General features: G+C 47.5%; 1 protein-coding gene across 1 annotated transcript; it reads right to left on the reverse strand.

The window, feature by feature from the left end:
- Nucleotides 1–19,754: 19,754 nt before the first annotated feature.
- Lgi2 (leucine rich repeat LGI family member 2) lies at nucleotides 19,755–51,984 on the reverse strand. The gene is made up of 8 exons (XM_021163218.3): nucleotides 51,776–51,984; nucleotides 49,817–49,888; nucleotides 47,975–48,046; nucleotides 46,032–46,103; nucleotides 41,569–41,640; nucleotides 40,333–40,502; nucleotides 32,659–32,823; nucleotides 19,755–25,017 (listed from the first exon to the last, which is right to left on the reverse strand). Exons 1-8 carry the CDS (start codon nucleotides 51,961–51,963, stop codon nucleotides 24,200–24,202), a joined length of 1,629 nt encoding a protein of 542 aa, XP_021018877.1. The 5' UTR covers nucleotides 51,964–51,984; the 3' UTR covers nucleotides 19,755–24,199.
- Nucleotides 51,985–72,089: the final 20,105 nt, after the last annotated feature.

Genomic DNA, 72,089 nt, shown 5'->3' on the forward strand with positions numbered 1-72,089 from the left:
CTTATTGTAATGAATTTGTTCATGCATGCATGTGGGCGTGGTATTAGGACACAGCTGTATAGCTGACTGTAACAGTGACCACTGCCATCTTTAGGCTTTTCCTGTAAATCAGGCACCATTTTGAGCTCTTCTCCAGCACCAAAGCAAAGCTCCCAACAATAGCAGTAATAGTCCTGGAATGGGGCACTTCTTCATCTTCGGGGACCTTCCTCGTCCTGGGTGCTGTATGATTGCCGCCAGGGATCTGTCTGTACCTTCAGTATCTCTACTGCAGTCACATGACAGCCTCAACTCCCTCCCTTTCCCTGATGACAGGGCGGGTGGGAATGGTAAGAAGATGATAGCTGTCTGGGATGAAGGGTACATACTTCTGATCACCCTGCCAACTGAAATGTCACACTGTACCCTCATGAAAATATGCAATTAATATATCAGTAATATATATATATACATAGAAATGTACGTTCCCATGGAGGGAAAAAGGATTCAAATATCCAACTGAGAACAAGTTTCCCAAGTGTAGATGTAGTGCCTGGTGCAGTGTCTGGGGTCACAGGTGCCTAGGGTCACCATGTGTCTGAGTGTAGTAAAGGGGACCACTGATCCCACCAGGATGCATTGCAGTGTAAGTGGTGCTGCTGGGTATGGGCAGAGGTACTGTATTTGTTACGCTCCTTTTTCTTTCCTGAGTCTGGATCGCTGGTCAGGGCTAGCCTCAAACTTGCCATGTAGCTGAGGATGACCTTGAACCTCTACATCCAAGCCCAACCCCAACTGTGTTCCATTATAGAAGGAGGTCACCGCATTCAGTTTACACCTTGCTGGGCGTCCACCCAGGGCCTTGGGCTTGCTCTGTGAACATTCTATGGAGTGAGTTACATCCCCGCACAGATGTTATCAGCTGCCTTTCTTGTTGCTATGTGTAAATATAAGACCAGAAGGGAAGATTTGTTTGCCTCATATATTGAAGGCACAGTCCACCATGCTGTTGAAGGCATGGCTGCGGGGACAGTTTCCACCATGGCAGCAGAATCAGGAGGCTTCTTGGTAGCTAATGAGGCAGAGAGGGGACAAGAAACAGGGTGGTCTATAAGCCTCCACCCACCCAGTGGACACTCACTTCCTCTAGCTAGGCTCCACCTCCTAACTATCCTACAGCCCCATCCCCCACCCTTCACTCCCACCCCTCATTCCAGCCCTCTGCAAAACCCAAACAATCCAACACTACCAACTGACAATTAGTGTTTAAATGCATTAGCCTGGGATTGGGGGTGGGCATTGTCCATTCAAACCGGGACAGTGTCTCATTGCTACTTTGTATAAGATTATGAAAGATAAGACCTAAAGAAGAATTCAGATTCATTTTGCATTTTGTTTGTTTATTTGGTTATTCTGAGTTGGGTCTCACTATGTAGACAGAGCAAATCTTGAGTTACATACCCACTGCTTTGGCTCCCCAAGTGCTGGGCCAGACATACCTAGCTTCTTTGCTGTTTTTAATGTATTCAAGTTCACCCCAAATGTACTTTGGGGTTTGTACTCTATTTTATAGAACAGTGATGGTCTAGACAGTGGGGTGTGGTGAGGGGCTTTGAGCCAAAATAGCATCCAGCTGCTATGGTCTGCACAGTTTCGGTCTCACCAGTATCTGAGCTCTCTTCCATACCGACAGTCTTGGCTGGGACCCGATGGCTTGCGTTAAAAGAGCCTTATTCTTAGATTACTGTGTTATCTAATTTTTGTCAAAAAGAAAGAAAGAAAGGATACACAGAAATCAACTAGATAGGATCTGGGGGTGTTGTTGCAAGAGTAAGATAGTCATAGAGACACATGCCTGCAATCCCAGCACTCAGGATGCTAGAACAAAGGCTGGTGAGCCCCGGGCCAGCCTGGGCTATCTAGCAAGAAACTGTCTAAAAAAACAAACAAGGGCTGGGCATATGTTTCTGTGACAAAGTGTTTGTCTACACATGGAAGGATGCTATGTTTGAGTCCTGGCACTAAAAGATGGGGAGGGGACCCTTTATTCTCCCTCTCTTTTCCTGCTTGGAGTGCACAAAGGCTAGGGTGGTGCAGCCTCTTTGGAGCCATGAGGTTGACAGTCATAGGAATGGATAAAGGAGACTGAGTTTCTTGAGTAGCATCCTCAGGCCAACAGGGCCCATCCAGGGCTCCATATCATGTGAGCAGAGGGGTGGTGGGCATGTGGGTGTGGGTGGGGAATGTGTGTGTGCCTGCATGTATGTGTAACTGGTGGTCATTCAGCCTGTCAGCTCAGTACCTCCGTAGTCCCAACCTGGCAAAGGAAGCCCCAGGAGTTCCTGGAGAGCCACTGGTCCCTATTCCATCATGAAAACTTGGGGACACTGGTTCTGTTGTCAATGGAGGGCTTGGTAGCAGCTACAACTGGGCAAATGGAGCCAAAGGCAGGAGGACAAGCTTCCTTCTGAAATACCCATTTTGATCTGGGCTCCAACCCAAAGGTACCGCCCACAGTTGGGGTGGGTCTTCCCACATCAGTCGGGACAGTTCTTCAGGTGGGGGTCTCTACGCAGGTGATTCTAACATGTGGCAAGTTGACATTAAAACCAACCAGAATGCCCCTAGAGGTGATGCGTACCCAGCAGGGACTTGTGCAGGGTCTGACCCCTTGAGAGTCTTATTATAATCCAATTCCATATAGAAGGACCCAGAAGGCAGCAGCACCCCAGCAAAGAATGACCAGGTGAGGTCAGGTACCTCTTTGCAGTGGACCTCCGTGACTTGGGTACAATGCAAGGCATCTCAAATGATATCCACCTACCTGTCTGCAGAGGTACGCACACACACACCTGGTGGGCACACACAGGTTACTGATGGTCGATCAAGTTTTGAAGCTTAGAGAACATGACCAGTGAGGAACTCCTTGGCTCCTTCTTTCCAGCTCACCCTCTGCCTCTGAAAAACCCACACTGTGAGGACTCCTTCACGTTCTGACTCAGGAGAGGTCACACCCCAAATCACTCACGAGAAACAGTCTTAATGCAAATTGCAAGAGGACTTTTATTTCAAGAGCGTTCTCGGGCCCACGGTCATTCACCACGCAGAGGTAGAGGGCCGTGGCACTGAGTAGCTGGGAGAGTGGGGTATTTAAAGGAAAAAAACACAACTCAAGGGGGTGGGAAGGGCGTTCTTGGAAAATACCAAAAATACCAGTTAAGAGTCACGAAGAAGTGCAAAGTCACAAGAGTCACAAGGAATGCCTGGTAATTGTGCAGGTTTTTTCTCAAGACAGTTTCCATGAGCCTCTAACAATAGCACATTTGCATAGCGGGTTCCATGAATGGTCAGGGTGACCCTTTTTGAACAAACACTCCCAGAATCCCAGAACCCAGGAAGCAGATGGGTGGAGGATTGTCCCTGTTTTATATTAGCATGCCTTGGAGCATTGAGTCACAAAGGTCACATTCTCAAGCCTATTCTAAAGGCCTAGTTTTTATGGTTTTTTTTATGTTTCACTTTTTCACCTCCAGCCCAAGAACATTTATGGAGAGTTAATTACACACACACCGGATTCAAAACCTGGCAGCAACAGTCATGTGCCTTGTGATCTTAGGCAGCTTACCCTCTCCCTGCTTCTGTTTCCACCTCTCCCAGGCTGTGGACTGTGCACTGTGCCTTCAACCCCCTGCCCCCCCCCCCCCCCCCGTTCCCTCTACTTAGCTTCCTGTCTTAGAGATGCAATGGGGAGTGAGTGAGAGACTCCATTTCGAATGTGTTTAGCCAAGTCCTGACAGCCAGGTTAATTCTCTCACGGAGTCTTCCCAGCAGTCAACACCACCCTTCATTGACCTCACTACCCCTAAAAGCCAAATATACGCTACAGTGGGGAAGAATCGGAAGTCCATGCCCTGAGAACATGGGAGTCCGGAAGCAACCTTGAATTCCGTGTGTCAGGACTTCCCTCCTTAGCTCCCAAACACAGATCTGTGGAACTGCCAGTGTGACTTGACTCTGCTAAAGGCCTTTCCTAGAGAACTCGGAGCTAAGGAACTGGGCCGTGGCCATGGGACCAGCAGGACCGCCATAATATTGATCTGCTTCCCCTCTCGCGAGCTCGCTCTTGTCTGCACAGGAAGGCTTGGGGAACCGACAGACCTGTCCAAACTGCCCCTTAAGCCCCGCCCCCTTCCTCCAGCCATCCATTTCTGAAGTTGCCAGACCCCGTGAGCCTTTGGCCAACGTTGGGTCTGTGTGACCAGCCGCATTGCATTAACAGCTCACAGCCTTGTTCTCCCATACTGTGAGGATTTATATGTTGTGGTTACCTTGCAAGGCACCCTGGAAGTCTGCCCATTCCAGACCTGGGGTGGCTAAATACAGGGTATGGTTACCCCTGGACACTAAGGAACAAAAGTTGGTAGCAAATCACTTCTCTTTCCATCACCTTACTATGTAGCTTCGGGATCACCACACAGTCACTTGGGAGTCCTTCCCTCAGCACCTTCAAATCCAGTGGCTCAGTAGGACAATCCTGAAGGCCAGGCCTGTCCCCCCGGCCCTGCCTTCTTGGAACCGATGCTCAGATAGTCCTTCTGTGTCACCTGAAAGGAAATCTATCCGTTATATAAGCTACATCCACACATACTTTACTAAATGAATATTCTGTTAGGATCTGGGTATAAAGTAGTTCCCATAGGCTAGTGTTCTTGAACGTTTCAGTCCTCATCTGGTAGCGATGTTCTGGGAGGTTGTAGAATCTTTGGAAAGTGGGGTACAGCTGGAGGTAGTACATCCTTGGGATGGGCCATTTGAGGTTTGTAAACCCCATCTGCCTCCTGTTCTCACTCTGTTTCATTCAGATGTAAGGACATGAGGTCCCCCCCAACTCCCCCCCTACATTCCTCCGTGTACCATGTCATCCCCGCTGTGATGGCCTGTATCCTCGCACTGTGAGCCAATCCCCTGAGAAGGCCTGTATCCTCACACTGTGAGCCAATCCACTTCGAGGGCCTGTATCTTCACATTGTGAGCCAATCCCCTGAGAAGGCCTGTATCCTCACACTGTGAGCCAATCCCCTGAGAAGGCCTGTATCCTCACACTGTGAGCCAATCCCCTGAGAAGGCCTGTATCCTCACACTGTGAGCCAATCCCCTGAGAGGGCCTGTATCCTCACACTGTGAGCCAATCCGCTTCGAGGGCCTGTATCTTCACATTGTGAGCCAATCCCCTGAGAAGGCCTGTATCCTCACACTGTGAGACAATCCCCAAGAGGGCCTGTATCCTCACACTGTGAGCCAATCCGCTTCGAGGGCCTGTATCTTCACATTGTGAGCCAATCCCCTCAGAAGGCCTGTATCCTCACACTGTGAGCCAATCCCCTGAGAAGGCCTGTATCCTCACACTGTGAGCAATCCCCTGAGAAGGCCTGTATCCTCACACTGTGAGCCAATCCCCTGAGAGGGCCTGTATCCTCACACTGTGAGCCAATCCGCTTCGAGGGCCTGTATCTTCACATTGTGAGCCAATCCCCTGAGAAGGCCTGTATCCTCACACTGTGAGCCAATCCCCTGAGAAGGCCTGTATCCTCACACTGTGAGACAATCCCCTGAGAAGGCCTGTATCCTCACACTGTGAGTCAATCCCCTGAGAAGGACTGTATCCTCACACTGTGAGCCAATCCCCTGAGAAGGCCTGTATCCTCACACTGTGAGCCAATCCCCTGAGAAGGCCTGTATCCTCACACTGTGAGACAATCCCCTGAGAAGGCCTGTATCCTCACACTGTGAGACAATCCCCTGAGAAGGCCTGTATCCTCACACTGTGAGACAATCCCCTGAGAAGGCCTGTATCCTCACACTGTGAGACAATCCCCTGAGAAGGCCTGTATCCTCACACTGTGAGACAATCCCCTGAGAAGGCCTGTATCCTCACACTGTGAGCCAATCCCCTGAGAAGGCCTGTATCCTCACACTGTGAGCCAATCCCCTGAGAAGGCCTGTATCCTCACACTGTGAGCCAATCCCCTGAGAAGGCCTGTATCCTCACACTGTGAGCCAATCCCCTGAGAAGGCCTGTATCCTCACACTGTGAGCCAATCCCCTGAGAAGGCCTGTTTCCTCACACTGTGAGCCAATCCCCTGAGAAGGCCTGTATCCTCACACTGTGAGCCAATCCCCTGAAAAGGCCTGTATCCTCACACTGTGAGCCAATCCCCTGAGAAGGCCTGTATCCTCACACTGTGAGCCAATCCCCTGAGAAGGCCTGTATCCTCACACTGTGAGCCAATCCGCTTCGAGGGCCTGTATCTTCACATTGTGAGCCAATCCCCTGAGAAGGCCTGTATCCTCACACTGTGAGCCAATCCCCTGAAAAGGCCTGTATCCTCACATTGTGAGCCAATCCCCTGAGAAGGCCTGTATCCTCACACTGTGAGCCAATCCCCTGAGAAGGCCTGTATCCTCACACTGTGAGCCAATCCGCTTCGAGGGCCTGTATCTTCACATTGTGAGCCAATCCCCTGAGAAGGCCTGTATCCTCACACTGTGAGCCAATCCCCTGAAAAGGCCTGTATCCTCACATTGTGAGCCAATCCCCTGAGAAGGCCTGTATCCTCACACTGTGAGCCAATCCCCTGAGAAGGCCTGTATCCTCACACTGTGAGCCAATCCCCTGAGAGGGCCTGTATCCTCACACTGTGAGCCAATCCCCTGAGAGGGCCTGTATCTTCACACTGTGAGCCAATCCCCTGAGAAGGCCTGTATCCTCACACTGTGAGCCAATCCCCTGAGAAGGCCTGTATCCTCACACTGTGAGCCAATCCCCTGAGAAGGCCTGTATCCTCAAACTGTGAGCCAATCCCCTGAGAAGGCCTGTATCCTCACACTGTGAGCCAATCCCCTGAGAAGGCCTGTATCCTCACACTGTGAGCCAATCCCCTGAGAAGGCCTGTATCCTCACACTGTGAGCCAATCCCCTGAGAAGGCCTGTATCCTCACACTGTGAGCCAATCCCCTGAGAAGGCCTGTATCCTCACACTGTGAGCCAATCCCCTGAGAAGGCCTGTATCCTCACACTGTGAGCCAATCCGCTTCGAGGGCCTGTATCTTCACATTGTGAGCCAATCCCCTGAGAAGGCCTGTATCCTCACACTGTGAGCCAATCTGCTTCGAGGGCCTGTATCTTCACATTGTGAGCCAATCCCCTGAGAAGGCCTGTATCCTCACACTGTGAGCCAATCCCCTGAGAAGGCCTGTATCCTCACACTGTGAGCCAATCCCCTGAGAAGGCCTGTATCCTCACACTGTGAGCCAATCCCCTGAGAGGGCCTGTATCCTCACACTGTGAGCCAATCCCCTGAGAAGGCCTGTATCCTCACACTGTGAGACAATCCCCTGAGAAGGCCTGTATCCTCACACTGTGAGACAATCCCCTGAGAATGCCTGTATCCTCACACTGTGAGCCAATCCCCTGAGAGGGCCTGTATCCTCACACTGTGAGCCAATCCCCTGAGAGGGCCTGTATCCTCACACTGTGAGCCAATCCCCTGAGAAGGCCTGTATCCTCACACTGTGAGCCAATCCCCTGAGAAGGCCTGTATCCTCACACTGTGAGCCAATCCCCTGAGAGGGCCTGTATCCTCACACTGTGAGCCAATCCCCTGAGAAGGCCTGTATCCTCACACTGTGAGCCAATCCCCTGAGAGGGCCTGTATCTTCACATTGTGAGCCAATCCCCTGAGAAGGCCTGTATCCTCACACTGTGAGCCAATCCCCTGAAAACGCCTGTATCCTCACATTGTGAGCCAATCCCCTGAGAAGGCCTGTATCCTCACACTGTGAGCCAATCCCCTGAGAAGGCCTGTATCCTCACACTGTGAGCCAATCCCCTGAGAAGGCCTGTATCCTCAAACTGTGAGCCAATCCCCTGAGAAGGCCTGTATCCTCACACTGTGAGCCAATCTGCTTCGAGGGACTGTATCCTCACACTGTCCTTCATCCCTTAGATCACTTTTGTCAAATGTTCAGTCCTAGTGAAAGAGAAGTTACTAATATATATTCTGTGTTTTAATGGACAAAGGGAAATCCTCTAGTTCTAAAAGGAAGTATGTAGTTCTCAAAGAAAGTATCTTTCTATGTGTAGCCATCCCAGCCATGGTCTCCTAAGTAGCCAAGATGGCTACGAGGTTCTGGGCACCTTGGTGTGGACTTACCTTGAGGTAAGCTGACCCAGAGGAGGATCCGGGGCCAGCTCTGCCTTTTTAACCCCATAGATTATATGACTCCTTTGCTTTGATCATCCATCTCCTCTAGGTTGGTGTTTGGCCTTGTGCTTGTGCTGTCTAAGGAACCTTGCAGGTCGGTCTGAACAGTGTTCCAATCTTCCCACCTTTCCTGGATGCTCGCTTCCTTGTTCTGGCCTCTCTGCCACTGTTAGATCAGCCATCTAACAGTGGGGATATTATTATAATAGCTTTTGCATGCCTGTTGGGCACTCGAACTGGGGCACACCATGGTCCCAGAAGTAGACAGGTACCTGGAACAGCAGAAGGAGGTAAGGTGGGTGGGTTAGAGAATCGCTGAGGACAGGAGAGGCAGCTAAACAGATTCCCTACAGACCTCATCCCTAAGAAGGGACAGTCTGTGTTGCTGCTCTCTGACTGTCCCCCATTTGGAATGCCTGCTGCTTCTATTACCACAGATGTTCGAAGAATGATCCTAAAAGCTTGGAGCTTAAAATCAGAATTATCTGATTTTTTTTCCATGTTTCTGTTGGCCCAAAATTTCAGGAAGGTGCTCAGCTGGGTGACCAGGTGGAGGCTGGAGCTGTAAGAGGGGAAGACTGGAGTGGCCAGGCTGTGGCATCTCTTGTCTCATTGGAGGTACTGGGTTTCTCCAGAGATCTCCCTGCTTGGCCTGGCCTGGCCCTCCTCGAAGCACGAAGTTCTCAGGACTGTGGCACTCTCCGAATAGACACCAAGACTGCCAAGAGCACGTGGACATTCTTAGGGATACCGTAGGAGTCTTACCTTCCTAACTTCTGCAGTGTGTCTAACCCTTTAACGTCTGGGGTGCATCTAATCTTCTAAAGTCTACACTGAATACAACAAGGCTTACACTGTTCATGATCTCTACTGTCTACACTGTATGTAAGCCCTTAATGCCTACCCAGAAAGCATGAGGCAGTGTCATGCTTAGTTACAACATTGTGGCATTTGTCACACCACATCCTGACCCAGCACGGCTTTAGTGATGCAGCAACTTCAGATGTCACAGAACCACTTCTGTATCACTGTGTGGGTGACAAGTGAGCCATAGGCCCACCCATACTTGAATATTGGGAAGGAACGTATTGTCAGGATTGGACAGAAGCACCCAGCCTGCAACATTGGCAGAATTGAATTTTAATGTGTGAGGTCCATAATTAAAAGTGGAGCTGGCTCTCTTTATCCCCATCATCATAATTTGCACTTCAAGTCTCCTGTTCTTCATGGGGAAACCATGTGAGCTTTTCTCAAGGGTGTCTGCCCCCTTGGTAGAGTCTCTGTGATGATTTGTATATGCTTGGCCCAGGGAGTGGCACTATTTAGAGGTGTGGCCTTGTTGGAGTAGATGAGTACTGTGTACTGTGGGTGTGGACTTTAAGACCCTACTCCTAGCTGCCTGGAAGCCAGACATCCACTAACAGCCTTCAGATGAAGATGTAGGACTCTCAGCTCTGCCTGCACCATGCCTGCCTGGATGCTGCTATGCTCGTCTTGATGATAATGGACTGAACCTCTGAACATGTGAGTCATCCCTAGTTAAATGTTATCCTTTATAAGACTTGCCTTGGTCATAGTGTCTGTTCACAGCAGTAAAACTCTAACTAAGGCAGTCCCCAAGTCACACGGTGGCAGGACCTACTGTGAAGCAGGCTGTTTCAAACATGCCTCCCATGCCACACAATGTCTTCATTGGTAGGAATGTGATAGGCTCAGATCTGAGCCTGGAGGACACCCACTGAAGCCTCTAGATTCTTGTGTCCCAAGGACAATGAATTGTACCAAGGATCCATTCTGAGTGATGGAACTAGACTCCATTACTGAGACAGGACGTGCTCTGAGGATGGGAGAGGGCTCTGAGCTGGGACTGAGCATTGCCTCCAAAAGCACTGGGCCACCATATACCTTTATAGTCATTTACACAATACATCTCCCACATCTGTACCAGGGGCTTTTCTTACAGATGTATGTAGCCCAGATGGGGAAGGGTTTTCAGTCTTTTCTTGCCCACTAGCTTCTTTTAGGTTAATTTTGCTGTTTCTCTAGTCCTTACTCGTTTGCTGCAGAAACAGCTGTGTATACCTGTGAGTTTCCTTCCTACCTGGCCCTTCCCACTCTCACCTGCTTTCACTGGGCACCGGCGAGTGTTTCTCAGCCTCTTGTGAAGCGACCTCTGACACAGGTGTATCCAGCCATTTCTCAGGGCTACATCTCCCCTAAGAAGCCCTTCCCTGGTCCTGCACTGTTCCTGAGACCCAATAGAGCAGCCCACTAGCTATACCCCATCTGCTGCCCTCAGTGAGGAAGGACCTTGAGAACATTTAGGCTAAGCAGACTGAGATGGGGCTCGCTCAGTTGTCTTCTGCAATACCCCCACCTAGTGGATCTGCTGGAACGAGTCTCCAAAGGGGATAAGGATTCCCAGTTGCCCCAGGGAAGAGAAGGAAAGGTTTTAGCCAAAGAAGGAGGCCAGTGGGCAGCTGAAGTCTATGAGCAGCTTTCCCTAACCTCTTTAGCAAGAGACTTGACAGCAGTGCCCTGTCAATGAGACGCAGATTCTAGATCCCCTCGGTTGTAGTACCACACTGAAGCTTGGCTGTCTCTTTTACAAAGGCACAGGGCACTCATGGGATGGTGCAGAGAAAGTGGGACCACCACCCAGAAGATGGGGGTGAACGGGGAGAGGGGCAGGGAGAGCAGAGAGCACCTGGCTGAGGTTCTGGGTATTCGACATGTGCTTGGAGGTCAGGGTAGGACCAACAGGGATGCAGAGCCCCGGACACACCATCTCATGCATCCCAGGGGAAGTCTCCTCCGACAGTCCACCCCCTGCCCCCACCCCAACACACACACACACAGAGAGAGAGAGAGAGAGGGAGAGAGAGAGAGAGAGAATCCAGGGGGAAGTTCCAGTGAGCTCTTTCAACATGTCCTCAAGATAGGTGGCCCCAAATGTCAGATGCAGAAGGTCTGACTCCATGGAGCTCAGAATGTATATACCTGTCCTTGTTAGGTGAGGTGACCTGCAGGGACTGAGAGGACTAGGGGAGGGGCCTTCAGGGGCAACAGCTGCTACAGGAATGTCCTTGAAATGGAGGTAGTGGCTGCTATCCAGAGCATTGGATGCCACAGGACCCCTCCCTAGTATGCAGCACCACTGCGGGGCTGTCCATCCGTTATAGCAGGGAGATCTTTGAACTGGATGATTAGATTACGAAAAATGGCGATCTTCATGTTGTGCACAACGAAACCGAGGCACCTGCCTAAGATCACTCAGAGCTTAGACAGAGCCAACTTGACCCTAGTGGTCCTGAGTCAGAGGTTAAACCAAGACAGGGCAAAGGACAACCAGATCCAGAAAGTTCTACACATATATTTAATCCATTTTCTACTGCTCCAAGGACTCTGGAGAAGTCCTGGAAAAGCCGGAGAGGGAGGGAATCTGGAGGACAATGAGCTAGTGGGACTCATTAAAATAGCGGGTTAGTTTGGGGCTTGGGACTTACTCTCAGATTACTGGAGTGGAACTAGTATGGTTTACTGCTGCTTAGTGTTGTAGGCTACATAAAGGAACATTAGCACAGGCCTGACTTGGTATCCCAGTAGTTACAGAACACAAGAGACCGGGGCAGGAGAACTGAGAGAGCTTGGGAGCAGCCTGGGCTACCTAAGAAAACACTGTCTCAAATAAACAAGTAAGCAAGCAAGCATGCCAACCAGGGGAAATGAAGAAGCTGCGTTTCTGGCACACAGAGTTGGCTTATGTCCTCATTACTGCTTAGCCTAGTCTACCTGAGGCATGACTTGGTTTGAACTTGAGAGTCAGGCAGTTCCGGGTTGGAGTGCAGCTGAGCTGTTTGCTAAATGTTGGGGCTTCATTTTCTTCACATAAAAGTCTGTAGAAGGGCTGGAGAGATGGCTCAGCAGTTAAGAGCACTAACTGCTCTTCCAGAGACCCTGAGCTCCATTCCCAGCAACCACGTGGTAGCTCACAACCATCGGTAATGGGATCCGATGCCCTCTTCTGGCATGTGTCTGAAGATATAATATACTCATATAAATAAAAAATAAATTCTAAAAAAATAAAGTCAGTAGAAGAAGTGCATGTCACGAAGAGCAGAGACCAGCAAGCATCTTCCATAAGGGCCAGAGAGTGAATAGTGAAGGCTTAAAGTTCACAGAGCCTCCAATGCAGCCGTTCCACTGTGCTAACAGGACAGGAAATGGCAGCAGATGATACTGAGTATGCTTGATGTGCCAATAAAACTTTATTTGCAAAAGTGGGCAGACAGATTTGCCCCGCCCCACCCCTTGCTGGTTGTGTTACAGAGTTTCTTAAAAAAAAAAAAAAATCACCCCTCAGCTAAAGCAAAAATGTCTCTCTCTCCTCTTTGATGGTCTGGAGAAAACCAATGTTTTCTCCATCTTCTGTCCCTTAGGGACCAGGCTCGCTCCCACAGTCCCGAGGGATATCCCAACAGCCGCAAGGCTGAGGCTGGAGAGACCGTGGCTGAGCAAGCAGAAGCTGCAGTAGAAGACAAGATATGGAGGTTTTGCAGAAGTGGTGGCTCCCAAGTGAGACACACAGAAGAGGCATAGAGAGGGGTGAAGGCTTGAAGGCCATTGTGCGGGATCTCGCTTCTACTCTGTGACTGATGGAAAGTGGTACCTTTGGCCCTGACCCACCTGTGCTTCACTCTCCACAGGACCCCTCAGACCCTGGGTGGAGAACAGACTGCAGTGATGGAGCCAGGCAGGCATCTGGAACCCACAAGACAGCCGGGGCAGAGCCCCAAGATAGCCAGCAGTGACTTGGGAAGAAGCAGGCAGATTTTGGAGTGATTTTTAAATGCTTTTTTTTTTTCCCTGCTCAGAAGGTTCATGATTTTGCTCAGCTTATCAAAAACATTACAAAGCGCTTGCCAGTCACATTTAGGATATGACCCAAACCCTCTGGAAACACTTCATCTCTGAGTGCCATTGTACAAACAGCTGCACACGCGCGCGCGCACACACACACACACACACACACACACACACACACGAATTGTATGTCCTTCATTAGGCGCTGAAGGATGCTGCTTAGCATAGGTTATGACACATGGGGCAACAAAAGTTTGCAGAGAGAGCAAGAACAGGCAAAGCAGGAATTTCTCTCTATAACTACAAGAATGCATGGAAGTAGATTGTGTACCAATTCCCGGAGTCGGCTGTAAAGCAAATCTTGAGGTTGCTTTCTTTAGGATGGAGACTTTTCACTGGAGAGTCCCATCGGGTAAAGAAAGGATTGCCAAGGTGAGATGCGGGTGTGGCACAGGCTAGTCCACTCCAGCTTGAGCAGCTTCAGCCTCCTGGAACTCCTCAGGCCGTGGGCCTTCACGGCCCTGCTTCTTCATCAAGGAATGGGTGACGCTGCAGATAGATCCCCGTGGGTAACATGCACTTTCCCTTGCGTGGTAAGGACTAGGCACAAGCAGAAAGTGACCAGGTCAGACTTAAGGAAGGGTTCATAATCTCTACACTTCAGCTTCCTCCCCAGACTAGCCAAGGCTCAAACTCATGTGGCCCAGGCCTGGTCTCTCTCACGTGCTGGCACTAGAGGGAATGGCTGGCTAAAGGTAGCAAGACAGCAAATGTACTGGACACGAGAAACAGCCGGCTTCAGAAAGCATCGCTCGTGCCTATTACTAGGCCAGGGCTACATCAGGGTCACATACAGGTGTTCTGTATTATCCTGGGCAAATGTCATGAACAACCCAAGTCTCAGCTCCTCCAATCATATTTAAGTTGCCCGTGAAAAACTTCACAATAAAGTAAAAACTGTTTGCGAGTATACGCTAAACGGAGGCCAGCGTCGCTCTGCCAGGATGCCCTCATGGCTTGTTGACAGTGCCTGGCAAGGGTAAAAAGTAGGCTGCTGGGAAAAGTCATGAGATTTAGGGGAGTGAAGGAGAATAAAGATGGGGAGAACTAGTTTGTATTTCAGGGTGGTGGGAAGATGGCTCAGCTAATCCTCTACAAGCATACTTCTAACCTCCCCCGCAGCTTAAATTCCCAGCACCTAGGTGAGAAGTGGGTCGTGGCAATGCTGGAAGGTAGAGACAGTTGAGTCCCTGAGGCTTGCTGGCCAGCCAGTCCCGGCCTCACTAGTGAGCTCTGCATCAACGAGCCATTGCTTGTTTGGAATTCAAATTTTACTGAGCAATCCACACTGTATCTGGCAACTCTATTATGAGGGGAGAGATGGGGGGTAAATTGGTTATATTTGTGTTCTGGGTACAAAGCTGAATAAACTTTCTAACCATTCTATACCATATCGCCCTAGTTTTGCCACCCTTTCGCTGTGTGACCTTAGCGAAGCCCTCAACCTCTCTGTGCCTCTACTTCCCCATCTGTAAGATGGCCAGATGGAGAGCATCCACTTCCCAGAGGCCTCTCAAGAATGAATGAGAGAAAGAAGGAAGGTTTAGTCCCACTGCTCGGTGCCCAGTACTCAAAAAGGTTCCGCCCCTCTCTGCACTCCCTGGGTGGGGGTGAGGGGACACACTGGAGGAACAGTCAAAACCCACCAGGCCTGGATTCTGCAGTCAGCGCTTCCTCCTGCCCCAGCTTCCTCCCCACTACCACCCCTGCAACAGCTTTGCTAGAATTTGCTCTCACTTTCCCTTCCTCTGTGGTGTCATGACTGTAAATCATTGCCCGGGATTCCTGGGCTACACAGAGCCTGGGCTAGAACCTACACACTGGAGGTTTGCTCCAGTTATTTATAGTGTCAGAGGGTGCAAATGGCTGGCAGTCAGCAGAGGGAGGGAAAGCCACCTCAGCAGTCTGTGCCACTGCAAGTGCAGATGGCAGGCCGCGGGGAGCTGTGTTTTCAGTAAATAGAGCAGATACTCCACTTGGCTGGAACTACAAACCACCAGAAAACTTCTCACTTTCTATGTGCGAATTGACCGGCTTCTTTCAGGACCCCGTGACACTGTAGCTCCCTGTCATCAGGATACTGCAATATGAAAATCTGGTGAGCACAGACTGGTGAGAAGAGAGGTGAGGAGATTGTTGCCACCTTGGCCAGGTCCCCGTCACAGACCTCATCACCTGTACTGCAGACTCGTCCTGTCCCTCCTTACCAAACTCTCCTCCTTCCCTAACCTTCCTCAGAGAAGAAAGATCTTTTCCAATGGGGTAAAAATAGATTCCCTGGTCGCTGAGCAGAGTTTGCAAATGGAATCAGGGGACAAGGAGCCAAGCTCCCAAGGATACCAGGAATGTTGGCTTGTCCTCAGAAGGGGACAATTGACAACTGACCTTGATGGAAAAGGTTGGTTTTTTTTTTCCCCCCACTTCAGAGGATTCCTTCCCCCATATGGGAATCCTGCTGTGAGATTCCCAGCAGCCTCCTTGGGGCCTTGCTCTCTCTAGCTCCTACACAGTGAGTGAGCTGAGTCATTTAGAACCTGGAAAGTGGGCTCCTTGATCCCTACCTCAGTCTGGCCTCTCTGGTCCTCCTGCAGAGAGTAAGAATGCCCCACCCCCACCCCCACCCCTACCCCCCTACCCCCCCCCCCCCCCGCTCATTCCTGTCAGCAAGTCTGCACCTTGGTGAGCACTACAAGTCTCATGGTATGATCTTTATTACTAAACAGGTGCTGGGCGGACCTTGGCCCTGCTTCTCAAAGGATGTGGTACTCAGGTACTCAGATGGCTTGGGACAGGGTGATCTCAAACCCCAGGAGCTGCCCAGGACTTTATATTATAAGGCCTAGAATGCTGTATGGTAGCCGTAGTTTCGTTTCAAATGAGTGGGCTTAATCGTGCAGCTTAGCAGTAGCCAGAAGACGGACAAATGCCATCAAATCAGGTGCTTATGACATCCAGTAGAGATGAATAGATGTCGCATGGAGAGAAAGCTAACAGAGGTGTCATTTGCCAGTCTAAGCTTAGGTTATTTATATATGGAAAAACGCAGTGGGGCATGTGTTGTTTCCTAAACCTTCTCAGAGTAACAAATTCCATCTAACAGTGACTTTATCCGATGTGACAATAGAAAGGGAATATATTACCCTCTGGTTCACACTAAACTTCCCCCAAACTCGCCAGTTTTTAAAACAATAAACACTTAAATCTCACATTGTTTCCGTGAGCTAGTAATCATGCAGTGGATGCCAGGCACAGGGAGGTGACAGTCAAGATGACAGCCAGTTCTGGGTCATCCAAAGGCTCAGCAGAGGTTGCCACCCTTCATGGGAAGCCCATTTCTCTTTGGACTCCTCAGCACACTCCTGCAGTAGCACACAGCAGCAGGTCTTCTTCAGAGATTGTGATCAAGGAGATTTTTTTAAAAAGCACTCTGCATTTTAAAACCTGCTCTCTTGAGAGGCAAGGGCTGGCCAATCACTGTAAGTTCAAGTCCAGCCTGGTCTACATAGAAAGTGCCAGACCAGCCAGGGCTGCATCATGAGACTCTGTCTCAAAAACAAACAAACAAAAATATTCACCTATTCCTATAAATCTTTCATCATTGCGCTACATTTTTACCCTACAAGCAAGTCTCTAAACACAGCTCACACTCCAGGGTGAAAATCCAGGTCCCACCTCTTGATGGAGGGAGAATGGAGGAATCTGGGAAGACTTAAAAGTTCCCAGAAGTAGAGCAGCATAGAAGAGGGAAGCCAAGGCAGAAGGGTCTAACTGAGGAAGCAGGGATCAAATACATGACTGTTAGCTGCTGCCTGTGTCCCACTCCCTCTCTCTGCTGAGGGAGATGGGTGTGGGAAGGAGAAGGGGTCAGGTATGGACAGAGTGGAGAGCTTAAAGAGGACATTAGAGAGAGATACAGAAGTGGCCTGTGGAAGGTTGGACAAAGGCCTTCCTCTTCGGCTGTGGACACAAGGAGAAGACCTCAAAACAGCTGGTCCTGTCTGTGTGATGTGTGGGCTGTTTCATTAAGGGTTGTACCCACTCACTCATGTTCTCTCTCTCTCTCTCTCTCTGCCTGTCTGTCTGTCTGTCTCTGTCTCTGTCTCTGTCTTTCCTTATCCCTCGCCCCCTCTGCCCCCTCCTCCTCCTCCCCCTCTCTCTCCCCCCTCCCCCTTCCCCTCTTTCTCTCTTCCCCTCTCCCCCTCTCCCCCTTTCCCCATCTCCCCCTCTCCCTCATTGGCTGACTAGGGCTATGTGTAGACCAGGCTTCAAAACTCACAGAGCTCTGCCTGCCTGTATTAAGGACTTGTGAATTCTGAGCACACACAGCACGAGTCACATGGTGAGAAATCAGAATAAGCTAGAAAGAGTCGGATAGACAAGAGACTTGGGATTTTCATGGGATGTAAGATCCAAGGTGCTGTATGATATAAAGGGACTAGGAAAGGAGGTAAACATGAAATTCAGAAACAAACCTTATGGAACTCAGTGTGTCCACCATTCATGGAAGACTGAAGAACACGAACGTGGGAGTCTTGGGCGGGACAAGCATCCAGAGTGGCTCTTTACCTGAAGCCCCTCCCCTGGTTCATTGTTGCCTTTGACTATGATGCCCTCCGTGAGCAAACTGGGTTGTTTGCAGTGACTACCTCTCACCCAACCTGGAACTAAGACGGAGCTCTGAGCTCTGTGCCATCTTGAGGGGTGGGAGCAATGTCAGTCTTGATTCAGTGAGCTAAACTTTCTCCTCTTGCCCTGAGGGAAACCCAGCTGTCCTTCCCCTCCTGTCCATTGGAAGCCTCTTGGACCAGACACCCAGAGGTCTATATAGAAGGTTCTGGAGTGGTCAGAGATGGCTAAGTTACCGCCTGAGGAAACCTTATACCCTCCATAGCCTTCCTGCCTGGTTCGCTGCCTGACTCCAGACAAGACCAGAAGTTCACACTTAAGGAGAGGCTGCCTGGAGCGGAGGCCAGAAGGTTGGGTTTGTGGGATGCCTTCATCTTCACCTCTGCTACCAGAGGGGTTTTTGTTTGTTTTTTTAAAGTCATCTGTGCCAATTAGACCTGGTAGTAAAGGAGTGTGCAGTCTAGGAGGCAGGGACAAGTCAATTGTACAACCAGTTGATCAGTGACGGTGGCACATCACTTGGGGCTCCAATTCTTCCCAGACAGTTCAGCTTCAACTAGTGCTCTGATGAATGAAGAAGGAAAGTGTCTTTGCCTCTACTGGGGTTGCCAAGCCTCGAAGATATCCAAGACCAACCACACCAGGATGTCAAGACCAGCCTCTGCCTTAATGAGCTCCAGGCTTGCAGGCTTGGAGATTTTTACTTCTTTTCTGCACTTCACAAACATGAAACAACAGAATAAGAATCCGAAAGACTTTCTCTGGTATCTTTCTATCACTAAGGTATTTCCTGTGGCCCATGGTGACCTTGTCCCTAAGAATCAGCTCTATGTACAGCTCCTGTTGCCCTGGGTCTGAGAGAATGCCATTTGATGGTTGGGGCTTGTTCTGATGAGCTGAGCATCCAATCTTAAGAGGAGACACTTTAGGGTGACTTCTCAGTCCCCATAAACTGTGTCCTCATAGAGACCTTCAAGGGATGAGAGCAGAGTCTGTGACCTGCATCAAAGCAATAAAACCAGGCCAAAGTGTTGGGTTTTCTCTTCTGGGCTCCAGAGGACCTGGAGAAGCCCACATATATGGGGCTGAAGGAACGCTGGAGAAGGGCAGGGGCCTGGGGGTGGGCTCTCGGTGCTGAATGAGGCCCCCAACCGAAGGCCAGCAAGGAGATGGGGACTCCCACATTCCAATCATGAGAAAGTCAATTCTACGACGTGAACAAGCTGGTTCTCTGGGGGATTCCACACACAGTCCTAGGGGACCTTGAACAGAGGCACCAGCTATGCCCCCCTGGGAATGGGGTACAACTGTAGCCATAGAAAGCTGGTACTGTGTCAGGCCTGGGCAGTCATCTGTCTACTTATGACCCCTAGTGATTTGTTGTTGTCGCTCAACTAGCAACACAGCCGTCTATGAGCAAGTGAACTACACCTAAGTACTTTTTATGAAATTCACGGCACATCAGAGTGCTCCGCACACAGTAGGTATCGTCTCCCTTATGTAAATTAAGCTGATGACCCTTCCTTTGTCCAGCTACATCAACGGGTCTGAGGCTAAGGTACATGTGACAGCCATGTGTTATAGACCTCTATGCGCCACTTAGATCCTAGACACACAGAGGACTGAGGTCCCTCCCTCTAATTGTCCCAGGTAACCACAGCTCCTGAGAGATTCCTGAAACCCCCAGACCACCCAGCAGGCTTCAGAGACCACAGATCAGGTAGCAAGCCCTTCCGTGAATATTTAGTGGCTTTTAGACAAATTCTTAGTTTCCAAGTGAAAAACCAAACGGCCCCCATGGTGCCTATCTTCTGTTTAAACAGCAAAGCAGCCACATAGGCCTCTCCATCCTCCCAACCCCCCCTCCCCAACTGCTCTCTGTATCACCCTTCAGCTCTGCGATCCAGTGGGTGCATCCATTTTTTTAAAAACAGACCAGAGATCAAAGCGGTGTTAGGCATTTACTACTTTTTATTCACAGGATTACAGAATATATAGAATCAAGAGGCATATCATGTGTCCAATCTATTTTCCAAAAAGAGCTAAGTAGATACAGCTTTAAAACACATCCAGCATTGCCCGTCCACTGTAAAATCCACGTCCATACACGTATAAAGTATTATTTCACCTAAGTTGTGCATTTAAAAGACATAAAAACAGTACCAAATGGCATATTGGCCTATTTTATCACAGTTCTCATACATTCCTGATAGTCAGGGGGTTTGGATAGGGAATGCATAGTTTCCCGCTAGAAAGAGGTGGCTGCTGGCGCAAGCAATGAGACAGGGTAAAGAGCAGAATGCTCGGCTGAGAGCCCAGTGGCCCAGGGATGTCACTGTTGTCTGAATCAGCATTACAGTGGATGCTGTTCAGTGATTGGCATGCTGCATATGTGCCTGGTCATCCTACCCTCTGCTAAGGCAACAGAGATTATCATTACTCTTTCAAGCTCATTCCTCGTTCCCCCACAAAGCATCCCCTCCCAGACCATCTGCCCCGCACGTCTCCCCCACTTTTCCCATGGAGCCCCTGGGATCTAAACCACCCTGTTCTTTGTACCTGCTGCTACGTTGCTGACTCTGCTCTAGCATGCTGTCGAACACAACCCTTGGCCTTGCCTAAGGAAGCAAGGATTGAAGCCACACAAGGATAGTCTCCTGCAGAAGACTCAGGAAGCTGGCTGGAGGCTTCCTTTAGGGGGCATGCAAACCAGAGCCCCTCCTGCAGACCTTCCTCTGGTTTGCCTGGAGTCCCCTAAGCCAGAGAAATCCCCATCACAAGCACTCCCAGCAGCTCAGCTTGCAGCATCTCACATTGATTTTTTCCCCCCTAAAAACATGCAGCCTCATTCCACGAGAAGAATACAACACTGGCCCGGAGCAATTTACCATTGCTCCTGAGTTGGGGTTTTTAATTTCTCTCCCCTAGAACTCATCTTATCTGGTAGACACCATGACAAGAACCAGATGTGTCCAGCCTCAGTATTCCCTCCATGGCTATATGTGAGGAGACACAGTCATGCCGGCTAGAAATCTTCGCTAGACAACTGAAGCCATCCACCATTTCTGGAAGGCTTTCTCAAGCCTGGCTAGACATGCCCCACAGTTCTGAGGTGCTTGCTAATTGTTCGATGGCATTGACGATTGAACGGTGTGGGTCAGGCATGACTTTCACCCCTGGCTCTTCATTCTGCTTGCACTTTTACTTAATCTACAAGAACTGCTGCTGTCTTCACTGTCATGGTAACAGAGTCTGACTTTGGGTGGGCACAGCAGAGCATTAGAAAGAGAAAATGCAGCACCTGCTGTCCACGGGAAAGTTCTAGTATGCTGCTTAAAACCGGATAATCTCAGGCAGGCCATCTACTTCGGTTCTGTGTCTATTTCCTTCTCTCTGAAATTAGAATAACACCTGCCCTCTGTAAACCAAAGAGCTACATGTGACACATGAGCAGAACACAGATGCACAGGGGGAAATGGCAGGAAGCTTCCGGGATGCGAGCTGATCTTATCCACAGCCCAGGAACAAAGTGCTTGTCAGCCTTAAGGTTTATTTTTAGTCTTTATAGAAATCTACTACGGATCCTACAGAGTCTGAGGACTAACCCTTGCTTTAGGTTATGGCCTTAAAGCCGCAGGACTGATTGGAGGGATCATCTTAGAAAGCCAGCTGCAGAGCGGACAAAGGGCGGGCTGAGCAGACGTCAGTGGATGGGTGTTGGGAAGGAAAGAAAGAAGAAATGAGGAGGGAGGAAGAAAGAGAGGGAGAGGGGGGGGGAAGGAGGAAGGAAGGGAGAAAGCAGGAAGGAGGGGGAAGAAGAGACCAGTCTCCCTCAGCTGGACAGTCCTATGCATTTCTCTGCCTTGGGCTCTTGTTATAGCTGTGTGGGTGGGTTTTGTTATTTTACTGGAAGAAAGCATTTTGCAGAAACTGCTTAAAACTTCAGGGATTCTTGGGAGAGAGCAGTAAGATTAATGAAGCAGAGCTTCCCACCTTATGCCAAGAACATCTATGTTCCTTCGCTAAGTTGGCCAGAACAAATATCTCCTCCCATAGTGCAGGACTCAGAAGGCTGCAGACTCCAGTCTGGTATAAACTTGTCTTACAAAGAAAACTCGATTGCAGCAGAGCAGAATGCTGGTCCTCTCATACCCCTGCTGCACCACCCACCAGGGTCTTTTTCACTCCCCAAGTGCTTCATCCGGGTCTGACAGCCTGCTCCACCCCCAAGTCAAACCCCACATATCTTGGCTTTTTGGACTCTAAGCAATGGCCGTGGCTTTACCCTGTGAGGAAGCACAGAGAAGCTGGTGCCAAGCTCTGTAGAGGTGGCACTCTGAGAGATGCCTGCCCCTGTGGGTTCCTCTACAAGTGGTGGGAAGCAAAAGTGTTATCTCTGCCTGACATCAGTGCTACCTGCCTGTCTGCAGGACCCATGCATGGAGGAACATGGCTCCCCAGTTCTTCAGAGAAAGGAAAAGCAATGATCACACTTCCAGCCTCCAACAGGGAAAGCCGGGAACTCATGGGCAAGCCAATTGAACCAAGAAGACAGAAGGCAGCGAAGAACGTGTAATTTACGCTTAGAACATTAAAACAGACCGCTCTTTCTATTTGCTTGGCATTTAGCACCAGCAGTCTAAGCAACCACACTATAGAGCCAGAGTTCATTAAAGTCCTTGATTCCCCCTAGGCTGGAAGCATCAGCCAGGAGTGCTGATTACCATCAACGCATAGCTCTCCAGTATGGTGTACCAATCATCCCCTGCTGCTTACAGTCAGGAGACAGCAGACACATTCGCATTTGTGGAGTACCTAGCTACAGCGTGAGGATGACCGTTAAAACGACACCGTACTGCAGTGGGACTCTGCAAAACACTCCCCTAAAACAGCTGCTTAGACAGAATAGCCACTGTGCAACCATCTACACAACCAGACCCCCAGCGTTTCCCTGCCGTCCCCACAGGAGGCCTATTTTGAAATAAGCCACCTGGTCCCACACACAGACCTGGCCTATGAGATTAAGCTCATCTGGTTCCAGCTGGTCTCGCCTGAAGCTCTATCAGATACCCCACCACTAGCGCATGACCTGCTTCCTATTGCTAGCGTGCTGGATGAGGGAGGTGGGTTCCCGTGATTTTGACTTTTGTATGTTCAGAAACTTCTGCAGGGCCACACAAGCCAGCCACTGTGCACACCTACAACTTAACAAAGGACTGTTCCAGGCGGAAGGGAGGCAGGTGGGCAGGTAGGCAGGCTGCTATTGAATCAATTACTTGAAATATTAAGTTGTCCAGAGGGCAAAGACATGCAACAATCAAAGGACCCCCTCTGGGTCTCAAAGCACATGGAGATCTGAGTTAAGTGCCCTCTGACTCCATAAAATCTCACTTCAAAAACCCTACCCAATGCGCAGGAGATGGGAACACCTGTTCCATCCCTCTAAGGGACAGATGAAAAGCACCAGTCAGCCTTTGGCCTGCCTGCCAGTTACCCACAAACTAAAAGGATGGGCTCAGAGATTTGAGCGAGCAACGAGAACATCAAACACACATGATTGCTCCAGCCACCTCAAGGGTTACCTTTAAACCACACACACACACACACACACACACACACACACACACACAGGGAAATCCCTTCATCTTGGGCACATCCCAGGCTGGCTTAGACACGTGTCACCCGAATATTTTCTCTGTGGCAGAGGAAACGATGTTAAACATTAACCTATGTGCATACTCATGACAGAGATCGACCCTGATGAGGGCAGAGCCAAGGTTCTACTCCAAGGAAGATTCTGGAAGACTGGCCTGGCCATGACTTTCAGGAAACTAGCATGGCTCAAAATAGCACTGTGGAGTGTTCTAAGATTTTCAAACAAATGATCAGCAAATCTTTTCAGCTCACTTTGGCTTTACCAGTTCTTAATTGAAAGACTGCCTTAGCAGTCTTTCTTAATTTCTTAATTCCTATCTTAATAGGAATGGAAAGGTCAGTGGAGTTAGATGGGTGGGGGTCTCTTGTCTTAATTTCACTAGAAGGGCTGACCCATCTTGTCTATTTTATCCTTTTTTATTGAAATTAAAGTAGAAGCACACTGCCTTCTAGATGGTAAAGATGCTGCGCTCCTGTCTCAGATATTACAGGCTTTAAGATGTCGCTTGTAAACAGCAGCATAGGCCTGTCATGCAATCAGCCAAAAGAAAAATGCAATCCCTGGTTAAAATGTGAATCCTAAAAGTTTGAAAATGTCTAACTATTTCCCCCAGTGCATTATGAATTTTAATTTCAGAGCTCTGAGCCTGGCTTATTTTATGATTTTTTATTATTATTATTATTTCTTCTTGGTCCTGTCTCTCTTGTGAGAGCTAACACTACACATCTTTGAAATGCTTCCAGTCACACCTTCACAAACTTAAATCAACAATGATATGTTCAAAAATCTTTGTCTTCCCTTTGAAACTGGATGCAAAAAAGAAATCTCTCCTGTCGGTGGAGACGGCTGTGAAGGACCGAGGCGCCTGCACATAGATTTCTTTAAACTTTTTAAACTGCTGTTTCTCTTTATCCCACTGGTAGATCTGTGAGAACGTGTAGTCACTCCCCAGGGCCAGGTAGTGGTTATCTTTGAAGGAGAAGGGTTGCAAGGTCATAGCCCCCCGGGAAGGAAGAGCCTGGACCTCCACAAACTGCTTACTGTTCCAACGCATGACCCGCGAGTCCCCGATGAACCGGGTGAGGGAAAGGTAGAGGGTATTCTGCATCCGGAAGCTCTTCACAGCCAGCACATCCTCCATATTGGGGATGTCACCATGGGGGACAAACTTCTTGGAACTTTTATTCCACTGCAGGATGATGGGGACCTGGGAGCGGCTAGACAGGATGAGGTGAGACTTCCCGTCGATGTCAACAAACTCCGCATCTGTGTCCCTGAACCACTCATGTAGTGACTGGTAGGAGTAAAACCCTTTGCTGTTCCACTTGTAAACTGTGGACAGCCCCGCTTTGGAGCTGTCGGCGATGATGAAGAAGGTCTCGTCGTCGATCTCAAACAGCTCAATGTCGTTGGGCTTGGAAATCCGAGACACCTCTATATCTTGGAACTTGACAAACTTGGTCCAGCTCTCGTCGTATTTGTAAATGTGAGAGCCACCGAAGAGCTGGGCCACCACCACAAAGACCTGGTCGTCAATGAGGATGGCCTTGCAGCCCACGATGGACTGGCCTGTGGCCAAAAGAAAGAGAAGACATTAGTGTGACTGTAGTGAGTGGTAACTCTCCCTCCGGACTGTGGATCAGGTGCTGCTGGCCTAAAGGTACTGTGTACAAGACACCGTGTGCTTTCTTGTGAGCTTAAACCTAGGCTTGCCAAATGACAATTCTATTTCTTGATACAAACCCAAAAAAGCTTAAAGCAAGGCCTGGAAGAGATACCTGGATACTAATTTGAGAGACCAAATGTTCATGTTTAGTCACTTCCAAAGGGACCATTGGGAAAGATGAAGAAGGCGACTTGCAGTTGGGGTCTGAAACAGCCAAGCAGACCAAAGGAAAGCCAGGGCTCTAGAAACCTGACCTTGGTTGTGTTTAAGTCAAATGTTAGGGTTGAACAGTGAGGTTGGTGTCTTAGGTATGGTTTCTATTGCTGTGATAAAGACACCATGACCATGACCATGACCATGACCATGACCATGACCATGACCATGACCATGACCATGACCAAGAGCAACTTGGGGAGGAAAGGCTTTATTTGATCTTACAGGTCCACGTTACAGTCCATCACTGAAGGAAGGCAGGGCAGGAACCTGAAGATAGGAATTCGAGCAGAAACTATGGAGAAAGGCAGCTTACCACCTTGATCCTTGTGGGTTTGCTCGACCTGCTTTTTTTATACCATCCAGGACCACCTCCCCAGGAGTGGCACCACCCACAGCAAGTTAGACAACCTCCCCCAATATCAATCATCAATCAAGAAGATGCTGTACAGATGTACAGATACACATGCCTTCAGGACAGTCTTATGGATACAGTTTCCTCTTCCCAGATATGTTTAGATTTGTGTCAAGATGACAAAAGACAACCAGAGCAGTCCCTGGGAACATTGGGGAAAATACAGAAGAGAGCTTGCAGCTGGGGTCAAAGACAGCCAAACAAACCACATGAGAGGAGAGGCAGGGCTCTAGGAAAGCCAACCAAGCCAGTCTTGGCCAGAACCCACAATCCCACAGATTCCTCTTTGGGGAATGTACTGGCCGGTTTTATGTCAACTTGACACAAGCTAGAGCCACCAGAGAGGAGGGAGCCTCAGTTAAGAAAATGCCTCTGTAAGATAACGCTGTGAGCAAGACTGTAGGGTATTTTCTTAATTAATATTGGTGGGGGAGGGCCCAGCCCATTATGGGTGATGCTATCTCTGGACTGGTGGTCTTGGGTTCTATAAGAAAGCAGGCTGACAAACCCACAGGGAGCAGCACCCTCCATGGCCTTCTGCATCAGCTCCCGTCCCCAGGTTCCTGCCTGGCTTGAGTTACTCTCCTGACTCCCTTTGATGATAATCCGTGATGCTGAATAAACCCTCTCCTCTTCCCAGTCACTTTGATCATGGTGTTTCATCACAGCATCACTAGAAACCCAAGCTAAGACAGGGAGCATGAACCACTGCCCTTTCTCTGAGTAAACTTGTCAACTGCACTGATAGTTACACCTTTCTTGCATTTCGATGCATCAAAGACATTTAATGATAACAGACTGAATTGTGGATGAAAATGATTCAAAAAAATATTCCTCAAGCTACTTCAGAAAAGGGACCACCCTAAGTCACCCCAAGGGTGAATCGCTGGAGATTGGTTAAGTCAAGGATTAGAAGTCCAGATGTAGAGATGGCTTGCTGCCAGGCTGCTTGGCTGGGCCTGTCCTCCATTCTAGTGGGCATATTTACTTTCACTTACCCTCCTGTTAAAAATAAACAGAGTGCTTGTTCTAGCTGTGCCCCTCCATGAGCTTTTCTTCCTCAGGAGAGCAAAGATTTCTGCCATGGCTGGGGCTAGGGGGACTTCAGGAGTGGGGATTTCTCCATCTATAACAACTTTGAGGGAACTGTGCTAGGAAGTAGGGGTTTGGAGCAGTAACTAGGCCACTCATGATCAGAACTACCCCGACAAAAGAAACCCTAGGGACCCCCTTCTGCCCTTTCACCATGAAGAGATTTGGGCAGGACTGGAGTGGGGTGCAGTTGCACTGAGAGACTAGGGAAGTGGCTCTGGGCATAAACACAAGGATCTGAGGTCAAATCCCCAGGTCCTAGAGTCCCTGTGCTCCTATAGCAAGATGGGAGATGGAGACAGGGGAAACTGTCCAGCTAGCTAGCCTGGCGTAGACAAACAACAAAAGAGAAATCTGTCTTGAACAACACGACAGGCAAGGACGGACATCCAAAGTTTTCTTCTGCCTGTACTCACACATGGAAGCACTCATATACCACACACATATGCACAGCTATGATGGGTGATCTTGCACCAGACTTGAAATCTGCTGGTCTCTTGATCTTGGATGGCTCAGACTCCAGAACTTGAGAAAGAAATTTCTGTTGCTTATACGCCTCCCTGTAATAGCAGCACTAAATATACCAAGACAGTCTTACTGAAAGCATCATTACACACAGCAGCTGAAAGGTGGATGCTATATCCACGCTTCCACAGACAGATTAAGGGATAAACCAACTGTGGTCCATGGATACCAAGAATAGTACTCAGCCTCCAAAAGGAAGGAAAGCCCGATGCTTGGTACAACCTGGACTGGCCTCGAGGACATTCTGCTAAGTGCATAAAGCCAGCCATGAATGGACAAAGCCATCAGTCCTCCTGCAGGTAGAGTCACAGGCACAAAGACATAATGGGATAAGGAGAGGGAAAACTGAACGCCCACAACGCCAGTGTACCTAACACCACAGCACAGTACACAAGAAGTGATGGAAATGGTGTTTTGCACTGCATGTCTCCATGGTGGGGGGGGTCCTCAGGGCCTCTGAAGACATCAAAGGGTATGCAAGACCCTTAGTGCATGGTGCTGGCACACAGGAGTGGCTGGCATCACATGATAAGTGAAGTAACTGAACTGTCCTGACAATCTCAAGACATCCCTCACCTCTTAACGCTTTCCCACAGTTCAGAAATGCCTGTGGAGTTTACAGTGGGCTGAGACCCAGCTCAGTATCGCAAGGGACCCACTCCCACTCTGCTCTGGGTTGCCACGGGCATTCTCTCTACACTGGATTCCCATCCCCCACTGAAGGCCACCTACCAAAGATGACTGCCCCTCCTTTGAGATCATAATACCGTTTTGTCTTTTAATTTTCCTGGTAATTTGACCAAAGTGAATTTGGTCTGTAAATTACAAGGATAATGATCCAATTTCTGTCCTGAAGATTAGCTTTGGGGCTAATCAGTGGCTTTCAGAAAGGTATTTGTTTTCTCTCTTTTAGTGTTCTGAACTTCCTGCAACCCGATCTCTTGCCTTTGTTTAAAACAAACTCTTGAATTGTATTTTTCTGAGGGCAAAAGTGATGTCCACCAAAGCAAAAACTGAAATCACCACGGGGAAAACTTAAGAAGTGGGTCCTTGAAAGCACCTACCATCCTAAGCACCTTTTCCTGTCTACTTCCTCTTCCCAGTCACTGCTGGAGACACTACAAGTCTTACCAACACGTTCGTCTTGCCAACAAGACACAGATGAGTTAAGCATTTCCTAGAAAGTCACATAGCCAGTATGTGATTGCACCTGGGTTTTAAGTCTTGATCACCCATACTCCATCTCTAAAGTACCAAAAAGACACACCCAAAATTAAAACCTATGCTGAAACCAATATTAATGGGTAAATGTTAATATTTTGATATATTTCCTTAATCTTTAGTCTATTATCAATATCTATATATCACTATATCAAATATGCTTTTAAAAAAACATTGGGGCTTATACTATATACCTGCTTTAAAAAAAATCTGCTTTTATGTGTATGCGTATCTGGTTATCATGTATGTACATGTGTGCCTGGTTATCATTTCTCATTGCAAGCCCCAGGCATCCAGCTGTCTCTGCCTCCTCAGAGCTGACATTATAAGCACAAGGCACCACATCTGTCCTTTTTTTTTTTTTAATGTGTGTTCTGAGGATCAAACTCAGGTTCTCATCCTTGCCAGCAACGCTTTCCCAACTGAGCACTCTCCCATCCTTAGAACCTACTTTTTTCACTTAACCTGTATGCGGTTAGCTATCTTCTACAACTGGATTTTTTAAAAATTACTATGTGTTGGTGCTGGAGAGATGGCTTAGAGTTTAAGAGCATTTGATGGTTTTTGGTTTTGTTTTTGTTTTGTTTTGCTTTCCAGAGGACCCCAGGTTAGGTTCCAAGCACCCACAGTGCAGCCATCTGTAATTCCAGTTCCAGGGATCTTATGCCATCTTCTGGGCTCTGTGGTCACCGGGAATGCAAGTGGGGCACATACAAATAGGGAGGCAAAACACCCTTAAAAATAAAGTATAATAAAACTAAAAGAGAAAAAAACCCACAGCACTATGCAACATTATACTGCATGAATGCACCAAATTCTATTTAACTGATCCTATACTGCAGGACAAAGCAATTCATTCTAGGGTATCGTTATTGATAATTCCTTCCACATACCGTTAAATAAACATGCTTTTAAAACCTCTGACAGTATTCTCGCATGTAAAAATCTGCTAGCATAAATGTTGGGTGTCTTTTCTAAGTAAGGCTTTAGGGTTTGAACTACCAACAATGCCCTTCAAGAACTCCCACTCTATAAACAGCAATTTCTAAATCAAGCTTCACTTCTCCCTGGGGTGGAAAGGCTGGCTAAAGAGGTCCCTATCCCTAAGGGAGACCTTAGAAGTCTGATTTCAATCCCATGGCCCAGATGACCAACCTGTGAGTGTGTCAGCAGCAATAGAAATTGAGTGTGTGTGTGTGTGTGTGTGTGTGTGTATACACTCAATATACACTCATATGTCTCTCTGTCTGTCTGATTGCCTGACTGTCTGCCTGTTAGTATAGGAACAAAGATTACAAGTTTGAACACATAGAAGTCACAAAACAACAAAAATACAAAAAGAGCTAGAAAGGAGGAGAGGAAGCCATGGGCATTGATGTGAACACGAATTTTCTCACTGGAGACAAAGGAACACCTTACCAGGGCCCCAGAAGAGAAACCGGGTGCCTCTCTGATTCCTCCGACACTCCATCTAACAGGCACACACTGAGAACACACTGAGCAGCTTAGAGTCACCCATGACCAAGCAAGATGATGGAGGAGGAAGGTCCTTCCCAAGGAGGTGAGAGCCATCCACTCTCTCCCCCTTACTCTTGTTCATGGCCAGTGGCTCCACACATGGCTTTGCCTGACCACCCAAGCCAGAAGGACTCTTTCATACCAAGCTAAACTTCAGCTCCCAAGGACAGGCACATACTCTTCCCCTGCCTGAGCAATTCACTCGCAGGAGTCTCAGCCAGTTCTGGGGTTCTCTGTGCCTATAAAAGTCTCGGAAGTCTTAGCTGAAGTCAGAAAGGTGCGGTCTCTGATGGAGGAGAGCTGGTTCCATTTCCACCATAGTGGATAAGGCTACCATTGGCCTCAGGATCTGCCTACTACACAATACCTATTACATCATTTCCAGACCGCCAAGGCCCATACTACACTAATCCAATTTCATTGATGAAATAGAAGCCACAAAATTCCCACTGAGCAATGAAAGAAACCTATGAACATTAATGAACTTGCCCAAATGCTATGTCCCCACCCGCTAGAATGCAGCTAGTTCGGAGAAATGCCCAATAAATGAATGCATGAAGAAAGAGTGATTTACAGTTGCTACCAGTGCTAGAGTTTTAAAAATAAAATCTTAACCAAGAGACGTGAATCTCTGGGTGGGAGGGAAATCTACTTTAGCAGCTGGGTCAAACACCTTGGCTAAGGACCACCTCCAGCGAGGAAGGCTCACCTTAAGCCATGCTAATGAGTTAGGTGGACTAATTAGTCTTTTAATGAGATTTTCCCATCCCAGAATCCTCACTTCTGGTGCAGAAGCTCGCGGACCCAGAGCACAGCCGAGCAGGTTCATAAGTCTGATTTTCTGAATTGGTCAGATAAGGGTCTAGCTTTTCCTTTTCCTCTCTCTTTTCTGAGTCTGCTTTGCGCCTACTCTTCAGCCTTTGGCTTCTTCCTTACCCTTTAGAGAAAGCCTTCCTCCCCACCGCATGGCCTCTTGCTCACCTGTATCTCACTGTCCCAGCTTAAATGGCATGGCTTTTTCTTCTCCTTCGTTTACCCCTCCAGGCAGCTGCTGAGACTTAGAGCTGTGTGTCCTGTACTTCTCCTTCTAATACTGATAACGTTCTCCTTGTGCTTACATTTGAGCTCATTCTTAAAACCTTCTATGAATGAGACTAAAGGAGGACCCCAGTCTCCCCTGCATGGCCAGCTGCCGTGAGTGGCAAGGGCAGGTGAACAACAATGCTACTCCCTTCTGTCCTCTTCGGACCGGGACAGGGACACACATAGAGATAGGTTCTGCCCCTGAATGAATAGAGTAGGTCACTCATAAAGCTGTGCCAACTGCACTGTCACAGAGGCAGGAGCCAGCCCATGCAAATTCCACCAAGCGTTAAGCCCAAAACTACAAAGCAAACTCTACCAGGATATTAAGCTCTCCATGCGTCCTCTCTTTCCCTTGCCGTGGTCCAGGTTCAAGGTCCTTCATGCAGATCTGCACTGGGTCTGAGCTTCTAGACTCTACACCAAGGACAGTGTGCTCCACATCAGAAGGCCAGGTGTTTGTGGCAGCAGCAACTAGCTCATCGGAGATGGCATCTCCTGGGCATCGGGGCTCATGATTAGACTCATTAGTAGCCTGTTCCCCAGGGGTGAAACACCACTGTTTCTGCCTACCTATGCGCTTGCATTTGCTGTATAGCCGCTTGTGCCTGAGAAACTCCTATGATCTTCTCAACCCAGACTTTGTACCAGATCCACTCCAGAGAAACAGTTCAGTGCCTCCTGAGCCTCGGCAGGACAATGGTCAGACTTTCAGAGTGATGTTTCTAAACGCCAGGATCAGTTATGTGGACAAACTGAGAAGCCTGAAAGATTGTTTCTATCCCTGATTTTATCCTTTTACTTAAGGAGCAAACAGATAGCTTGTCTTTAGTATCACTAAAACCCTCAGAACTCATATCAGGATCGAAAGAAGCCAAAGGTTTGAACTTAGGACCAGTCCATTCTCATTGCTATGCTTTTAATGAGTGTGAGCAGTGATCATCATGACCCAGCAAAGGAGCATGGGAGTGAGCAATGGGAGGAGGAATGGTGTGTACATGTGTATATGTGTATATATATATATATATATATATATATATATATATATATGTGTGTGTGTGTGTGTGTGTGTGTATGTGTGTATGTGAGTATATGTATGTGTATGTATGTATATGCATGTGTGTGTATGTGTGTTCATTAGTTAATAATCAGCTTAACAAAAACAAAGCGGTGACTTAACTCTGGTATAGACAGGCCACCCTAACTATGCAAGACCATGGGATTCCCATGGGACTTCTTGCCATTGATGGAAGAAACTCTCACCGTTCTCATGGAGTCGCCACCCCCCCTTTCCCAAAGGGATCTCCACCAGTAAGAAATCACCACCTGAAATTCTACACTTATCATCTCTAACCATATGGAGAAAACTTTAGAGGGACCATTAGCGTGGACTGGAATGTAGTCCCTGCCTCCCCTCCAGCTAGGGCATCAAGCCTTCCCTTGACGGCGGCAAGGGATGCTTCTCCTCACAACACACCTGTGATATTGTCATAACTCCGGAAATTCATTTCTATGTGGTCCCACTCCAACACCATGCAGTTCTCCATGCTGGGCTGAGCGATGGCCACGTACACATCGTTCTTGGAGTTGAACGTGTCTACTGACACCGACTGGTACGGCAGAGTCTGATGAACGACAAAATCTGAGAGTGGGTGTTGAAAAACAAATATTAGTTCACAAAATCCTAGTGAGAGTCCCAACTGCCATCCTCTCTGCTTGGCATCATCAGTCTGGGGACCTGGGGAGGAACAGGCAACTCCACACTGCCCTGGGGAATGTTCTGCTCTGTAGACTCTGAAAGATGGGACTGTAAGGTCCATGCAGTTTGTGATACTGCTTCCTGGAGACACACCCCCAAGTTACCAACAAGGTCTCAATGGTCTAAGCAAATGTGGGAGACCTGGCTTTCAGAAAGCCAAGGCAGAAAGAAGGAGGCAGGATATACATGAAGCTGGCATGCAAAACAGGGGATGTTGTGTTCTAGTAAGTTCTGAGAATGCTAAGCCTCTAGCTCTCTCAGAGCAGCCCCTGCAGGAAAGAAGATGGCTGAATATGGCTTGATGATATTCTTCTCAAACTCACTCAACACAGGGAGGCCTGTGATTTAAACCCAGTTCCACAAACCCCCTACCGGGAAACAGCGCCCCTGCAGGCCACAGTGAGTACTACATTCCAAACAGGGCATGCATAAGTTTGGAAACAAATACCTTTTGCTGTGGTCTTAGAGGTTTATGAAGGGCCCCCTGGGGAAGTTGACAGGAACCTAAAAGAGCTTCCTGGACACCAGTCTTGATGTCCTGTGCCTATGATCTGGGCATCATGATATAGCAGCAAGCAGGCACAGAACTCTGCAGGAACATGTGGCATGGGGATTGAGTGTCCTCACCCACAGAGAGCCCTTAAGTGACAACTCTCTGTGAAAGTTTGGGTATGGCACAGAACTGCCAAGGGATGAGGAGCAAGGGGCATGCCCACAGTGCTAGCATCACCTGTATGTAGGGGAATTAGAAATCTAGAAAAGAAACATTTTTTTAAGACACACACACACACACACACACACACACACACACACAGAGCAAGATGTGTGGAGCATGCTTCTAATCCCAGTCCTCAGGAGGCAGGCACAGGCAGATAGGTGGATTTCTATGAGCCCAAGGCCAGCCTGGTCTATATATCAAGCTCCAAACCAGCTAGGGCTACACAGTGAGACCCAGACTCAAAAAACACAAACAAACTAACAAATAAAACCTCACAACAAATGGTATAAAACACAGACTAAGCAGTTCTTCTGGCCAGAAATGCTCCAACACATGCAGCCCCTCCAGGAGGGAGTTCACATCCAGGAGATCCAGCGCTTTCTCACCTAATCTTTAACCATCTTGGTTCATGTCACCTACAAGGCCATCTCTGACCAGCCCCCACAACACTAGCTGGGCTCATCTCTGGACACTGACATTTAAGTCGTAATCATACGACTCCAAACAATAGTGTCAAGAGTCCCACTTGGAGACACTGTCTGATCAAAGAAGTCACAGGGGCCATGCATGGAGGGAGCCTGTTCAATCACAGAGGCAGGAGAAGTGACAGCAGCTACGCAAGGGTTGGGGTGGCAAGAATGAACAGGGGTGAGAAGGGTTAGTAAAGGCGTGTGGTGAGAAAGTCAGGGCTCAGGAGATGAGGACTGTGTGAGGTACTAGGGCAAGCATTGTGCCTGGAGGCAAATGGCCTGAAGTGACTTCCTGCCCTTAAGACCCCCCGGCTGGTGACTTTCAGGTCTTAATTCATCTGTCATAAGATGAAGGAAGGAGCTTCCCCTCCCCCACTCCCCACCCCCCGCCCAAACTCCATGGTGAGGACAGATCAGATCTTGCTAGGTGAAAATGCTCACCTCAGGGCTGAACACACTCAATATAAACAAATGCAGACAGAGGCCGTCCCACCTGCGTCTGTATCCTGACCATCTTTGTGAGGTGGGAGGTGTCTATTTTAGTAACATTGTTGCTGAGTTGTTTCTTCATGTTCTGAGTAACCTTGGGAAAATGACATTCTCTCTATCTATCTCTCTCTCTCTCTCTCTCTCTCTGCCTTCCTATGTGTGGGGGAGGGGAATGCACACATCTGTAACACACTTGCATGCATAAGAGCACCACTTAGCCCAACACAAAAGGAAGTTCCATACACCTTTACTGTAAGAGGTGTTCTTCTTCATCTGGGGTACCCAGTAAGTGTTCACTATGCTATTTTACTTAATGAGTGGGCATAGCCTCAACCCAGGTCTGTCGTAGAGACTGGGGGGGGGGGGCAGCAGGCAGGTCCTGTGAGAGGGGGTAGACAGAAGAGGAGTTTGTCACTGGGCACTAAGAGGAGGATGTTTCTGTAGTCCAACAGGCAGAAGGTAATTGAGAGGTGGTGGAGGGATAGATGTGTCTAGAGAACAGGATGCCCCTCCCCATATTCCAGCAGAGAGCAGCCTCCAGGGGAGGCCAGCCTTGGTGGACAGGAAGGTCAAGCTTCCACGTGACCAAAGGTGATCAGAGGAGCCTACACTTCCAAAGGCGGTGGTGACAGGCATAGCACCTGGCCCATGTCAATGGAGGATTTACTTCTGCAAGATGACAGTAGCAAGCCAGCTGCTGAAGAGTTCGGGAAGATGCCCTATAGCTTCTAGGCTGCTCCTGACGTCCCCACCCCCACCAAGAAAAAACTGCCGCCCCGGTGCAGAAGGCAAGGGGCAAGTGCTCAGGCTGCTTCTGTTCAAGGCGGGCAAACAGGAAGAATGGTAGCTCCTGCAGGCTCCCTCTCTTGGCCTCTACAACATGGAAGGACGCAGCTCTTTCCACTTCAGCAGACACAGTGAGAAACTCTTTATTAAGCTGCTCTTCTTTCATCATGAAGGCCACAGGTTCTAAGCACTCCCTGACATCTACCTGCTGGCTCGTTTCTCTCCCAACTGTGTTTGTTCTCAAGGCCCAGAGATGTAAGCCTCTGCAGGAGAATGTGCGCACTTTAAGGCAAACAAAAGCTTTTCACCTTTCCTGAGGAATCCTGAAATACAAAGGATCCGCCAGAATAGGGGCTGCAGAGATGGCTCAGTGCTCAAGAGGGCTTGTTGCTCTTGCAGAGGACCCAAGTTCAATTCCCAGCACCCATGTCAGCTGCCTCACAACTGCCTGTAACTCCAGCTCCAAGGGATACCACACCCTCTTCTGGTTTCCACAGGCACAAATGTATGCACAAATCCATAGGTATATCTACACTTAAAAAGAATAATAAAAAAAGAATTTTTTTGTTAAAAAAAAGTTCTACCCCCCAAATTTATCCTGTTTACAAGAAATGCAGGGACAAGGATGGAGCAGAGACTGAGGGAATGACCAACCCAACTTGAGACCCAACCCATGGGCAAGCACCAATCTCTGATACTATTAATGATACTCTCTTATGCTTGCAGACAAGAGCATAGCATAACTGTCTCTGAAAGGTTCCACTCATCAGGTGACCAAAACAGATGCAGAGACCCACAGCCAAACATTGGGCAGAGGTCAGGGACTCTTATGGAAGAGTTGAGGGAAGGAGTGAGGGACCTAGAGGGGATAAGAACTCCATAGGAAGACCAGCAGAGTCAACTGCCCAGACCCTTCAGGCTCTCAGAGACTAAACTACCCACCAAAGAGCATACACGAGCTGCACCTAGTCTCCCAACATATATGTAGCAGATGTGCAGCTTGGTCTTCATGTGGGTCCACCAACAACTGGTGCCTGTCTGTGGACTACATTCCCCCTAACTGGGCTACCTTGCCAGGCCTCAGTGGGAGAGGATGCACCTAGCGCTGCAATGAATTGATGTACCAGGGTTGGGGGGATACACAGCAGGGCCTACACATTTTCAGAGGAGAAAGGGGTGGGGGGAGATGGGAGGAGGAACTGTGAGCAGAGGGACTGGGAGTGGCGGCAAAGGTCTGGACGTAAAGTAAATTTGAAAAAAAGTTCTACCAGAACACAGAACACATTATACAAACCAAGCTTCCCTGGCCCTGTTTTAATTTATTTCTCCAAATTGAATTCATTGTTTCATAATATTTCCTATACTCTGACTACCTAGCATGACACACACTGTTAATCACCGAAATGACTAATCCTACATAGAAGACCTAGGACCACACCGACCACCTAAGGAACAGTGACTGAGACACGGGCCTCCATCCATCCTAGAGAGAGGGAGGAGACAAATTTACATACCCTTTCCTACCCCGCATCTGGACTTGAACTTTTACCAAAAAAAAAAAAAAGCCAAAAGCACGGTCATTGTGGAGAGACCTCAGAGGACACGCATACCGAGGTGTCACCAATTTACTGGCGGTAAAATATTAACGGTATGTGCCTCCATGAAAGCCACCGCTTCCATTCACACCAGACCAAGTTCATGATGTCAGTGGGTCTCTTACAATTTCAGCCTTTCTCCCACTGGAATCCATGGATTTTTACATAGCTATTTATAGAACTTGTAGAAAATAAATTATACATGATGCTGAGCCTATGGGGAGAGAGAGTGCACATTAATGCATTATTTCTCTTTGCATTTTCATCAGCCCCGAAACAGGGACGGTAACAGGACAATTAGGATGCGCAACTCACTCCCTCTAAGGAATTTAGCGAATTATCCACCTAACATGGGATCATCGATGGGTAACAGGGAATCTCTGCCTGGTTAAAAATAGACTTGAAGGGGAGGGTGTAGAAGAATTGTGATTAATCTGAATTGCTGAGGCAGCGGGGTGATGGCTGCCTGCTCATTTCTCTCCTCTGCAGAGGAGCAGCATGGTAACAATGTCGCCATCATCTCTTGGGCCAAACAGCTCTGAGCTAAGAGAAAGACTCCACAGTAAGGAAGCCATAAGGTGACCCTACCTGCTTGGGTTCGTTCTCTCTCTCTCTCTCTCTCTCTCTTTCTCTCTCTCTTTTTCCAGGAGTCTCATCTCCACCCCTCCACACACACACACACACACCCTCATACCCACCCTCCAAAGTCTTTGGTAAAGCACCAGAGGCCAGGGCTTGATGTGAGCAGAAGACAAGAGAGTCAGACACCTCATAATTATAGAGGGTATATGGCAGGGACAGTATCTGGGGACAGGTCATCTTGTGTCATTTCACCCATGCACCCACCCCATAGAAAAACATTGGAGCGAGCAAGGGTGTCCAGGAGCTTTACGATAACAGAGACAGACAGTCAGTGATGTCTCATCACTTGAAAGCCTCATGTGGACTTTGCAAAGGAGTAGGAACCTCATTGGCAAAGACAAACCCAAGAGAGATGGCTCAAATGTGTTAAAAGACTCGCCACATTGCCCCCGGATTCTGAGACTCAGAACCTGGCCTTTCTAGTTCCAAACTGTCTCTTTGCCAAAGACAATTCTTAATCCCAGAATGCGATTTGAACCGTCCAGAAGGCCTTGAGGTCAGAAATCCTTTTTGTTGTTGTTGTTATAAATGATGCTCTGTTCTCAGACTGTTCACTTTCCATAAACCCATGTCATCTTTTCAGAGGCAGACACTGGACCAGGTCAAAGGGAGTGATGGGAGACGCCAACCTCACTGTGGAGTTTAGAGAACTCTCCAGAAAGGAATTGAAGGCAAGGCCCAGAGGAGCCTCAGATGCCTTCCTATGCACTTAATGTCAAATGGTCTTGAGTGACACCTTTCTGCACAAATGTCATTGACCGTGACCTCTGATTTATTGGCCTGATAGCATAGTAAATAACCCCTTAGTGGCCTGCCTGAGTAAGGGACACCTGCCAATTACACAGCTGAATAGCCCCAGCTCTGGGGTGAAAGACAAGGTTACTTCCTTCAATCTTCCAGTTTCCCATCAGAGAGCAGAACTTGTGAGCTTCTCCAGCTGTAAACACACCCGGGCACGGGCACACAAATTGAAACACCTGGAATTCATTCCCTACTTGGTAGCTTTCAGTTTATTTGTTTGGAAAGGCAGTAGTATATTTTGGCCTAAATACGATACTTTGTTTCTGGGAATCTTTATGAGTTTTGCGTTTCTTTAACTGTTTTTTCATTTTTTTCTGAGTTCTTTTGACATGCCTTCAGGCTTTGTAGATAGCAACTCCTAACCCCCCGCCGTTTATTTCCACAAACATCTAGAAAGCTGGCTGCACACTGTGGATTGATCCTCCCTCCTTGAAAATCTGCCTTCAGAAGCAGTGGAAACCTGCTTGAACCTTTCGAATGGAGGCACCCCTCCCTTCACCCTCTACCTGCAGGGACACGGAGGGAGTCGGCATTTTAAATTTTCTTCCATAACCTCAAAAATGTGGAAATGGAAACCCTGAGGTGGACTCTGAAAAAACAAAGCCAAGCCACCTTTACAGTTTCCCCCTCTATGTGACTGGTTTTTTCCAGCAAGCACTTGTCAAGGTATATATTCTGCTTTGCCACTGGCTATAATTTTCCTAGTTATCTCGTCCTACTTGAAATGGAAAATAATTTGTAGATATAAAAACACATATTAAACTTACTGTATCATCTTACTAGAAAAAAATAAAAAGCCTATGACAGTAAAGTTATCCAGATCCCTCTGCACTGGATTCCAAGGGAAAGGCAGGCCAGGCTTGTTCAAAGAGGGTCCTCATGCTAAGTTCTCAAGTCTGCATTTTAATCTTTAAAGAAAGGCAGACAGATAGACAGTCTGGGAGAGCTAGCTTAGCCAGAAAAGTATTTTCTGCAGGTGAAGACTTAAATTTTCTTCCCCAGAACACACATAAAATACCTGAATGTGGTAAAATTCACACAAAAGCTCAGTGCTGGAAAGACGGGAACAGGCAGAGCCCTGGGTCTCACTGGGTATCTAGTCCAGCTGAGTCGGCAGGTTCCAGACCAATGAGAGATGCTGTCTCAAACAGCAATCTCAGAGGAATGACCCCCAAGTTTGACCTCTGCCATCCACATACCCATGTGCACACACAAGAACACGTGTGTGCACTTGGACACACAAACATACAATTAAAGGGAAGAAACAACACTGGAGGATTTGAATTTTGCAAAGAATCAAAATTAAATCAGCCTTGGTGAAAGAACGCTTGCCATACCTCGCCCTTGGGAAGTGGAAACAGATTTGCCTCAACTTCAAGGCCAGCGTGCTCAGCATTCTATCTAGCCTAGCTAACCAGGCTAGCCTGAGCTACAGAGCAATACCCTGTCTCAAAAGGGGCAAAAAGATAAAGAAAAAAATTAAAATGAGAGCCAGTACAGCTAACAAAATCCTCCCCAACTGTTGAGATGTTCTCCGAACCCCATTGATTCTTGATCTTAAACATTTTACACGATTTCTTTTGTGTGTGCATCTGTGTGTGCACGACCATGCTCCTGTGTACCCCAGAAGACAACTGAGAGAGTCACTTCTCTCCTTCAACCACAAAGGTCTCAGGCATTGGACTTAGGTCACCAAACTTGGTAGTAACTTTACTCAATGAACCACCTTGTCAGCCCTGATTCATTTCTTCTAAAATCCTTACACTTTCTCTAAAGTGATTTTTATAGAAAAATATCTCCATTCGCTTTCCCTTGTCTGCAGCTGACAGTCTACAAGGAAAACAAAGGGTTGTTCTACATGCCCACCTCTGAGGGCAGAGGCTCTGCCTACCTGTGGTGGTACACTCATAGTCAAAGCTGGTCACATCATTGAGTTTCTTCTCCTGGTATTCTGGTGGACCGATACACAGCACGTCAGAGACGGTGGAATTTGTCATCTTCAGCCATAGATACAGCCACTTGGCTTTGCAGTCACATTCAAATTTATTACCCCTTAAGTCTCTGAAACACAAAACACACACATACATAGGGAAGCAGACATATCTGGTGTGTTTTGGAAGTTGTACTGCTGGTTTTGTGTGTCAACTTGACATAAGCTGGAGTTATCACAGAGAAAGGAGCCTCCCTTAAGGAAATGCCTCCATTTTCTCAATTAGTGATCAAGGGGGGAGGGCCTAGCCCACTGTGGGCTAGTAGTCCTGAGTTCTATAAGAAAGCAAACTGAGCAAACCAGGGGAAGGAAGCAAGCAAGCCAATAAGCAGCACTCCTCCATGGCTTCTGCATCCATTCCTGCCTCCAAGTTCCTATCTCTGGGAGTTCCTGTCCTGACTTCCTTTGGTGATGAACAGCAATATGGAAGTGTAAGCTGAATAAACCCTTTCCTCCCCAACTTGCTTCCTGGTCATGATGTTTTGTACAGGAATACAAACCCTGACTAAGACAGTAGTAATATGAAACATTGGAGTTATTTATTCATAGCCTGATAGATCTAAAACATTCCATATATGGAACTGTTTTTTAAAAAAATAGTTGAATTTCATGGATCTTATTTCTTGTACAGACTTTTCTCTTGGTTGAGTATTCCTTGATGTGGTGATTTTAGTTGAATGAGATACAGAAGGTTCTCAAAAATGAGACATCAGCCCTCTTAAAATTGTCTCAGCACAATGCTGGAAGTGGGAAGGGATGAAAGAAAAATATCCCAGTATTGCTTCTCATAAATGACAAAGGATGTGATAGGAAGGCAGTATTCACGAATACAACTGGAACATTTAAAGTCTTGTTAACCTGCATCCAGTAAGATGTGCTACAGTCACGATGCTTCCAGTGAAATTTAAGAAGGCAAAGCAGGTGGATAGACTACACAGGAGCCAGCCAGCCAGCATGCCTAATTTACTATTGGACGCAGGGTACAATATCTAATGGCTGAAATCAACACAAGACAACACACACGCTGTTTCTCAGTGTGGACTACTTTGTGGTCAACGGTTGAGAGCAAAGGGATTTGAAAGATGTTATTGACTAGGGCCTGTGGCAGTATACACAAATTTAAATTGCATTACTCACAGTTCAATGAGGGAATCCAGATCACTGAACACGTCCCTGGGAAGTGCTTTTATGTGGTTGTTGGCCAAGGAACTAGAAAACGAAAGTCACATTTTAATGTGGTTACTACCTTCCTGCCAATCATCCTGAAGTCCCTTAAAGTACATCTAATGATTCAAGGAGAGTTCTGAGCCTCCACATCAAAACATTGCTCAATCCATAGCTTGATCATCACTGAAAGACACAAATTCCATTACACAAAGACAACTGGATTCCAACGTAAGCTTTTTTGCTTTTAAAATGAGCACTTTATTAAGTAAGCTCTTTATGCACAGCTATTAAACTACAGTTGGCTTCTATAGTTGCTGGAATAAAAGCCAACGTCCTAGGCCAGGTTTAGTGGAGCAACACCCTTAATTCCAACCCTTGAGGGGCAGGAGGAGGTGGATCTCTGTGAGCTTAAGGCTAGCCTGGTGTACGTAGTGAGTTCCAGGCCAGCTCATCTTATCTTCAAAAACAGGAAGAATAAAAAAAATGCAAGGTTCTATTTCATGGCATGTAGGACTCTCCATAACCTAAGCACACCCCCATGAGGTGAGACTGCACTGCCCACTACTCTAACCCAGCCACACAGGACTCTCTGTCACAGCTCCCTGGTCTCGCTTGGGAGATGGTCATTTGCAAACTATGCTTTACTCGTTTGCTTCTTGACTGTGTAACTTCTTAACACAAAAGCAACACACAGACAGACACTGCTGTCCGTCCGTGGTTTCATCCCATCCCTAGAACAGGGCACACACATAGGAAGTTGTGAAACTTTTGCTCATAGAGAAGATGGATATGCTATTTTTAAAAAATGAATTAATGAGGCATCAATATAAGACAAACAGCAGAAGGTGCACAATCCTCTCCCAAGTAGTCCTCCTGTGGTCCAGCCAAGTGTATGCGATCATTTGTGCTTCTGAAGCGGACTCAGTGAACCCTCTTTTGCATGAAGACACTCGGCAATAACAATAAAACCTCACTAAGGTGGCATGCTTAGCGAAGAACTGACTGTGATCCATTTTATCTTCTCCTTAACCAAGGCTGATGAGAAACCATTTCTTTGTTTCTTCTGAGGGTTGCAGAGGTTTCTGAGACGCTAGCCCACACCCACCTCCAGCAAGAGTAGAGGTTGTAAAGAGCCTCAGCTCCCATCGATTCAGGATTCTGCACTGCCCTGATGCCAGCCCACTGAGGATGGATGGCTACAGCTCAGTGCTGCTGTGGGAAGATGCTGAGTGGAAATGCTGGGCACCAGATACTAAAGTAACGTGGTCAGGAAATGTATACCTTCCTCTTGAGATGTCTACTACACATGAGTACAAATGGCACCATGTATAACTGATAAACACGTAGGTGGTTTATAAAAATGTATGAAGTTAGTCATACCTAGTCATAGCATGGTCACGGCCCATCCCAGAACTACAGGTAAATGAACAAGCACTCCTGCTTACAGTCAGTTGGGTGTAGTAGAGAGCGTAAGCCCATTTTTACTGCAAACATTCTTTCTTCAAATACTGACTGAGACTGCGGAGAACGATAGTTTCTAATCAGTCCCCTTCCCACTCAGGCAACCATAAATGGATTAGGATACCATTCTATGGGCTATTTTACCTTGCTTTTCATAATGAGGTACTTACACATTTTTTGATGTGTTGGGAAATAAGCTGATTATATAATCACATTGAACATACGCTGGGGGTGACTTGTGGGGAAAGTTTAAAGGGGGTGTTTGTTTTGATATAGAAAACAAAGCACAAAAAGACTTTAGCTAAATATCAGTTCATTGTTTGGTTGGTCTTTTTTTTTTTTCTTAAATGTGGCTACCTGAAAGCTGTTGCATTGTAATGGTAATAATGTAACAATATATATAGAGACTGGTCAAAGAAAAAAAAATCAACCAACCAAACGAACAAATATATTTTGCAATTGTTTCAAGCTTATAATTTAGATTTCATAAGCCAGCCCTATTTCCATAAGCTCTCCACCCTATCCAGGCTAAGTGCTTAACATCTTCCTTTTAATTTTGTCTTCCTTTTTATTTTGTCTACAAACCCATAGCACTTACTTCATTTCTCAAACTATTTAATAGCTTCCTGTCCCCTGGGTTCTATAAGAGTGCTAGAACACAAACGTCCTAGATTTTAGTTACAGATTGGCACTGCTCCCTCTGCTTTGGAACCCAACCTGGATTTTAATATGAATGTGGGCATCTAAGTGTCAGGAAAGCTCACCGAAGGCCAACATCGAACATCTCATTTAAGTGACAAGAGTCTGGCTAGTGACTTCCCTAAGCGAGTGCTTTCTGGAGCCAAGACTTCCTCTGCATGAGATGTTTAAAGAGGAACAAGGGGACAGTCCCATCTATAAACAATGGGTTAAGTTCTGCCTGCAGCCTGTGATCAATAGCAGCGGCCCTCCTTCCTTCTCAAGTTTTGAGACCCACCCTTATCTGCCTCAGTTGCTCTTCTCCACACAACCACATCTGCCCTTCAGCACTCTCTATCTGGATATTCAAGTCACCAAGAAAATTTAGCAATCCAGGGAGAAAACCAAGACTTTTTAATGACTGGAAGGATGAAATGATACTGTCATTGAGGAGAGGAGGAGGAGGAAAAGGAAGAAGAGGAGGAGGAAGAGGAGGAGGAAAATGATGATGATGGTGGTGGTGGTGATGATGATGATGATACCTGCCAAACCCTGGGCATTGGCATTTACTATGGAGAATAGGGATGCAGTCTTTGGAGACTGCACGCATCATTAACCATTATGTACATCATACCATCCACAGTCAGTAAAACAATGCTTATCTCAAGAATGAGGAAGCTAAGTGTCAGAAAAGCTAAGTAATATCAATAAGTAATCACTGGGTTGTGAACCCAGACCTGAAGTCTTAGTCCACAGGAACTAAGGACTCCAGTAGACAGGTTGACTCTGTCCTTCCATAGCAAGTGAAGAAACCCGAGAACAATGTCAACGGATGCGTGTTCTCTGTGCAATGTGCTGACAGCTGTTTTGATCCCCCATGGTCATTCCCTACCGCCGTACTCTCCAGTCTCCAGCTCAGCCAGGGCTTCTGCTTGGTGGCCCAGATGCCAGGCTCACTGTGCCCACCAGCAGGTGTCTTCATCAGGATCATTACAGCCTAATAAGAAGAGGCTTTGGGGTTGGTTTTGTTTGTTTTTCAAGACAGGATTTCTCTGTGTGTCCCTGGCTATCCTGGAACTCACTCAGTAGACCAGAGTGACCTCAGAGATCCACCTACTTCCGCCTCTGAGTGCTGGGATTAAAGGTGTGCACCACCACCTGGCAAAAGAGTCTTTTTTTTTTTTAATGAATATGCCCCTACACTGTGGTCAGGGTTACACTCAAAGGTACCACCATCCTTGCCCTGCACCTAGACTCAGTGCTCTCAGTTTCCCTAACTCTCCTTCTTAATGTAGACAAGGTGACCATAGATATATAGAACCCATCATCTTGATTATGCAAATTAAGCCCACATCTTAGTGAACAAATGCCCTCTTCCACCATGACAGCGATTGGTTTGCATTTCTACAAACACAGCCATTATTTTTCCAGTCTTATTAACTTTTCTAAGTGTGTGTGCTTGCTTCATTCTGATATGCCAATCGATTCAGATCAATTCCTCTACCCCCCCCCCTTTGGTCTCTGGAACGCTCTTAAGGAATTGAAAAGCTTAGCTGAAATTCAACATAAAAGAAAAAACAACTTTCATCCTACAGGGAGGACATTCAAGGTCTCTATACCGCTTTATCCTCTAGGTGATGTCTTTTGCTGAGTCGCTTAAGTCAGAGTTCCCAATTCTGTAAAATGGGAACTCACAAATTATCATAAACCCTGGGAAGGCCTGTGGGTACCAGGTCTGGCAGCTGGCACCAACTGATATGAGAGCCATGCCTCTATCCCAATTCCTTCCTGAGCACACGGTCCACACAGCACTGACGGTTTCCCGCTTCCCATGGAGTCCTGTGTGGTCTCCATGGTGACATAGGATGATGGAGATCAATATGCAGATAATCACCCCAACAAGTGCTGTCTGACAGCAGAGGAACCTCTTAGGCAGTGTGAAAATGAGTCTCCTTTGAGAGATGTTGTGACTGTGGAAACATCACAGAAAACACCAAAGAAAAACAACTGTGCGTGTGTGCATGTATGTGTTCATGAACATGTGTGCACATGTGACCTCAGGAGCCATTCACTTCATTTTTTGAGACCAAGTTTCTCCCTGGGACCTAGGCATCATTGCTTAGGCAAGGCTGGCTGTCCAACATGCTGCAGAGATCCTTCTGTCTCTGCTTCCCCAGCACAGGGATTGCAAGCATGTACCATGATGCCTGTCTGCTTACGTGGGTTTTGGAAATCAAATCAAGAGGCCTCATGTTCTCGTGGCCAGCCCGTACAAGAGATTGCATAAGACTTACAGGTGAGTCAGGTCACGGAGGCCCCGAAAGGCATTTCTTGAAATGGTTTCTATTTTGTTCCCTTCAATGAACCTAAGGAGAGAAGCAATATAATATAACTGAATTCCCTCTCCTTAACATCTCTAACAGATGATGCAGTGTGCTTTGGCAATAAAATCAGAAAGCACTTATGAGGTACAGACACTCCAAAGTTAGCAGCATGCTATGCTAAACTCCGTGAGGGAGCCGGGCATGTGAGCAAGAACACGTGCTCTCTGCTCTAGCCAGCCCAGCCTGGGCGTCTCCAAACTCAGAGCTGGCAACGTGGCCAATCACATCTTGGGTTTGAGCAAGGGAGAAGAATGTACTGCACAGGGGCCAGAAATTCTCCCATCTCTGCAACACTGGAAAGCTTCCAGGCAGTCTCCCTGCTCTCTCTTACAGTGCCCTGTGCCTTGCTAGCCATACTAATACCATAGTCCCTAGAGGAAAGCCCATTGTTTTATATCTCTATGTTTTAGTTTTTGCTGAGGAAGGAAGAGTTCCATTAAGCACGGCTTCCAGAAACCTTGAGTTCATTTTGTCCTATACAGTCTCCTATCTGGGCAATTGATAACAAGGTAGAGGTGTTCTCAAGCTCGGGACAAGGCTGTATCCCAAGCAAGGCTGGCTTGCTCTGGGCTGAGATAGTACAGGGCTTACAGCAGACACCTTGTAGCAATGACATTGACTAAGCCATAAACTCTCAGGATATGACAGGGATACATTGTAACTGTTCTCCAGGGCCAAGGAGTTAAGTCAAATAAATGCTAGCGGGTCTTTGCTGAGATATTCTATGGGAAAGGCTTTGCTATGTCTGTGACACAACTGATGAGTTAGGTCTCACAGGGAGCAGTCTCTGATGCCTGTTTTTTAAAAACTCTGGTGTCTGTTTAGTACTAGACATTAGTGTACCCTGATAAGCTGCCTTTCTCCCTGACACCCTGGGCAGCATCTGAACTCCCCACCAGAGAAAATCTCAAGTACCCCACAGCTATTCGTGGGCTTTGGGGCAACCCTGGTGGCTTCAACCCTGCAGCTGTGACACTCTTTGCACATCAAATACATGTCAAAATACCGGATTATAAGAGGATTCTCCGGAGAAAAAGTTCCTAGGGAGACAGCGTTCCCTGAGAGTTCATATCAGCAGAGAGCTTTTTCTACCTGGGATGTGTCTAGAATTCCAACATCTACCTGTTCACCTCAGATAAGACAGCAGGAACAAGGCTTTGCAAATCCTCTGAATGCTAAGCAAGGAAATCCCAAACTGATAGCAGGATTAATGTTATTACTGACTTACCAAATACAAGGCTAGGACAACTTAAGGGGGAAGAGAAAGGTTTGAATGTGAGAAAGGCTGACATAAGAACCATAGCCAAGCTCATTGCTCAAGGGGAAAACGGTCCATCTGAAGAAGGGAAGAGAATTCCCTCTCCTGTTTTCTTGTTGTTATGGTTTGATTTGGGTTTTCATTTTTAGAAAAAGGAAAAATCTAATTAGACCTTCAACACGACTCCCAGAAGCCAGAGCCAATGGGATATGGGACAGCTGGATAAAAACCAGGCAGTTTACCCCCAAATAGGGAAACTTTGTTAGAAAAAAAAAGCCCCCAGAAGTGTCCAGCTCTATTTCTGGCCCATCAGCAAACCCATGCCTAGTTATGGAGGTAAAAATATCCAACGCGATTTCCAACTGTGCTTGCTACATGACAAATTAAAGGTCAGCAGAGAATGAATGAGTGAGTGTCTCCCTTCCTGGGCTTTGTCTCCAGCCTCTTCCTGCCCTAGCACACTGAGAAGTAAGTCAACTCACAGGTCAGTGCTGGCATGAGAATGGGGTTTGCTGCCCCCCTCTCCCACCACAGGACACAACTCAGAAATCTCCCAGAGGCAACAAACTTTCAGCAGACACCACACAACACTTACAGGTATTCAAGATGAAAAAGGCCAGCAAAGGCATCGTCCCGGATCACCGTGAATGAGTTAGAGTTCAGCAATCTGAAAACAAGGCAGGTTTTAACAGAGATGGGAACGTGATATCACCTGAGGAAGCCATTTCTTTTTCTTTTGCTACGTGATGGTCCCTATGCAAATGAGGGCTATTCTCAGCCTAAGGACAACCCCTTAGGTCCCTAATGTCCTCACCACTGTGATAGGGACAGCAAGAAAGGGAATTTCCCCCTTTGGCTGAATTTCCCCCACTGTCTCCAATACTACCTGTCTCACGCCTGGAGGAACTTAGGAACTGATGGCCATCATTCAAAAGCAGTTTTCTCCTAGGCACAACAAGGCAGCCAATAAATATTTCAGGATGTCCAAGAAACCATGGAATTTCAGACCTGCAAGGTCCATAACCCAACTGTATCCTAGAGATTTTAAGCCCCAAGAAGATAAGAGACTTGACTAAAGTCATACAGTGGGAACCTAAAAGCAAAACTCCTTTCTACCACACTATACCTTCTCATGAGAAATAATCATTTTTTAAAAGGTTAAGAAGTCTCTAAAAGACTATCTCTATGTAGTTTTCAATTTGCGTGGCTAGGTAAATCCATTTGATAAATATTTACAAAACCACCTATGTTTATTTGACTAAATAATATCTACGCTATATTTCTATTCTAAAAGAGTGGAGATTTAAGGGTATGTATGTATTGCAAAGTTGTATGTCCAAAAATGTATCTGTGAACACAAGTGTGCCATAACATATATGTGAGGTCAGAGGATAGTTTGCTGGAGTTAGTTCACTCCTTCCACCAGACAGGATCAAACTCAGGTCATTAGGCATGGCGGCAAGCACCTTTGCCTACTGAGTGTGTCCTGTTGCTGGCATACGAACTGAGATCTTAAGTGGTAAGTTTAATGTTATAGTAGATATACAACATATTAAAGGCAAAACTAACAATGGCACCTTATTGTGGCTAAGAAGTGATGAGTATCTCTGACCTTTTCTACAGTGCATTGCTTGCTTTAGGTATAGTCTCACTCCATCCAAGAAAGATGGCAAGTGTCAGTGCTATATACTCACGACTGCCTGCTGATCTTTGTGTTGTTTGTGTAGTGTTAAGGATGGACCCCAGCGCTGCATGGTAGGCAAGCGCTGTACCACTGAGCTACATACCCTCCACACACACATACAGGCCCCTGCCTAGTGCACTGCTTTCGAAAAGTGACTGTGGGACAATTATTTTCACTATCATACATCAACTGACTTGGGTTTCAGGACCTTAAACAGGCACTCACCATGACTCGGTAACTTGGATGTGATTCCCTAAGAGGAGCTGGGGCAAACATAGTTTGGGGCTTCCAGTTTGGATCCTGACTCTGTGACTCAAGGCAAGGCAGTTACCTTTCCTGAGCACCAGTTTCTTCATCTGTCAGATGGGAAAACGAAAGTACCTTTCCTGCAGAGACGCCATGCCCGTGAGATAAAAACGCACACACCTGTGCTGCTTGCTGCATGCATGTGAGACAGACTGGAAGCATTCCTATCGAAGAGCAATATCAGGATTTTTTTTTTTAAAGATAAGCTTCTTTTTGAGGTGAGATGTTGGAGGTGAAACTCTGGTTATGGTCGATGCAGCCACCTCCCAATTGCCTGATCTGTGACTGAGATCTACCACAAGTCCCAGGGGAGAGCTTGGCCTAAGTCAGGGAAGGCCCTGGAGCAGGAGAACAGTGGTTTAATGTGGACCAGCTAGGGTGACTCGGAGGGCTGTTGGTTGTAGGAAGACCCACAGGAACAAGGCAGGCACCACATCTCATACTCACAGCAGCTGCAGAGAGGGCAGGTGGGAAAACATTCGGTCCTTGATTTCCAGAAATGTTCCATTTACCAGGCTCCTACGGGCAAGAGAGGGACAGAGTGAGGCCCAGGGTCCTTTGAGGAAGTGCCGAGCCAAGTGGGCAGTGTGCAGTGGGCATTTCCTCCACCTGAACTTCACACTCCTCCTCTCTGGGTGAAGATTCCTGTGTTTGGCCATTGTCTTCCCGGGGAGCAAGATGAGAAAGAGGACAGTTGCTTCCCAGTATACTTGGTCAAGAGGAAAACTAGTCTGGCTAATAGAATCCAGTGCTACGTATGGGTCTGGCTCCTCTCACAGACATTAGCTCAGTCAGCTTAAATCAATTCCTGAGCTTCCCTCCCTTAACTCCAGGAGGCCTCCGCTGAAGGTGGATAATTACTTCACCCAGGATTCTGTTTGTGCAGACACAAAGTTAATGTTGGCCCACAAAACTCTGGGGTAGGATTAAGCATCCCCCCTTGGAAGCACAAGTCTCTGGAAGACACTCAGAGAACTTCTGACTAAATGCACTGTGAAAGCCTTGGGGGAAACTCACAGACACCTGAACTGGCCCAGGAAGCGAGAGGCAGGGCCATCTGCCAGACAAATGGTCGAGCTGGGAAAAGAAGCTTGGCTGCTTCTGCCTCAGGGTCTCCTGCCCTTTCTGGCCACAGCAGGATTTCCATACATGACTGGAGTTAACATGCAGAACACTTCAGCTTTGATCCCATCCAAAGGGTTTAACAAGAGAAATTCTAGAATCCTCCATGTGATCTAATTTAGCAAGAGTAAGAGGCAAACAGGCCTGCTGTGCCCACAGCCGAACTCTTCCAACTTTTTACAGATGTAAGCAGGATCTTGGACCCTCTCCCTCCCTGTACGCTGATGCTGTTTTTGCCCTGAAGAAGCACAGGACACGATGGAGAAGGCACAAGCAACGTGGTACCCAGAACTACCTTACCCTCAGGATCCCCTCCTCTACATCTGCAGGGTGTACCCCAGCACCTCAGCCTGGAATAAGGGGCTGTCCTAGCAAGAGATGCCCCAGCAATAAACAGACCACCCTCAGGTCCCTTCCTTAGCAACACTTCACCATTGCCACTGTGTGAGACCTAGTTGAAAGTGCTTAGCAAGCGAGTGGAGGAATCTCCCTGGTTAGTTCTGTCAGTGCTGGTAATACAACCCACCATGGAGAAAGATGGTAAAAAAGGGGGCCCTCTTGAACTCAAGGCAAGAAGTTGGAAGGTTTCCCTCACCAGGGGGCTCGGCTGGACACCATATACGGAAAAGCACTTAGAAGTCCTCTGGGTTTCCCCTATTTAAGCCACGTGGAGCAACCCCTCTACTTCCAGAAGCTGTGTGCCTTTGCACAGACTAGGCTTTTCCTAGCCTGCAGTGTGGAGAGGTCAGGAGGGGGCCAACCTCCCAGCAGAGCTGAGGCCCGCTGCGGTGAGGCCTCACCCATTCCTAATTAGCCGCTCAATCCGGGCGCGTACAGCTGCTCTCCAGTCACACACCCACCCACTCACCAACACAACAGAACCACTCAAAACTTTAAGGTACCCCAAGGATCACCCCGTGGCCCAAAATACAGGCTGTGGACTCTGATTCAGAGACCCTACCCCAAGGTGGGCCCTGGGTCTGCAGTAGCATCAGCTCCACCCCCCCCCCCCCAGGTAGGTCTGATGCAGGTGGCCTCGGGCCACAATGAGAAACTGTCACGCGGACCTGTCTGGATTCCCGTACTCTGGGGTTTGGAGTCCCCCTATCCTCCACTCCACACAGATTCCACCCACGTTCCATGCCCCTCAACCCAAAGGCAAAGAAAGGGACTAAGGAGCAGGGTCAGGTGGCGCTGCCCCAGCACCAGCCGCAACTCCCTGGCGGCGGCCGGCGCAGGGCAGGGCAGGGCAGGGCGGGGCGGAGATGGAGGGGTCCCACTCACAAGGAGCTGATGTCGCCAGGCACGATCCTAGGCACCCAAGAGGAGCCCACGCAGATGATGGACTCCTTGGTACAGCTGCAAGTGGCGGGGCAGCGCGCCAACCGCCTCACCTGCGCGCTCGGCGGGATGAGACACGCGGCGCTCAGCAGCAGCAACCCCAGAGCCCCGCCGCCTCTCCATAGCGCCATGCCGGGTCCCCCGGTCCCCGCCCGGGCTCGGACCCCCGCCGCCGCCGCCGCCCCGCGCCGCGCGCTCGGACCCAGCGCCGCAGCAGACGCGGGTGCCGCTTGCCGATCGGCCGCCAGCGCTGCTGGCGAGGACGCGGGCGCCGCGGGTGTGGGAGGCCGAGCCGCAGCCGAGCAGCATGCTGGCCGCCACCCCCACTCGGCGCCCCCCCACCCGCGCCCGGGCTGCTGGGCGGCCGCCGCACCCGCCTCACCCGCGCTGGCCTGACATCAGCACCCGCGCCCGCCGCGGGCCCGGACCAATGAATAATGCACGCGGGGGCCCGCCCCGCGGGGGAGGGGGGAGGGAAAAGTTGGATGACCTTGGGGGAGGGGCCGGCCGTGGCTCAGACCCCCTGGGGGCAGGGACCCTCAATCCTTCTGTGGGCTGCAAAGAATTTCACAGACAGTGGACTCCTTTCTACAGGGTCAAAGCCTGAGCTTCCTTCCCCGCAAAAAATAAATAAATAAATAAATAAATAAATAAATAAATTTTAGAAAGTAGAAACAGTAAGAACTGGAGCCTCTACACCCTCAGAAAAGTAGGAGTGGGGAGTACTGTCTTGATCTGGGAGAAAGGTCTCTATCCCCGAGTGCCCCGAAGAGGCCAGACCTTTGGCAGACTTCATTTATCTTACAGAGGACCTAATAAATGTGGCACAGGGGCCCGACTGGGCCACCTTGGCTGGCCCACCATGTTTCTGTGGGGTCTGAGTCTCCACTGCACCTCAGCTCACTGAAGACATCCCTTTTCAGTTGCCCAAGGAAACTAGAATCGCAAAACTGCTACAGCAGGGTATCCCCTGCCTGGCTGTTGGGCCTTGCAAAAACCTATCCTGCAAAGAAAAGTTTCCTGGCTCAACACGGTAGCTACGCCCCACCCCCACCCCCCTGATTAAATGATGGGGGACACAGATTGTTAGGGAGAGACAGAGTTTGTTGCTCTGAGCACTGGGCCTTTCATCTCCTAACCCTTAGCAGATGCTATCCATCTTCAAGAATTTAACTGATGAGAAAACTGAAGCCCAGGAGTCCTGGGTAGCTGTCAGAGTGTGCTGTTAACAGTCAACACCAAAGAGAAAGACTGGAGCCTGAGATGGGGATTTGTAACTGGCCCCAGGGAAACCCTTTTTACTTCTGGAATCTGTCTTAAGGAGCGTTAATGTTATCATAAGGTCGTGTGCTGCTGGGAGGCATGGAGGGAAATGCCAAAGCAGAACAAAGCATTATAGATCCCCTACCCCACCCCTGCAACTGCTCTGAGCTCAGGCCTGTCCATCAGGCTACCAACCTGGGCAAACCATTCTGATGTTAGCGTGTGCCTGAAACAAGTACAGCCAATGCAGAAGAGGAAATTCATCGGTGCTGCCTCTCATTCCCGAATCATTTTAGCACAATTCAATGGGGGAAATATCTGGCTGTCCACTATGGGAAAGGAGAAAAACTCTCCCTATGGGCAGGAAAGTTCAGTAGCTGGACAGATAGCCCAATAGAAGGACCTTCCCATAGGTACATGGATATAAGAGACTGGCCAAAGGGTGGAACGTGGGATGCTACTATGGCACTTCATGGAGAGAGTAAAACACGGTCTTAGTTACTTTTCCTGTTGCTATGATGAAATATCCTAACAGAAACATCACAAATAAGCAACAGTGGCACTATCTAGCAGAGATATCCAGGGCTCAGCCTCAGCACCAATCAGCAGGTGGGACCAGGAGGGACACCAAAAGAAGTTCCCAGTTGTGCCTCTCTCAGAGAAGCAAAGATCAGCAAAGACAGGAGACCAACAAGCATTGCTCAGCTAGCTCTGCTGGCAAGCCAGCTCAGCCTCCCTCACTGTCTGTTGAGTCCTATCTATAATCCCTCCACCCATCGCATGTCCCCCACAGGTCTTGCCTCAGCACATGAGTCTGTCTCAGCTGACATCACTCTGCCATCAGCCCGAGTCTACAGAAGTGGCAAGAAGCTGCAGCACACCACCAGAACTTTTTCAGTAACTTTCTCTCTATGGAGTCCTGACAAATGGAGCTCAACTATGCAATGTAAGGCGTGTGTGTCCTTTCACCGCTGTTTGCTTCGGTGAAATGTTCATTAACAGGTCGGCCTTAGCCTTTAACCTGTGTCCACTTCAGTGAAATGTTCCTTCATGTTCCACCCAGCAAAACACCATCCAACACAACTGACTTTCCAAAGAACACTAAAGTTTCCATCTCACTGAAAGTTCCTCAAAGATGTTCCTGAAGGTTTGTCTTCTAGGTGATTCCAGTTGGCACTCAACCATAACCATCACAGATATCACTGAAGGTCACCATGTATCCAACAGGTACATTGATGTGAACCACATATTATCATAGACTAGTCACACACACATACACAAACACACCCATACACACACATCCTGATATGCAAATAAGAGGCAGAGAGAGAAAGCTAACTGGGGAAATGGCATGGGCTCTGGAAATCTCAAAGTCCACCAAGCAGGGACACACCTCCTCAACATAGCCACACCTCCTATTCCTTCCCAAACAGTTCCACCAACTGGAGACCAAACATTCAAAGATATAAGCCTACGAGGGGCCATTCTCATTCAAATCGCCAGCATGCTAGAATCAGCTGCAGCCCATTCTGAGTACAGTGTAGAAAAAGACCAGAGGAGTAGGCCTGGCAGAGCTGTTATTTGTTTAGGCTCTGGTAGAGACACTAAGTGAGTGCTTGTAAATTATAAGGCACAGTTTATAAATTAAGAACATAAAAATGGAAATGCAGATTACTTTGGTTTAGTTCCAAGATCTTCAGCAGTTTGAGGGGAAGAAAAATGTAATAGACAATCAGAGAGACACAATCTGTTTCCAGGAACTAGTCAGAGATTGTGAAAATGTAAATGCCTTCATTCCAATGGACAGTTGTCCCCGTGAGGCCTGGCGATATGAACGCCCAGGCCTGTAGTGTAGGAAATGGTAGAACTCCTGTTTCTTTTTCTGAATTCTCACACTGTCTGTGCTTTACATTACTGCACATGCTTCAGCTTCAGAACTGTGTTCATTCATGCCCCTGCAATCAACCACCAGTCAGCACTGACTGGGAGCTTGCTAGGAGCTGGCAGTGGTAAAGCAAGGCCAAGACAGGCATACTCCCTACCTCCATTGGAGACAGACATTAAATAAAAGAATGTACTAATGGATAGGCAGATACAAACAGAGGACAGGATATGGGAAGATCTAGCTCAGGGATGAAGGAGACAAGGAGAAGCAGAGGCCAAGGAAGGCGGAGTGCAGGCAGAAAGCACAGCACATGCAAAGGCCCAGGACTGAGACGAGCTGAGTGCCTGGTCAAACTATATATGGCATGTTCAGAGATAAAGGATGGGGTGCCATGAGTTCTGGAAGGTAGGAGCAAACAAATCACACAGGACGCTGCAAGCCAAAGCAAGGAGCTCAGCTGTCCTTCCTAATGCCAGAGGGACCTGAGTCAGAGAATTGGCATGATGTCATATACTTCCAAGTAGCTGATTCTGACTGACAAGTCAGACCCAGAAAGGGGGAAAGGCAGCTGGGCTCTATCTACAGCAGGAAAGAACTATGGTGCAGTTTCAAGAGGCATCCTCAGGGAAGAGTCAGCAGAGCTCACGTTCATTTCAGGCGGGAAGTCAAAGGAATCGAGTGCCAAGGTTACCTCTCAAAAGCTGGCTAGGGCCTGTGTGTGATGGATGGTGGTGTCACTTCCCAAGATGACAATGTCTGAAAAGGAAGAGGGCTTGGTGAGAGAGGAGTGTCAACAGTTTGGTGTCAGGGACATTGAGTTTTAAATGTCCAGGAGGCATCCAAGTAATGTACATGCCGAATGGGTCTTTAGATGCCCGATCATAATGGTTCATACTGGTCGGGAGGAGTTATGGGAGGTAGCCTTCACATCCCCTGGTGAAGCTTCCGTTCTTTCTCCGTTCTCAGTGTGCTGTTGGTAAATTGCATAAGCGGGAGGGAGACATTTCAGACGTACATTATCGAGAAGATACCTCTCAGATGTATTCAGCCAGGAACAATGCATATTACAGAGAACTGTGGAGCTAAGAATACTGCAGTTGGGGATGTATTTTTAGATCGCAAGTACTCTTCAAGTCCTAAACTGACTATAATAAGTCTTTTGAGAATCCTAGAGACTTTCTCATACAGTTACTCTCCCTTCCCAACTTGCAGACTGAAGTCTGCCAACAGCCCCACCTAAGTGTCCCCACAGAACCGCAAGCCTTGGAGAGCTATCCCAGCACCCAAAGCTCTTGGCTCCCAAGCTTAGAGAGAAATTTTGCCCACTCAAACCTCAGAGGCATTTGGTTTGAATGATTGCACTTTGATGATCCCCCAGTACTGTCCTCCCTCACACACACACACACACACACACACACACACACACACACACACACACACTGAGTTTGCCAACCCCAGTTCCACGACATCCAATCTGCCACTCTGTGTTTGGCTGCTGATCAAACAAACACAGAAGCTATTTCTGCCCCCCTCCCAGGCCCCCATCCCACCACAACCCCACCCCCGCTGCTTTTATCAAGAAACCCAGGTGAGTCCACAGGCTGGAACCCACTCTGAGCTGCCCCTTGATTTCAATCAAGTCCCAAAGGACTGCCTGTGGGTGGGTGTCTTGCCCCTAGGACACTGACAATAGCTTTTAGTGACCTTTGTTACCTTGTCCTCACCACCCGTGAAGTGGAACCTTACGAGCCATTGTTAGCTTTCACCAGCAGCTATGTGGTCTCATGGCAACAGGACATAAGTTTGCATGATAAGGAATCACACGTCTTCAACCACATGGCTCACTTGAGGGGCAACTTCAGCTTCCATTTCAGACATCATCTCCACGAAGTTGTTCCAGAACACTCCGTTCGCCAAGCCACACAGACCGAGTAATTGATTGGTGACAGTTAGTATTAAATGTCAACTTCATACCTGGGAGGCAGGTCTTGGGGTTCATCCAGGAAGGATTGTCTGCATAAGATTAGTCTCTAAATCATCTAAAAGGAATTGTTTTGATATGTTACTTGACATGGGAAAACCCACCCACTGTGTGCAGGACCATTCCCCAGGCAGAGGATCCTGGACTATGTAAGAGAAAAAGTTAGGGCTGGAAAGATTGCTCCGTAGTTAGGAATGTGAACAGCATTATAGAGAAGCAAGTTCGGTTGTCAGTGCCCACATTGTCTGGTTCATAACGGCTTGTAACATGTGGTCAAAGGGAGTCCATGTGTCTGGCCTCTGTGGGTACCTGCTCTGGCATGCATAGACTCAAATACAAAATATAGATGCACGTAATTTTTTAACTAAAAAAGATGGGGGACATAGTGGTCAACACCTTTAATCCAGCACTCGGGAGAGGGAAGCAGGCAGATTTTTATGAGGTCAAGGACAGCCAGAGATACATAGTGAGACTTTGTCTAGAAAATAACTGCAACAACAGTAATAATAAACACTTAAAGAAAGAGTGGAGGAAGTGAGCGTTGCGCTCATCTTACTGCAGAGGCATTGCCCAGCTGCTTCAAGTTCCCGGGCTCTTGGCTTCCCTGCAGTGGTGAACCATGCTTTGAACTGTGAGCTGAAATAAACTCTTTCTCTTTTAAGTTGCTTGTCGGGCAACAAGAACAGCAACAAGAAAAGAAACCAAATGTAGGTTTCACAAAACCCTTGAGGGAGCACTTTCATGAAACAATAGGGAGCACTCCCTTCCCTACCGACCAGGGAGCTGTGTTGCTGAGGGTAAGAGAGTCCACACAGCAGGAGCCAAACCCTACCTACAAGTGGGCTGCTGTGACAGTTTAGGGACCTCAAGTCAAGCAACCCATTCAAGTGTTCAGTTATGTGGGATAATAGATATCCCCCTTCGTTTAAGTAGTATGAGTCTGGGTTTTATCCAGGGTCCAACTCTTCTCTTTAGCCATTATCAACAGCAGAAGACAATATTCGGGGACACTGAGAGGAATCTCAGAAGTGACCGAAAACAAAAGCCAGGTCCCCATCTTCACTTTTTCTATGATTACCTCATTTAGTCAAAACAAACGAATTGTTTGTTTTGGTGGAGGTGTGTGCACATGTGTATGCACATGCATATGCAGGTATATATGTACTTGTATGTGTGTGGGGGAGAGGCAGGGCCAGAGTTCAACTGTGAGCATCTTCATAAATGATTCTCCATCTTATATTTTGAGACTGCATCATCTTTTATTGAACTGGAACTTGTCAATTTAGCTGGACTGACTGGCCAGGGAGCCTGCAGGGACACTCCTGTCCCCACAACCCAGCACTGGACTATAAGTCCATCATGCCCAGGTTTTTGCAGTGCTTCTGGGGGTCAACTTCCACTTCTCAAGCTTGCATAGCTGTCACTACTTTACTGACCAAGCCACGTCTCCAGCCTCTTCCCACAGTACTGTGATGCCTTTGTCAAAGAAATTTTAATGATGTGGTGGTTCCATTTTTACCAAATTTGCATATTAATGTTTATTGTGGCACTATTAACAGTTTTCAAATTATAGGACCAACCTATGTGTCCATCAACAGATGAGTGGATAAAGAAAATGTGGTCCAGATATATTGGAGTTTTATTCAGTATAAAGAAAAACAAAGTCGGAACTGGCTCAGTAATTAAGAGCACTGGCTGCTCTTGCTGAAGACCCAAGTTCAGTTCCCAGCACCCACAAAGGTAGCTCACAAACAGCTGTGACTCCAGTTCCAGAGGATTTGTTGCCCTCTTCTGGCCTTGAAAGGTATTGCATACACATGGTATGCATACCAACATGCAAGCAAAACATTTATACACAATAATTAAATCTTTTTTGGGGGGGAGGGGGTTCGAGACAGGGTTTCTCTGTGTAGCCCTGGCTGTCCTGGAACCCACTCTGTAGACCAGGCTGGCTTCAAACTCAGAAATCCGCCTGCCTCTGCCTCCCAAGTGCTAGGATTAAAGGCGTGTGCCACCACTGCCCAGCCAATATTTTTAATTTAAATTAGAAAACAGAAATGCATACACTCAGAAGTGCCCTCTCTCTTCTTTTGAGCAGCATTTCTGTTCTGCTGATTTTCTTGGGGGGCCTTTGCTGACTTTTTTTTTTTCTGCTTTGATTTTCCATGCTTTGACCCTACATTAACTACCTATTCTGTCAGGGACTGCTGTAATTTCTATATCTATCTGTATGGAATTCTGCACTTTATAAAATTCTCCACCAGTTAGAGTCTCTTTATTATTCAAGTCACCTTCCTTTGAGTTACTTTATATTTATAAGCCAGAATACCTTTAATTATGCTCCTACTTCTAGGAGAAAATGCTAACTCTAGTTGGGTTAAATGGGATAGAGGCACACCTGAGAGGTCATGCACAGAGGGTTCATGATATGTCCCCTAAAACAAGCACAGTATTCTGCATGACAAGTGTTCAGTCTCAAATTCACACGACAGTTTTATGGGATATCTCTGCTCTTCTTAGTGAGCACGCTTAGAAGAAACTTCACTTTATCAGAATGAGTCGTGAAGTAGAGATTTAACTTAGATTTATAATAAGGGGCCTTAAAATAGCCTCTAAGCTGTTCTCTTATCCTAAATCAAAATGAGTCTCGTGCTTTACATTCTGGCCTTTTATCTTCTCCAGACTCATGCTTTCAGAGCAGCCTTTGGTCCCTATTTATTTTTAATCAAATCTGAAACTTAACAATTTCCCTGTTCCACAGCATCTGAGTTACTCTGTGATCATATGCTCTTGATCAGCTGGGCCGAACCACATCAAAACGTGTTCTGACGGAATCCTCTGAAAGGCTCCCACATGAACCCCAAAGACTGCCTATTTATTGGGTCTCCTTATATCATGGTTCAGATCTAAAATGTCCCCTGAAGGCTCCTGCTATGAGCATTTGGTCTCCAGTTTGTGGAACTATTTAGAAAGCTGTGGAGCATTTAGGAGATGAGCCTTGGCTGGTCGAAGTAAATTACTAGGGTTGGACCTTGAAAGGGCTGTAAACTGCCCATACTTCCGGCCTAAGTCTTTGCTTTCCTGGTCTGCCAAAAATGTGAGGAGCCCAGCCACATACTCTACTCCTTGCCACAGATACAATTGCCCCAATTACTCAACACAGACACAGCTGCCCCCATTCTCACTATAGAGGCAGCTGCCCCACTCCTCACCATAGATTGATCTGCTCCACAGTAAGACCTTTCCCACTCTGGTAAATGGAAATCCCTCTGGAGCCATGGGCCATAATAAACTTTCCTGTCTTTGAGTTGCTTCCAGCAGGTATTTTGTCAGAGTGCCAAGAAAAATAGCTAATGCAAAAATATAGTACCAGGAGTGGGGTTGTTGCTGTGCTAAATCTGACTCTATGGATAGTACCAGGAGTGGGGTTGTTGCTGTGGTAAGTCTGACTCTATGGTTAGTGGGCTTTATAAGTGGGTTGCATGAGGAATACAGAAGACTTTAGAAATGGAGGCTAGAGAAGCCTCAGAAGGCTAAGAGTAAAATGCTATAGGCAATATGTGGTAAGTGTTCAAAAGACTAGACTTGATTGACATGAAGAAATGTAGCTCTCAGATTTAAGCCAAGAACCATGGCGAGGATGGCAAAAACACATTTCTGTAGTGAGACCATGGACTCAGTTTTCCACTGCTCCCTGCAGGCCTAGCTATGGGTGTCTCCTCTTGACTTCACCTATGTCTTACAGGAAGAATTCTTCAGATAAGAAGTCGGCAAAGCTTATTTCTGGTACTCTCCACACACCCAGAATCTTCATTTTCTGGGCACTTCAAAATGGAGTACTATCAGTGTAATTAAGAGAATTCCCAACACACTTGCTAGCAGCCTGTTTTTATGGAGGGGATTTCTTAGTTGAGGTTCCCTTCCCTCAGATGACTCTAGGTCAAGGAGCATTGAATATGGGATCAGAGTTGATTATTTTGAACCCCATTTCCACTGTTTTTCTTCAAGATATTGATTTTCTGTTTTGAAGGTGGGAGAGAACTGTATACAACCACCTTGTTGCTAGGAAGATCAGTAAATTCCTTATATATGATACAAGTTAACCAAACAGTTAGCAAGTTTATCTCTATTTATTTAGTAAGAACCATAAATTATCACAGATGCAGATACCATGATGTATGCACTACCTAGTTTTATGTCAATTTGACCTAAACTAGAGTCATATGAGAGGAGGGAAACTCACTTAAGAAATTCCATCCCTAAACTTGGACTGCAGGCGAGTGTGTTTGGAATCTCCTTAACTAGGGATTGATTTAGACTACCCTAGGCCCCTGTAGGCAGTGCCTCCCTTGGCATTGTCCTAGGTTCTAAAAGAAAGCAGGCTAAGCAACCCATGAGGAGCAAGCCAGTAAGCAGCACTCTTCCATGGCCTCTGAATCAGCCCCTGCCTCTAGGTTTCTGCCATGTTTGAGTTCCTGTCCTAATGTCCTTCAATAATGAACTATGGAATAATATGGAAGCATAAGCCTAATAAACCCTTACCTCCCCAAGTAGCTTTTAGTTATGTTATTTCATGGCAGCATAAATAGGTACAGACATTGGAAGATATAAATCTAACACAGATCATTTTCCTCCAGAAGTTTCAAATGTCCTCAGGAAATTAAGATTCTCTTGTGTCAGAAAAGCTTCCTGGACTCTCTGAGTTATCTTAGTTCTTTCTCATCACTTTTCTATAGCTTCAAGAGATGGAATTTATGTGTCAAGCTGAAGACTAAAAGGTGCCATCTTCTCCTTTCTAAGCAACTCCTATGGACCTGGCTCTATGACAGACTCTGAAATCCACCATAGACAATGTGATATCTGCTGCCTTCAGAGAAACTTTTATATCAATGAATCTAGTGAATACTTAGAACTCTGCAGTTAACAGCCCACCCCACTCTCAGCCAATGGGACTATCTTAGGGTTCTACTGCTGTGAACAGACACCGTGACCAAGGCAACTCTTATAAGAACAACATTTAATTGGGGTTGGCTTACAGGTTGAGAGGTTCAGTCCATTATCATCAAGGTAGGAACATGGCAGCATCCAGACAGGCATGGTGCAGGAGGAGCTTGAAAGTTCTCTGTCTTCATATGAAGGCTGCAAGCAGAATACTGGCTTCCAGGCAGCTAGGCTGAGGGTTTCAAGACCACTTCCACAATGACACACCTACTCCAAAAAGGCTACACCTCCTAATAATGCCACTCTCTGCACCAAGCATATGCAAACCACCACAGTGATTCACAGGATCCTGTAAAAGAGCAAGATGGTAGAGGTGCTAAAAGCCCCTCATCCCCCCACCGCCCTCATACCAGGGCAGCACCAGACTTGCCACTGCACAGAGACATATTTCCATCCCTTAAGCAGGCCTAACTTCCTGGTTCTGAGTCTTTTGATGACCCTGGAGCTTAGAATTTATGTGTCTGCTAAAGACTGGTAATTTGTCAGGCTAGCAGGTGATCCATCATTTATGGAAGGGCAAAGGGTCTTTCTATGGACCCAATACCTGTCATACAAGAGGAGCAGATGGTCATAAATTCCATATTTGTCCTCAGCAGGTCATCTTCGTTCATATCACACTGAGGCTTATTTTCCATTATGCAGAAATTTTTGAGAGTGTCTGTTAAAGCACACAATGTTGTTGAGATATTTACCTTATCTACTCACTTTGAAGAAGAGAAACAGCCCTTAGGGGCACAATGACAGTATCTGACATTTGCACGGAGTGCTTACAATTTGTAATGCCTTTTACCTCTCTGATCTCAACAACAGTTCGTGATAACCCTGGATCAGAAGAAGAAACCTAGGCATAGCAAGTAGCTTGTCCAGAATCAGACAACTAGAGTTGCTATGTCAAACACTGTACTGAACGCTAATGCTTGCCACATTCTAGAAAAGGCAGAAACCTAGCTGTTCCTACCTCCTTACCCCAACTATTTTGAAGGAATCTTTGATGTTAAAACTTTTCTGAAAGCAAGATGAAATATGACCATTCATAATCATCATCAGAGAGCAATGTTGTAGGGTATTTGATCACACTGTGAACCCTGAGATTGTGTTGTTTAGTGGAAAAACCAGTTTGTAGTTGTGATGTGTCTTAGCCTTAGCACACTGGCATGCCCTTAGTACACACCTTTAATCCCAAGCAGTAAACTTAGTTTGTAAAAGGAAGTAGCCATGTTTGAAAGTGATACCTAATTGAGTGACAAAGTGATGAATCAGAGAAAGATTTGACAGAATAGGACATCCCAACTCTCCAAGAAGAGAGGGGAAAGGGAAGCTACTTAAGGAGCAGTGCAGAGAGGAGAAGGAGGCAGCTTTATCAAGGCAGTTGTACAGAGACAGGTTGCAGAGAGAACAAACTAAACACAGGGGGAAACAGAACAAGCCAGAGAATGAGAAGGAGCAGAAGATTAGAACAGATTGCTAGAGTTAAGTTTGAGGCCAAGCAGAACAAAATATCAGAGCCCGAGGAGGAAGCCAGATTGAATCAGTCAGCTTGAAGAGTAATTTGAGCCAGAACAGCTGAGTTGAACCAGCCATCCAGAGCTCAGAAAGGGCTAGGAAGAGTGAGCTTATTCGGAAACAAGACTCAGAGGCTGAAAACATTCTGGACCTAGATAAGATTAGGCTAGAAGCTTCTAGGACTAAGCCTAGGTTAACGGACAGAGGCAATAAGCCTCTGAGAAGACAATTACATCAGGCAAATTAAAATTACCTTTACAGAGTCAGTCTTGACAACTCAGACACATGGGAATGACAAGATGACCATGCCCAAACATCCCAATAGGTCCCAGCTGAGTGTGTGGGAAATGGCAGAATGACTGTTCTTTATAAACTTTCTCTAGGCAACTAAGACCTAAAGGCAAAAATCTCCAAGAACCAAGACAGAGCTGCCGATGGTGGAGAAGAGCAGCAGGGAAGACAGTCACCCTTGGAGATCATTCTTGAGGGCCAGCTGGAAAGCTTCCCCAGCTGCCCTCCACAGCCCTCGTGGTTCTAATGGAAGCTTCAGCACCTCCAAGGGGTGCCATCCCAGACAGCCCTCTGTATTTTTATTTTTTATCCTTTATAAGAAATAATAGAATTCATAAATAATGTCTTGGTTTTAGACTCATTTGGGAAATCTGAAAATGTGCCTTGAGAATAGCACACTCTGATCGAGTTTACTATATTTTAGACAATGTAATTACAGCTGGATTCCCCAGAAAGATTCTTAGCATCCTTTCTGATCTATGGACAGGCCACCGGAAAAGGCATCTGATGACCTTCAGAGAGCTAAAAGTTGCTGCTGCTGTTGCTGCTGCCGCTCCTGGATCAGTGGGCTACTCTTGAGATATATCTTTATATTGCTTGAATATGTGTAGGGGTACTTGTACCACTGTGTGTGTGTGTGTGTGTGTGTGTGTGTGTGTGTGTGTGTGTGTGTGTGTCTGTGTGTCTGTGTGTCTGTGTGTCTGTGTGTGTGTCTGTGTGTGTGAAGTCAGAGGACAACTTTCAGGAGTCAGTTCTCTCTTTCCACCATATAGGTTCCAGGGATCAAATTTTAGGCCATCGGGCTTAGCAGCCAGCATTTTTAGCCACTGAGCCATCTCAGCAGCCCATAGCAGGATATCCACATCAGGATATCTTGGGCCTTCATCTGCTACGATGTGCAGTGCTGTAGGAGCTCCATCTGCTCCGAGCTCACCCCAGGCTCTCTTGGACCTCTGGCATGCAGTGAGTGCCTTTTGACATTGCTCGGAGGCAGACCTGATCTGGACTGAGAGGGAAAGGCCCACTGGGGAGCAGAAGTAAAGGCTGGAGTAATCTGGGCAGAGGAGCCATCTATGGCAGGGTAGGCATGAAGACAGTCTCCACCAGCCCATTGGGGAGCTGGAGACAGAGCTACCACAGGGAGAAGTCCCACATGGGTCCCCAGTGGAAATGGCTGGAGCTTATACCATCACCTTGTTCAGTCACAGTCTGGGGTTTCCTGGATGAAGAAGGATCTCAGCTCACAGACTGAGGAGGATCCCATGAAGCAAATAGCTGGAGGCTATCAGCCAAGCACACGGCTAGCCCCTGAACAGCTTAGTCCTTTGGTGGGGAGTCATCTGAAGTACCATTCTCTGGTTCTGCTGCAAAGCGGGAAAGGCGTGTGGGCTGGGTCAGTGGACATAAACAGAAAGGGTCTCAGTGAACACTACTGCACATCTCTAGGGCTCTCTGACTGACAGACATTATTCCTGATGCTTCACGAGGAACTCGTGCTCTACATGGGACTTAGTTGTTGCTTACGCTTACAGAATGCTAGCTGTTATTTCTGCTGGCTTCTCTGTTCTATAGGAATGGGTAAACCGGTCAAGAAAGATGAAAAAGGAGGCTTAGTGTGTAGCTCAACAGTAGAGTGTTTGCCAGGGAGGAGGGCAATGAAGACCCACATCTGTGCAGTTGCAGAAAACATAGGTCCTGGCTCATCACAGGCCAGAGACTCGAGCTTGCTCTGCCGTCTTCACCATTTAACAGGGATAAGCTGAGAACAGAGGTATTTAAGGCCACCATTGAAGAGGCTACAGAGGACACCATGCCCAGTGAAGGAGGCTACAACCAATCAAGAAGGCCACACCTGGGTGTGTTTTAGCCTAGGAGGAGCCTGGACCAGTGGCCTCAGAGTTCTGGGTCCTCACATGGATCCCCGGCTCAGGTGTTCCCATAGCTGACCCACTAGCCATGCCTTGGGACTCTGTAGGAGAAGGGATCTCAGAAGGAAAAGCTGTCTGTCCTTCTTGCAGGAGGAATGTGACAGAGGGCAGCTCCCAGGGACACTGAGAGCTGAGCCCAAAAGGCTTGGGAACTTGGAGCCATGAGCTGGCTGGCACAAGGGCAAGGTGATGTTGTTTGTATTTCAATATTAATTTGGACCCCCAAAACTAGTTGTCCCAGAGACTGAGAAAAATAAGCACATAAACACTAGCTAAGTGATCCTACCCCCAGTTAGTTGTGATTGCTAATTAAAGATGCCAACAGCCAATAGCTGAACAGAAGAGACATAGGTGGACTTTTGGTTCCACAGGCTTGTGGTCAGAAGAGAACAAGAAAGAAAAAGAAGAGATGGCTCAGTGGGTAAGAGCACCCGATTGCTCTTCCGAAGGTCCAGAGTTCTAATCCCAGCAACCACATGGTGGCTCACAACCATCCGTAACGAGATCTGGCGCCCTCTTCTGGAGTGTCGAAGACAGCTACAGTGTACTTACATATAATAAATAAATAAATCTTAAAAAAAAAAAGGTATCTTTAAAAAAAAAAAGAAAAGAAAGAAAAAGAAGAAGAATATGGAGGAGAGGAGGAAGGAGAAGCCACCATGGGTTAAGGGGTCAAGAGAATATCGTGGCCCTGAGAGTTCCCAACTGAAGTTAAGAGCAGCCCAGATGGAACATAGTAAATGATAACTCGGGGTTATGGATAGGAAAGAAGATTCTAACAGCATGAAGGGTAGGCAGCTGCCCAGCTCTTGTGCTGTTTAAGGCTTATTGTATATACAGGAGATGGAGTGTGTCTTCCATCCAGGAACTAAACGATCAACACATTGGATGGGTGGTGGGGGGTGGCAGTAGTAGAAGCCCCGGGCAGTCTCAGTACCTACCGTTCCTTTTTAGTAACGTGCTGAGCACAGGTGTGTTCAACTCAGCATAAGCATCTCTGTACCAGAGTCAAGTGGTCACCCTGGGGTGCATGCCTGGCATGATTTCCTGATTCTCCAGGACAGCACGTTCTGTCCTGCCCATTGACCCGCTTCCCAGAGCCAGGTGACAAGAACCCTGTGGCCCCGGAGATAATTAGTTTGTGATCCAGCAGTTTTAGGAAATGAGTCATGAGACACCCCTCCCCGAACAGATGAAGGACTCTCAGGGGACAGAAGAAATCAGAGTATGTGTGTTGGGGCCTCCTTTCTGTCACGCAATGACCATCCCCAGCATGCTGCTATAGTCTCCAGCTAAAGAGGACATTGAGGCTTCAGGAGGGATTTCATCAGCCAGAGGGTGGATGGAAATGCTAAGGTCCCACCCGCCATGCTGGCAAACCCTGTGCCCACTCGGGTGCTGAGGACTAAGGCTCCACGGAATTCCAGTTCTGTCTCATGGTCTGTCTCACCTTCGCTGAACCATGGCCCACCCTTTGCTTTGTTAACCCCATCTCTCAGAAGAGTCTCCTGATTTTAAATCCTGTCCCTGTTGTCTTCTAAAATGTTCCCACCCTCATCTTCATCCATGCACACTGCTTCTGCTTCCTAAGTGGTTCCCGTACTTAGCTTATTTATTTGCATTGATGTCTGTTTTCTCATAAGAGCACAACCTTTCTAGAAGCATAGTCCCTGCTGTCTTGTTCTCTTCTCAGTCCTAAAGTCCCAGGATAGCCCATAGAGGAGAGTGAGAGGATGTATGGATGGCATTGAGGCTGCTCCTGCAGAGGTCTGAGGTAGTGGCCTTCCACTGCCCCAGCACAGCCCACGCTAGATCACAGCCTCAAAAGTTCACTGACAGAATAAAGGAAAGAACACAGTCAGGACTCATTTCCTCCAGAAAATGCTAAAGATGGAGCACCACACAGAGAGAAGCCAGGGAGAGCCAGGAGTTCTCTAGACCACTGGGGTCATTCAGACTCTGGTCTAAGAAAGGAAAGAGAAAGGAAGAAGAGATGGAAGATGGAGGAGTGGGGATGGGGACGAGAGGAGAAGTTGTTCAGATGTAACAGGCTCATCCCTAAGCCGTCCTGAACTAGTTAAGTCCATGAATCCTTAAGTTAATGACTTACGCTAAACTTGCAATTGGACATAATATAATTTCCCAATAGGCTGGTGGTTTTCTTTTGGTTCTTCTTTACAATTCTATAACTATGGTTATTTACTATAGTGCCCCCCACCAGCCGGGGGTGGGATGGCAGGGAGCCATTTATCCCATCTATTCCAGATCTCATCAAGTTAACACTGAGATAACAACCATAGATGTTAGGTGACTGTAAACAATCTATGTGTGGGTGGGCCATACATCCCATAACTTTAAGCACATATATATCTCATCATGTGTGCACACATATGAGATTGTAAATATGTTTTGTTCTGGTTTGTTTTGGTTTTGGACAGGTCACTTCAAGGCTAGACATTCTTTTTGTTTGTTTGTTTGTTTTTGTTTTGTTTTTCAAGACAGGGTTTCTCTGTGTAGCCATGGCTGTCCTGGAACTCACTCTGTAGACCAGGCTGGCCTCAAACTCAGAAATTTGCCTGCCTCTGCCTCCCAAGTACTGGGACTAAAGGCGTGCACCACCACTGCCCCACAAGGCTAGATATTCTTTATACCAGTCCCAGGGAGCTAGAAATCCTCTATCCTGTGGTCCAATATCATCTTAATGAGAGACATCACTATATCAATGGGGAACCTACTTCCTTCAAAGTCCTATCCCAATGCTGTGGGTTAGACCTTTGACATGTGAATTTTGAGGAGACCTCAAATCAACGCAGATATTCACAAGATGTTTTCATTTCAATCTTCTGATCAATATAAAAATATTGAGCTATCTTATTTTCTTCATATTAAGTCATCGAAACACAGAGTTGAATTTTATACAGAGGCGTCAACTTTAGCGGTGTGCTTTGCAGTTAATGACAGTTTACACTCACAGTGCTAAATTTTCCTCAGCTACATTTTATCTATGTTTGCTATTTAACACATTTCTAGTTGAAAAAAGAAGCATATGCCCAAAGTTTTCAAAACATACTTCAAAGTTGTCCAGTAATTGAACGGAATACCTAAAGAGCCATCTTCCTTCAACTGTTCTGCATGAGAACGCACGGGGTGTCTTTACCCACATAGACTGCTACCACGTCCTTGAACGTCCCCCAAAACCGTGCTACATAAACTACTGGCTTTTATTAAATGCATAGTCTTGGAGATTTTGTTATAGCAACCAATTATCTAAAGTAGACTTTTAGGGGAAAGAATCTATCATCTTAGAGCATGGACCAGCAGGTCTGGAGACACTGGCATCTTCCCTAAAGAACCCAGGAGGCCTCTTCTCATAGAATATCTCACTAGCCTTTATTCCTTTCTCCCTGATAAGGAAGCTGGAGCTTAGAGAGGTTAAACAGCTTGTCCAGGTCACGTTTGCTTCATAGCTGGCTTAGTCCTTCAGCATCCCAGAGGCCCACTGTAGAAATCCTGGTTCCATCTCCCCTTGAGCTTCGTTCTGGCGCTGTTATTCCCGTAGGCTTCATATCTCATAGGAAACATAAATACTCGTGCAATTAATACAGGATCCAAGGTGAACTCACAGATGGCCTCTGGGCCCCTTAGTGTTTTAATGGCTTTCTGGTGTAGCAGGATACCAGCCTCCAGTTTAGCTTTCTCCTCAGACCACAGGCGTCCAGCTGTGCTGGCTGAACCTAAGCACCTTCTAGGGTCCTAAAAACTTCTTTGATCTGAACCGGGTGAGGTTTTGAGTATCTAATCCCTGCTCCCTACCATACAGTTGTGAGAATCTGCGTGGACTATCTACCCTGAATGAGGGAGGCAATATCAGTGAGGTTTCTGGTGCTGTTGCTCCATGGTTGTAGCTCAAGCATGCACAGTTTTAAAATTAGGGAGTAATAATCATGTTAAAATGTAAAGCGTACCTCCTCAAACTCCAAACTCAGGAAACCACTGTGGTGAGGGGTTCGTTCATTCAACAGTCATTGATAGAGCCTCTAATATATGCCAGGCTCTGTCCCAGGCACTGGGGCTGTAGGAAGTCGGTATTTGTGAAGACTCACCCCTAGGTTTGGGAACTAGCAGGTATACACATGCTGAGAAGCATCCGGAAGGCATATGAGGACATGGGTGGTATTTAGGAAGCTGAGTAAGTGCAGGGAACGTTGCACAGAGGAGACAGAAGGCAACAAAGGCCTTGGGGCACTTGAGGGCTTGGTGTGTGCAAGGACAGACAGAAGGCAGAGGCAGGTAGCCCTGACTGTGGAAATCAGCAGGCTGACATCAGAGCAGTCAGAGGGAGCTTGCAGGGCACAGGGAACAGTTTGGGGTGTGGTGGAAATAGCTGAAGGAAAGGAAAGGAAAGAGGTGAGAAGCTAAGACACGCAGCCTCTAAAGGGCTTGCTGTGCAAAGGACAGACCGAAGCAAGCCAGAGGAAGCAGGAAGGTCAGGCTCTAGAAGGGTCCTGGGGAAAATGTCACACAGGCTTGGGCTTGTCACAGTTGTAGAGAATTGAGGCTGCCATCTGTACTTCCAAGAGTTTCAACCCACACTTAGCCTCTTCATTTAGTAGCCCTGAATCCTGGAGGTACCTAATCTGTGGATATAGCATGCAAACATTGAGCTAATAGCTAAAAGCAGAAAGATGAACGTGTGGGTCCTGAGCTGGCTGTGTTATGCCAACCCATTCGAACTTCAGCTCAGCTCTCTCAAGTGAGATGGAGAGAGGGAGGGAGGAAAGGAAGAAGGAAGGGAGAGGAGAGACCAAGCCATTCAGTCTTTTCCCACAAGGAAACACATTGCTGGGGAGCAGAACAAGTGGGTAGCTGGCCTGGGTATGAGGGCTCTGGGCAACAATTCTCACCCATTAGTTCATAATGAAAGATAAATAGTAAACCATGCCATGCCGTGAATAAATAATTATCGAGTTGAGGTGCTCTCCAAATGATGTCAGCCAAGCTGTTACATATTAAAACATCAACAGAAAGCACTTCAGGTACTTGATGCAAGACGTTCACTCAACCCCTATCAACCTGAATGAATTTGACCTGCAAAGATTTGGCTACTTCAGCTCCAAAGCTGGCTAGTCAGACCTCTTTAGTAAGGTTTGAGAAGCACATGAAAAGGTCCACATGAACTGAATCAAGGACACACAAAACCACTCTCTCAACAGAAGTCCACGCAGTTAAATTCATTACTATATTATGGTTGCCGCTATTATTAATCTGTTAGCCCTGGGTGTTGAGGAATCTGGCTCCATCTGTCTTTCTTTCGTCTTTTAATTTCCTTTTCCCTAGAGTGGAGAAAGAAGAAAGGAAAGGAATGTTGGAGCTTTGGGACTCTGCCATTAATTGGGCTGTAGAAGCTCTTGCAAAACCATGAGCCATTATGACGGGAAATACCCTTTCCATCCCCACTTCATTTATCTGAATCAAGTTGGCTGCCTTTCATGAGGACATTCCATTAATCCCATAAGACACTTCCCGACACTAGCAAACGCCATCCTGGTGATGCCACAACAATACCAAAGCAAAGCCTACGGGTTAGAAAGGACGTTTGTCAGAGCACAGCATGGTTACCTGCTGAGGACAGGCACCGAGCTGAATGCTGTTGTGTGTGTGAAGAGCAAACATCTACACAAGATGGGTGTGGCAACAGTGAGTACAGCCACTTCCCTAAGACCGTGCTGAGGACAAAACACTCAGGGTTCATGTGTGCTAAGCAGGCAGCCTACACTGAGACATGAGCCTATCTAGCCCATGGGTTTTAACTCATTGGGCTGTGTGAAGTCACCACTGTCTTGGTCTTGGCCATTTGAGGTTTCCTTGGCCTCTTTGGTGAGGAGTTGCTATCAGGATGAGAAGGGAAAAGGAGGCTGGGGAAGATCATGCTGAATGTTGGGCCCTCCAGTCTGAAGTAGGAGAGGCATTCCCATATTTTCTCGATGCTGGGCCAACCCTCCAAACCCAGCACTTTGCCTCCACTTTTACCCTGTTATCTTTCTGCCTGGAGCAGAAGGCTATGGTCAGTCCCCATCTTCCCTGTCCCCCAGAGGTTTCTCTAGGCTCCCTAGGAGAACCTCTGCCTCCTCCTTTGCATCTTCTACAGGCTTCCGTGGTCCATGGCTGGGGGCCCTTTCCCCATATTCAAAGCCTGTTATTGTTGCTACCACCTCCTCCATAAACTAGGCTCCTCCTGACTCCCGCCTGCTTCCAAGGCCCCAGTGATTCACTGAGCTCTAGGGACCCAGAATCATCTCTCCATCTCAAAAGCCTTTATTTACTCTCAGATAGACAGTGCCCTCTGCCACGGAAGGTAACCTGTTCCCGGTTCTAGGGTTTAGGGTGTGTGCATGTTGGCTTGTC

The sequence above is a fragment of the Mus caroli genome, unplaced genomic scaffold, assembly GCF_978045245.1.
Source record: "Mus caroli unplaced genomic scaffold, Mus_caroli_1 scaffold_4, whole genome shotgun sequence".
Taxonomy (NCBI): Eukaryota; Metazoa; Chordata; class Mammalia; order Rodentia; family Muridae; genus Mus; species Mus caroli.

What these genes read in the sequence shown, in the direction of transcription:
- Lgi2 (XM_021163218.3), bottom strand. Translation starts at nt 51,963, where the DNA reads ATGGCGCTATGGAGAGGCGGCGGGGCTCTGGGGTTGCTGCTGCTGAGC. An exon ending in CCTGGCGACATCAGCTCCTT is followed by an intron (nt 49,889 to 51,775) that starts GTGAGTGGGACC and finishes TCTTGCCCGTAG; the next exon opens with GAGCCTGGTAAATGGAACAT. An exon ending in CTATGAGTGTACCACCACAG is followed by an intron (nt 32,824 to 40,332) that starts GTAGGCAGAGCC and finishes ACCCACTCTCAG; the next exon opens with ATTTTGTCGTTCATCAGACT.